The sequence below is a fragment of the Salvia splendens genome, chromosome 5 (assembly GCF_004379255.2).
Source record: "Salvia splendens isolate huo1 chromosome 5, SspV2, whole genome shotgun sequence".
Lineage (NCBI taxonomy): Eukaryota > Viridiplantae > Streptophyta > Magnoliopsida > Lamiales > Lamiaceae > Salvia > Salvia splendens.
In genome coordinates this window covers 33,845,293-33,916,600 of record NC_056036.1, presented here as the reverse complement: position 1 = coordinate 33,916,600, position 71,308 = coordinate 33,845,293, and the positions used below count along the sequence as shown (strand labels likewise).

Here is a 71,308-nt window from a genome sequence, read left to right as displayed (position 1 = left end):
GAAATATTCCCCTTCCGCAAAGTCACAATTCATGGTGGTGTGGATTTTACGGGTTTTTGGGTCATAGCAGCGGTAACCTTTTTTATTTTTTCCATAGCCAAGGAAGACACATTTTAGGGCGCAAGGGTCAAACTTGGTGCGTTCGTGTTTCGGGATGTGGACAAAGACCGAGCATCCGAAAACTCTGGGTTCAAGGGATAGGGATGAAGGGATGTCGAAATGTTGGGAAAAGGTGTCCAAGGGAGTTTTGAAGTTATGTATGCCTGTGGGGAGACGGTTTATCAGGTAGACTGCGGTAGCTATAGCTTCTGGCCAAAAAGATTTAGGTACTTTGGATTCAATTAGGAGGGCTCGGGTAATTTTGAGGATGTAACGGTTTTTTCGCTCGGCGACCCCATTTTGTTTCGGATTGTACGCACAAGAGGTTTGATGGATTAGCCCCTTTATCCTAAAAAACTCTTTCATTTTATGGTTGACGAATTCCCCCCATTGTCTGATCTATGAGTTTGGATTGTCTGTTTATACTGAGTTTGAATAAGATTATAGAAATCTACGAACTTATCAAACACGTCATTTTTATTATTCAAAAATTAGATCCAGGTCATGCGGGAGTAATCATCTATAAAGAGTACAAAATAGCGAAAACCTTTCCCCCCAGTAATAGGAGCAGGGCCCCAAACATCTGAATGTACTAAAGCAAAAGGAGACTTCACTCGTGTATTGTTTAACTTGAAAGAATGTCTATGGTTTTTGGCCAACACACAAGTATCACAATGAAAAGAGTTTAAAGAACTAGCTAATTTAGGAATAAGCATGCAAAAATATCCTAAAGATGGGTGCCCTAACCGACAATGCCAAAGCCAAGCATGTCTGTCTGACGGTCCTGGAGTCAACATCATTGCAGCACTCTGTTGGGCTATCTCGCCGACGTAATACAGTCCGCTTCGCTCAGTGCCACGCCCAACTATCATCCCCATCTTGATATCCTGTATCATGCAAAATTGAGGTTGCATTAGTAATTTACAATTCAGTTCTCTAGTGACATGACTGATTGATAACAACTTGTGAGATAACATGGGAGCAAAAAGACAATTAGATAGACAAAGAGTGGGCGAAATGTTTATCGTGCCCGCCCACATAACTCGTGCTAGGTCCCCACTGGCAGTTTGGACATAGGATTTTTTTGAAGGGACAATGGAAACAAAGTCTGATGCTTCAAAAGAAATTGTATCTGTCGCACCACAGTCGAAGATCCAGTGAGGGTCTTTTGGTCCAGTAGTAGTTGTAGAGGAACAGGCTAAGGCATCAAAGGAGTTTCGACACGGTATGTTGGGCTGAATTTGGACGAGTATGGAAGGCTGGGGTGCAATATGCAATGTTTTGGCTAGTGAGGGGTCTAATTGTAATTTGGCGGAAGTTTGGGGTGGATTCGGTAAGGAATGTATTCGGTGGGGGCGAGTATGGAATTTCCGGGAGTTCCGTGGTGGATTTGGAAGGATAGTTTTCAGATGGGGTTTAATTTGGGAATTTTGAAAGATCAGGGGGGGTCGTTGAGAGATAGATGGGCGGCGGGGGTCAATATGGGATATGGCCGAGGTTTGGGGTGGCTTTGTGATATTGGAAACTTGGTCATTTAAATAGGTTTTTCGGGAAACCCTAGCCGTCTCCCCCTTTCTGGAAACCCTAGCCGATTTCGGATCCTTGCCCGTGGGAACCCTAGCGCCACCGGCTGCCTCATCTTCGCCGTCCCTACCAGCGAAATCGCTTGTTTGTGACTCGTTACCTTCCGACCATGTCCTGTCCATGGCGACGAATGCAATCGGAGGATTTGCGTCGGGTCTGGTCTCGCCTACACTTGCGTTGACTCCACTGCCTCCGTTGTTGCCCGCCGGATTCTCGGTGTAGGCGGTGCGGTCGAGAGCAACGGCTGCTGAGGCTCTCCCGCCTCCTCTGCCTCCGTCGTTTCGGCCTTGATTCAGGGCTTGTCTCGCCCGTTTCATCTCTTCCCACCACTCAGGGAATCCATGAATATGGAAGCATGTATCCTTGGTATGTCTTTTTCCTCCACAATGGTTGCACACTAGTTTGCTCTTGTCCTCGTCTTTCTGATTGCTTGGATTCCTCTGTGATTGATTATGCTGTGGTGTTGGTGTGGTTCAATTTCTGTCAAATACTGCAAGGCCGACACCGATTCCCGGTTCTGGGCTGAGCAATTTTTCATTGCGGACTCCCGTCTGACTATGCCGTAGGCTTTCCTTGCTGACGGAATTGGGTCCATGTTTAGTATCTCCCTCTTGATCCTGTTGTATTGGTGATCGTCCAACGCCCAGACTAATTGGTACAACCTGTGCCTCTGGGTGTATTGGTTGTATTTCTCGTATTTTGCACTGATACGAGATTGGGTCCATGTTTTAAATGTTTGTAAAACTGATACGCTCGTATTTTGCACTGTTTTAAGGCATTTATTTGGTCCGTTTTTATTGTCAAAATCACAATTCATGTCCATATTTTGCATGTTTTCTCTATTTTGGTATTTTGACGTGTTTTGTGAGATTTGTGCATATTTGAGCCTAAAAATACAGCAAAAAGTCGAAGTTGGAAATCTAAAGCTTTCAAGATGCCCAGCGGTCCGCTGCAACATGCACAGCGACCGCTGCGGCCCAACTACCGCTGAGCCAGTAGCGGTCCGCTCCGAAGAAAGTTATGCTGAAATAAGAACACGCCCAACGACCACAGGGGAGTGCGCAGCGACCGCTCGAAGAGTTTTCGAAGCTGCGGAATTATTCACAGCGACCGCTGCAACATAGTGTAGTGACCGCTATCCAAGAGGCGGAGGCTAGGGATCAATGTGCAGCGACCGCTGGCCAAGGTGCAGCGGCCCGCTGCAAAAATGCGACGCACGAATTTGACCTACTTTCTCCCCAAGATTTACCAAACTTTGCCACTTTTTACCTTATTTCATGCTGTTCGATTTTTCCTCTATAAATATCCCCTCAAACCTCTTCATTAGGATCTTCTTTTTGCATTATAATTCTAGAGCATAAATTTGAGAGTTCTTCATTGTGCAAAGGGTTGAAGAAGGAAACAAGAGATCATCAAAGAGCTACAAGGATTCAACCTTTGGGTTTTATTAGCTTTGGTTCTTATGTTCATTTTGTCTTCCCTACAATCTATGTTTTTATCTTATTCAATTATGTGTAACTAAATTCATAGGATTCTAGGGATGTATTAGTAACGACTTTGGTTATACAATTTCGTTTCCTATTTAATATCCGTTTTGTTTTTACTTCGTTTCTTCCCTAAGTTGTTCCATAATACTTCACGTTTGAGTGATACATTCGGTGATGATTTAATATAACTTGCTACATAATCGTGAGAGGAGGTTAGCGAGTTAGATCCACTTAGTAGACACTACAATTAGCTTCCCTTAAAACGGCACTGTTAATTGAGAGTGATGACTTTTCAAGGGTCTTAGGAGCTTTTAGGAGTTACATATCTAGGATTGACAACCCTAGTGTTAGTAATCTACGCTTGTACCGCATGGGCAAAACTTATGTGACTCGTTCTATCGAAGTATAAACTGTGCTAGAGTATTGTAGTTGGAATTTGTATAACCATAACTGTGAACGCACATCCATGAAATTCTCTTATCTCTCATATTTTTACCTCTTTAATTATTTGCAATTAGTTGTTTATTGCTTTCAAACTGTTTTTAGTTTTCAAAATCTCCAAAACTTTCGGTTTTCCGAATAGTGAACAAAGCTTAGTAGAAGGTAGCCAATTTGTGATTGTTTTCTCTGTGTTCGATATCTGGTACTGACCTTTAGCTATACTATATATACTCTGTATACTTGCAGGTTTATTTAGTGCTAATAAAAAGTGCATCAAAAACATCTTATAAATGCACAAGCAAACACAATGTAATAATATATTGATTCTATTCGTGAAAACTGCTCGAATAATACTGAATCGGGTTAAAAGTGGACTGTAGAGTTTTTTCGTATACAAGCAAGATTCTATTCGTGCTCGAAACATGCTTTTCAGTATACCAAACCTAACATAGTTACCTCACGATTAAACTCCAACCTCTTGTTATAATAGAACATGTTCGGATTCAGAAAGTGTCCAACTACATACAAGCCTATGGAGTTGACAATTCCATATTTAGTCGATTATCTTGAAAACATTTTCATACTTATTTCATTCTCATTGTAAGACTTCATGATCGCCTCTTTTGCCTTCTCTATTGCCTCATATATGTAGCCCATTGTTGGTTTCTTCCCACCATCAACTAGTCTAAGAATGATTTTGATAGTATCTATTCAATTCGTCCCAAGGTAGTTGAGTCACTTTTTTTTGCACATGTTTTGGAAAAATGGTACTCGCTCTGTCCCATAAAAATAAGGACACTTTCCTTTTTCGTCCGTCCCATAAAATTATCTCATTTTCACTATGGTCCACCAATAAACACTAATAATAATATGAGTCACACTATCCACTAACACTATTTTAACTACCCTCTTCCACATCTCTCTTACTTACCAATTATGCATTAATTATCGTGACGTCCCAAATGTCCTTATTTTTTGGGGACGAATGGAGTATTAAATAGTTAAAACTGAGAGAAAGTAAAATAAGGGAGAGAATAAAGTAGAGAAGAGAAAGTAAGAGAGAGAATAAAGTAGTGAAGAGTTCATTTTTCTAAAACATGAGGAAAAAAGAAGTGGCTCAACTACCTTAGGATGGAGAGAATACAACACTATTCCAAAATGAAGTCATCAAAACAATCTTTGTTGCTTCAACCCTCTCAGTCTTTTTTGATAACTTGTTTTGCACCCACTCGTCAAAGGTAGACATTATCTTTAGGTTGTCTCTTTTTATTGAATCTTTTATAATAATAGATAGGTTGTAGCAAATTTGTGATGGTCTGCCTCACTACAGAGCCAACAAGTGTAAGATAAAACCATGGCTATAAATAGAGCCAACAAGACTAACACTCTTTTCCATGATATTCTAAATCACGGAAATCTTACCAACGCCTACAACCATTATGCCTATGCAATGAGAAGTACACGAAGTCCAATAGAAATGCTTCCTCCTTGCTATCAACATCTTCTCGGCTGCTACAAAATTACTCTCATTTTCAGTTACTACTTGGACAATATTTTCTTCATCAATTTCATCCACCAGAGAATCAAGCATCTCAAATATTTATTCTCTTATTTTCACAATGCTAGATGTATCAATAGATCTAAGAAACAACGATACACGAGGTGAATTAACTAAAAAAGTTAATAGTACTCATTTGTCTCCGATCAGTCCATCCATCCGACATAATTGTGCAACCAACATCGCTCCATTCTTCCATCTTAGGCTTCAACAAGGATTCAGTATATACCAACTCTTTGTTCAAAAGAGGGACTATGATGTCGTGATAGCTCGGAACTGGCAAATGCTTGTCGTAGTCTCCGATTGATTTAGCCATACGTTCAAAGCTTGGCAACCAAATCGGGTGGAATGATAAGCCTGCTTGGTACCAAACTTTATCCGAGCACTGAGGTTGATCCGATCTTCAACATCGGCGAGTACGATCTCTCGGACATGGAGTCATTGAACTCCTCTCAGGAGGTGGCTCACACCCCCGCTCTCCAAGCACACAAAACGGGGAAGGGAAGGGCAAAGCGGTTGAAACGTCTCAGTTCGCGCCCGAGGGGAAGACCTAGAGGAAGAACCCACCCTGGATGAGTCGAAGATTTTGATGAAGTGTTGGGTCGACATCTCTGAGGACCCGATCTTCTCCAACAACCAGAAGGTGAATAGGTTATGGGGCTGATCGAGGAGAAGTACAACGCCTTGATGTCGGAGTGGGCAAAGAGACACAACGACGACCAGCTCTGCAAGCACTAGGAACGAATGAAGGAATATATTGACAATTTTTCGTTCTTCTACCACAACACCAAGAGGATGTGGAGCAACGACCAGAGTCAGGAAGACATCTGCGACATGGCCATGAAGTCTTACTCGCAAAACGGTATACTTCCCGAGTTCAAATACCAAATTCCAAGCGGGATTGGTCGGAAGAGGATGAAGCTCAACCTCAGCGACATCTACACTAGCAGCAGCGGAGCGATATGGTCGACTTGAACTCTCATATGGATGAGAGTTTTGGCACTTGTGTGCCAACAGAGAGTCGTCCCATTGGCGTTAAGAGCGGTCAAGAGGAAGAGGAAGACAAAGGAGACCGAGCCACAAGCCGCATCACTATCGCCTCAAGACCCGACCCTCATGACCTTATCTAGGGCTTCGATGCAGAAGACGATGTTGGACACCATCAGATCCATCTCCATGTGCTAGGACAAGGAAACGAAAACCGATCTCCACAACTCTTGAAGACATTAGGAGACAATTGGGAATGAGTCCAAGGTCTTGAATGAGACAACTTCTCCAACAACTACTTTTTTTCTATGTTCTTTTCTGCATTGTAGTTTTTTTCTTTTTTAAATTAAGTATGTTTTGGTTTTGCCTTTAATTTATTTTATTTTATTTGATATCACAAAAAAAATAGTGCTGACGTGGAAAATGTTGACGAGGTGGGAGAAAATGCTGACGAGGTGGGAGAAAAATGGGGATAGACGAATTTATAGTCAGTCCACTATGATGAATGTTCTTAGGCATATTCTTGTAGAAACCCGATTTTTTTTACCATGGGAGAAGAAAATGATACTCTCTCCATCCCGCAAGAGCATGCACTTTTGGTTAAATGCAATTTTAATGCACAATTGGTAAAGTAAAAAAGAAGTAGAAAGTAAAAGTAATTAAAATACTATTAGTGTAGAATGAGTTTTACAAAAAAAAATTCTCAAATTAAAAAATGTAAACTTTTATGGGAAGAACTAAAAAAAATGATAAGCTTGTGCAACATAAGGAGTAATTTGTAGTGCTTGAATAAAATTTGTAATTAGAATTAGTAAATAACGCCAGAATAGTAAAAAAGAAGAAGTAAGAATTAGACTGGGGTCAGAAAATAGGGGCAAAATTGTAACTTGTGTGAAGAATTCAGTTGGCAGAGCGAAATTAGTCCTTCATTTTCACTCTAAAAAAGAATCGGGGATCACATAATGCTGCTCCCCACCCCCAAAACCTTAAAACCCTAGACCCAGATCCCATCCTCCATTTCCCTCTCGCATTCTCCATTGTTATTGTTATCAAATAATAATGTATGGCGGTGATCCTCAGCACCACCAGCAGCAGCACCAACGCCCCCCGCCGGGGCCTCCATTGCCACCACCGATGCAGCAGCAGCAACAGCACCCAAATCCCCACCAATTCATGCACCAACAGCAGCCGCATGACTTTCAGAGGGGCCCACACCCCCCGCCGCAGATTATGCGCCAGCCCTCTGCTTCATCCACCACCCTCAACCCTCCCCCGCCTGAATTTCATCAACAGCAGCACCACCACCACCACCCAAACGCTCAGCCTCCTTTCTCCGGGATGCAGCAGCCTTACGATGGTTAGAGCCTCAACCTTTTCTTCTTTCTTTTTTCTGCAGTGCTCATACGTTTAATTTTCCAATCAATGTATATTCGTCAACAAATATCCCTTAAATCTATGTTCGTAGAACGCCTCTATCTGTATATAAGCTTGCAGAGCTAGCTAAATTTTTCCCAGGCTTTGCCAAGTTAGCAAGTTTTTTAACTCATTTTTTTGTTTAGGAGTTATTGTTGGGAAAACCTGTTTCTTATGAATGATGGTGAATTCCTCATATCTGGTTTATCTAAGGACCTTGCTGTACATCTAATTTTTTGTGGTGAACTCGCCATTGAGGAATGTATCATAAGCTATTGTTATTTTCTTGGCTTACATATTTGCATTAGTGTTTCTTTTTCTGACTTTGTATAATTGACACAACAGATGTGCTAATGATTATGTGTTAGCAGTTACCTATGACTGAATGGAAAATCAAAAAATCTGTCGCATCACATCACCTGCCCTCTCCTTGCATGACCAGGATTATGAATCGCCTCAACTTTGTCTTGACATATCCCCTTAACACTTTGCTGTGTAAATTGTTTCAATTGCAGTGTAAACAACCTGCTCTTATGATTTGGTATGTGAGCCTTCTACTCGAATTGGATGGAACAAAACAGAAAATTTCTGAAAATTCTTATTAGTTGCAATAATTCCACATCACTTTTTGTGATTTTCACTCAGGAACTTAATTTTGATTTAAATTGAACGAATAAAAAATCTTTCGAGCTGGTTTACCTACTTGATTGCATGAGAAGATCTATTATATGGATAAAATTTGTGGTTTCAAGTTTGCTTATTGAGATTGTAGAACTTAACTTGTTTTAACATGTTGTAGCTCATGCTGACTTTTTAGCTGCAAAAAGAATGCGCAAAATTGGACAGCGACGGGCAGTTGACTATACGAGCACTGTCATACGTTATATGCAGGTAATATAAGTTCTTAGTATTATTCTTTCATATTTCGCCATGGGTAACTTAGTTCATATAGCTTAGGTTGTTAAACAATGAAGTGAGTTAATCAAGTCGTCTTTTTTCGTGTTCCTTCTTTTTTAGCGGTTGACTCTTCTATTGATGGCTAATAATTTTTTAAGTTAGCCATTCAAGTTCTTTATATAAATAAATCGAGAATGCTTTCTCACCATCATAGGCTTATAGCGTTACCTATTCCTCTGTTGAATTGGTATGAAACATAAGCACCGAGGACTACTCATAAGGCTGCTGGTGCCTTTGGCTAATACCTGTATGGCACCATGGCTTGACTTTTGCCCCTTAGTTTGCCATCTTTCAATTCTTGTTCAGTTGAATCTCACATGTCAGTTGCCCATTTCAAATAAACTTTGATGTCACTCTATATGCTCATTTGTCCAATTCTTTGGCAGATTCGCATGTTCCAGCGGGATTCAAAGGATAGGACAGTATTGCAACCCACCCCTGCAGCGGCTATTGATGTTTGTCTTCCACTCAGCCCTCAGGACTAACTTCACATAATTTTATATCTTCAAATAGAAATTTTCTTTCATTTATAGGGATATAGTCATCTATTCTTGTACACAGTACACACCACTAATTGCTGATGCTACTCTTTTTTCTTTCTTGTGGTGCCAAACTTTACATCTTGCAGATGTTGCCTACTGTTGCCTACTTAGATAATCCATCCACTAGTTTTGCAGCAAAGTTTGTACATACATCATTGAACAAAAACAGATGTTCAATCAATAGAGTTTTGGTGAGTTGAGGAAATCGATCTTCTTTTGTTACTCTTCTGTATGCTTTCCATGTAATGTATGTTTACCATCCTCTGTCTGTGTTTATGTATTTGGGATTTTAGGTTTTTTTACAAAACCAAGTTACTAACTATTTTTTCATTTCCTCTTTACTGCTTTTTGGAAGTTAACTTCTTGGAGGACAACTGATTCCTCCATGCTGAATGTCTTTAATTTCTCTACTGGAAGAGAAGATTACTCTGATTATGTGATTGATTTTACTCCATACAATCAAATCATACGTAAGTACTAGTAGACATGTGATTTTAAACCTAGGATAATTTAGAATGAAAATATTGAGCGGCCTAGACATCTTGCACATGCTATTCCATTAAACCTGGCAATTTGATATGACATGGAAAGTATAACGTGGCGCAGTCAGTAATTCTAATAATGAGATAGTTATTGGGGAATGAAAAATTTGATATATGAGCCAGATGCAAAAGAAGTGAAGTATATGAGCCTATGGCAGTAAGCGTTTAGGATTTTTTCGGGGCATAGTGTTAAAATTGGGTGTTCAAATGTGGTAATATTATGTTAGTGAGCTGCGACAAGTACAACAGGATTGTGTGAGAAAAGTAGTTGCTAGTAGTTTCAGTTCTTGCAAACTTCCACTTCCAGATATTCTCTTTTACAATGAAAAAAATGCTTTTACTGGGTTGTATCTATGGTAATGATTAGTGCTTGTACTCATACAGAACTACTCCATAATCTCTTTTTTTTGTCTGTTTTCTTACTTCCTTTTTTCTGTTTCTTTCTACTGGGAGCCTTCATTATAATATCCCACAATTCTAGTTGTTGATATAAGTTTTTCACTTCTGGTGTGGTGAGTTTGAATCCAAATTTTTTTGCAGTGGACTCCCAGTGGGAGACGTCTTATTACTGGATCTCAAAGCGGGGAGTTCACTCTGTGGAATGGCCAATCCTTCAATTTTGAAATGATACTGCAGGTATTATAAATTATATAACTGTTCCATGACAAAAACTTGGTGAAAAGAGACGCATAACAAATTTCGTGAGTTTCAGGCTCATGAACAAGCAGTCAGATCTATGATATGGAGTTATAATGAGAACTGGATGGTCACCGGTGATGATGGTGGTGCTATAAAGTAATCTGGTTTGGCTAATGAAATCAAGATTCTGTCTTTAAAATAGTATACAAATTTACCAATTTATCTTACCTGGTGGCAGGTACTGGCAAAATAACATGAATAATGTGAAAGCTAATAAATCTGCCCATAAAGAATCAGTCCGTGGCTTAAGGTAAAATATTTTGCTCAAAGCTTGTTATATAAATTTGCCTCTTGCCATCTTGTACATGGTTGGTGTTCTTCTCAAACAATGATGTATTTAATTCTTTTCAATATCGTACAATCTATATTTTGAGGCAAATATCCTGCAATTTTGGTTGTTCACATATCTTCCTTCGTCATAATGATTCTGGACTAGTATTGAGAAGATCTAAGGGTGACACTTAGTATTTGGAATCCCTCAACAACCTTCTTCTTGTTTCTGCACTAGTGTATCTTACTATCACAGCATTATTCTTTTTATTTTTATGTGATATCATTCTGACTCTGTTCTGTGACAATCTGATCAGTTTTTGTAGGACAGATTTGAAGTTCTGTTCCTGTTCAGACGACACTACAGTTAAAGTTTGGGACTTCGCTAGGTGCCAAGAGGAACGCTCGTTGACCGGTAATGTTATCAAATTATTTGATTTATACAGTCTACACTCTACAGTTAATTAATGCTCTTCATTAGTTCAAACATTTGCTGTATTGGCAATATTGATATGCTTACATTTAAATGAGAAGAGAGGAAACTGAAGTTTGTTCATCTCTTTGTTCGACAAAAAATCTTAATCATTCACTGACTTTCTATACTTTGAGTGCCTGCAACAACCTGCTTGTGCCGATTCTGTAAGATGGCTATGCTATAATAAGCATTTTATTAGTTTAAACAACTAGCATTTTACTGAGACTTGTATCTCATCTTTTCACCAAACAGGGTCATCATTCTATCAGTGCTCTAACGATCATGTTACCAGTTATGCTGCTTGTTCACTATCTGTTATCCAGTACTGAATTACATACTTTGTTTCAGAGTCAGGATAGAAATCATGCTTAAATTTACCAGGCTATTGTATTTTGCTGTATTTGTCTTATGTTATCTTTTATTGAGGTACCTCAACTTTTTTGGTCATGTCAAATGAAAAGACCATTCCATAGTTTTCATTTGTTTTTATATTATGCAAGAACATTCTTGGGTGGGGCCGTGGGGAGCTATAAGACTAATTGATGTCAATTGGCCTGCAAGAATGACTGAACAATACAAGAATTCAAAGAAACCTAGTTTCCTGAAAACCAAAATATATATAAAAAACTTAGTGCAGAAACAGTTTCCCCACTATTTATTTGAGGCCCAAACCCTAAAAAGAAAAGGAAATAATAAAACAGAAATAGGAAATAAAAATTCAAAAATAACAAAAATCTGGAAAACAGTAAAATGACGTTTTTCCCCTAAAATGGTCTCTGATGGCCAAAACCCATCACATATCAGCACTTCTCCAATGTAGTTCTGAGTTTGATTTCTCATCCTGTTTCACAAGTCCTGTCCAAATTTCATGTCATTCCGAGATTGACTTTTTTCTACTTTGTCGGCTAGAACTGCATCACTTACGTTTAGTAGATCACTTACAGCAAGACTCTATTTAGTTGTACCTTTTAAGTTTATTATCTATTCAAAGTGTAAAGTTGAGGTTTATGGAGTATATTTTTTCTTATTCTGAATAAAATCTATCAAACGAGATATGTCTGCATGAGGATATCATTTGGCTAAGATCTCAAGTTGATATTCCATTCCATCAGTTCAGCTAGAAAGTAATGCAAGTCCTAACATTAAATATGTCCAAGGAACCTGGTTACTTATGTGTTGTTATTTGTTGAGTTTTGTTTGTCTTATTGGAAATATTTCTAACACTAGAACGTTATCATTTTGTGGAGAATCCTCTTGGCCTTTGTCCAAGGAAACTAACAATTACTTTCATCTAAAATGTCATTGCAAATTTCTTTTCTAGAAATAACTTCAATGCACACACATTGCTTTCATCTATGTCATTACATCTCAGCTGGAGTGAAGTCCAAAATTTTGTGGTATTAAAAGTTAAAACATGCTTTAATCTAGAACCCCCCCCCCCCCATATGGTTCTCACTCTATTTGAGATTAGATTGACTTTCTGGTTGCCGTGGTTGTGTTATAATCAGGATTAAGTAGATTGTACATGTCCAAATGCATACTTTGGTTCCTTTTTGGAAACCTTTATGGTAATTTGCATTCTGTTCGTCTTATGTGCTAGTCAAATAAACCAATCACTGTTAATGCTGATAGTACATGGTATAACCTAAGATTTCTTGTTCTTTTGAACTCAGGCAGGCCATGGCTGGGATGTAAAGTGTGTTGACTGGCATCCTACTAAGTCGTTATTGGTTTCTGGTGCGTGCTTTATATTTTCTACAATAGTGGAAAGTTCTTTACACGTGGGATCAAGTGTATTTATTTTCTATTATGGGCTTCTTACAGGTGGGAAAGACAACCTTGTCAAACTCTGGGATGCTAAGTCCGGAAAAGAGCTCTCTTCATTGTAATGCTACCGTACTTTACACGTGAAATGATAACTCTTGCTGAATCTTATATCTGATTCTAATTGCAATAAGTATTATTGTATTGCAGTCATGGGCACAAAAATACTGTACTTTGTTGTAAATGGAATCAAAATGGTAACTGGGTTTTAACGGCTTCAAAGGATCAAATTATAAAGGTAGGCTCATTATCTTAATATCTTTTCAATTCTGGTTGCCTTGAACTAAGGTTTTGCTTGTTATTTTCCTCTGCCAAATGTTGATGAAGGGTCAGAGGTGGTAATAGATTATTGTATGGTTAGTTACATGCATTGGTTTCGTCTCCTTGACTCTAGATATTTGCTTTTTTGTTCGCAGCTTTATGATATACGGGCTATGAAGGAGCTTGAAGCATTTCGTGGGCATCGTAAGGATGTCACTGGTATGGAAATTCTTTTTATACCAAAGGTCTCTTAAGTTACGTGGAACGTGCAGTCATGCATACAAACTCTGTCCTATTTTTATCTGAACCAAAGCCGTTATGCATTTCGACATGGAACCTTGAGATCTTGAATGACTTTTGATGTACAGTTAATTATCTTGAAGTAGAGGACATTATAGAAATATATTGTAGATAATCATGTAAAAGTTGGAAAGTAAGAGTGACTTATATGAGTTACTCTCTCCGTCCACCAAAAATAGTCCTATGGGTGGATGACATAGGTTTTAATGAGAAAATTGATAAAGTAAGAAAGGGAAGGAGAAAAAATGGGTAAAGTAGGACTGGAGGAGAAAAGGAAGGTGGATAAAGTATGAGAGAGAGAGATAGAAAGTGGGTAAAGTATTTGAGAGAAACTTTCCCATTTTTGTATGAGACTATTTTTTGTGGACGAACCGAAATGGAATGATGGGATTATTTTTCGTGGATGGAGAGAGTATATCTTGGAACATGGAATGGTTATTTTCTTGCGATGTGAAACATTTTGAGATTGTTTCTCAGCTCACTGTGCTTTTGGAAGTTGCCTGCCTATGGATAGAAAAATTAGCTGGAGCTTGTTAACAGAATTCTAATAAGATACTAATGCTATATTCATGGGTGCTCATTGCTTCTCATGTAGTTTTTTTTTGTCAACATGCAGAAATTTCAAATAATTTCACCATTTTATGTTACTTAGAGCAACTTTGGCTCTTGATTATATTTTATATCAAATGGAGTATCAGTTTTAAAATACAATTCTTTTGCCATATTATGTTAACCTTATATTTATGATACTTCACTATTGCAGCATTAGCTTGGCATCCATTTCATGAGGAATATTTTGTTAGTGGTAGTTTTGACGGATCAATATTCCATTGGCTTGTCGGGTAATGTCTTTACCTTCTTCTTTGTAATATATTTGAGTTAGATTCTTGCTAAAACATTCTAACTTATATTCATGGTCTATGAATAATTCATCATGCACTTATATTAATTGGTTCATTTGAAGAATGATGATATTAGCTCACGTGATTATAAACTGTATTGCTTTTTGCCAACCTCGTTCTCCATTATTATAAGCAGTATCAGTAAATCTGATGTTTGTTGAGGAGTAATCAAGGTCTTCTTTTGTCCAATTTTACCACAACTTGGACTGACTACATTGAGAAGAGAAACATGAAACCCATGATTAGTAGTATTAAAAAATGTTTTCGGATTTTTCATTCTTCCCTGTCCATTTTTCTAATTCTTGAATTTATTGCCTTTCTATTCTTAAAAATGGCAACGAAAATGAATCAGATGGTGATGTTTTCTATATTTTGTTTCTTTGCCCCTGTTTATTTGAATCATAGGAAAAGAGGGAGAACAAATTCATTCTATTCTATGATAGTGTTCCTGTTACAGGGTGTAGTACTTTAGCCAATACTAGAGACACATGTTTTCATTCTTTTACAGTGTTCATATTGGCTGAATATCTAGTAATGTTCATGCACAACTTATTTATGTGCTGCAGGCATGATACTCCCCAGGTTGAGATTCAGAATGGTCATGATAACAGTGTTTGGGACCTTGCTTGGCATCCTATAGGCTACCTTCTTTGCAGGTATTGGTGCTTCTATAAAGAGCTATATTGACGTTCACTTAATATTGTTGCCTGTGCAAGATTATCTTGATGGTTTCTACTGAGATCGTGACCATATAGTCTGTGTATAAGGTTGATTTGATGTACACTAATTGAATGCAAATATGTAGGCCCTGAAATTCTTAAACAGAATGATTATTTATTATCTTTTTTAATATATCTGTGTTTTGATTTTTTTGCATTTGATGTTGTACATGAGAGGAGTAGCAGTTGCTATTACTTTTATTTATTTCAGTACACTCTTTTCTATTTGTTCATCTTCTTTATATGGATTTTACAACTAATGAAAACGTCTAGACTGTCTTGTGTTCTTAGCAATTTGACAAACCCTACTTCATAGTGGAACAATATGTCATGGGAAAAGATAATATGAAAAACACTTTATCATCTACGTAACATCACCTCTAAACCTTGCAATTGTTTTAATTTTTTAACATTGATCTGCAGAAATGTGTGCCAGCTTCTTTTGTAAATCCCAGATTGCTACTGCATTTTTTTCTGTAATAGGTATTCCTTTAAAATCAATTACTTTGGTATATGCCATATTATAATTTGCACCAAGTACGTGTGTGCTAAAACTACTCTTGTTTCGTCAATTTGGTTACGTTGGAGGAAATAATGAAATACCTTATGTTTCTCTATGTCATCTCTGATAAAAGGCAATGTGGTAAGCAAGGATAAGAAAAAGGCTAGCAATTGCAAAAATCCAAGTTACTTGTATTCTCCCTCTGCCCCACTCAAGATGTCCACATTCTTGAGTGGCGCAGGATTTTAGGTGGAGTAAGTAGTGAGAAAAAAGTAATTGAATATTTTAATAAGGAGAGAGGAGAGAAGGGTTTATTTTTAAATATAGAAAGTGGACATCTTGAGTAGGACAAACTAAAAGGGAAAGGTGGACATCTTGAGGGGGACGGAGGGAGTAATTTTTTTAGAGTGGTTGTGTTATTAGGATCTGTATATCTTTGTTTGGATGCGCATCCAGACCTTCAACTTCATATGTCTTGCTTTATTTTATTGAGTCTTGGAGCTCAGTTATTTCTGCTGTCTATATTTTAAACAGCTACAGGGGAGAACCTATTTCCTTGGTAGTTAGTAGTTCTGTTAATACGGAAGATCACTATGATTATGATTGTAGCTGCTTCAAATGCACTGACTGAGCTAATTGGCAATGGATCCAAGGCAATGTGTCAATTGATGAGATTGGTTTTGGTGCAGTGGTGGCAATGATCATGCAACAAAATTTTGGTGCAGAAATAGACCCGGTGATACAGCTCGTGACAAGTTTAACACAGGACAAAGTCAAGGTTTTTGACTCAATCTATTTGTATCTGATGATTGCAAAGTTTTAAAAAAATTAGTTCTAGGACTATTTTCATCTAATTTATCATACCAGAAATGCGTTTAAGATGAACCTTTGATTCATTAGCATATGCAGTGTTAGCATGAATCTCTTATTTTAGTGAAATATATTTCCACTTGAATTTGCTTCGACTGTGATTATGTATCTCGATTCGGATATAGTGATCTTTCATTTTCTCCACTCTTTGTAAGTGCTAACCTCTATGAAATGTTGTCTTATTTTCATACACGCGTTTTGATGAATTTCTCTTCCATCTTGTCGGCAGGCTTTGCTGAGCAGAACAATATTATGGGCGGCCGTGTGCCTGTCCCTTTTCAGGTGGCTGAACCCCCTACTACTCCTGGACCATTTGGGTCTGGGTTGGCTCGGAATGAAGGAACGATCCCAGGGATTGGAGCTGCTATGCCTCTACTCGATTCATCTGCTCAAGGAGATCAGCAGCCACCTATGTCAGCACCACCTCTTCCACCCGGTCCACATCCATCTCTTCTGGCAGGGAAACAACAACAGCCTTACCAACAAAATGCTCCATCAGTCCTACAGCACCAACCCCAGCACATGTCCCCCATGTCAATGCCACCACAAAATATGTCTCAGATGCAACCTCCTTCGCATCTGCCTTTGTTGCCACATCCTCATTTATCTCGTCCTCCACCCCAGCTACAACCGCTTAATACATCTACCGGTGCACCTTCTTCAATGCCAGGATCTATGCCTATCCCTTCAATGCCTGGTCCAATGGTATGTAAACAAAGCTTCATTTCTACTACTATTATATACTCCTATATAGTTGATAAACTGACACTACTTGTATTTCAGGGGATGCATGGTGGTATGAATCAAATGGTTCCTCAAATTCCCCAAGGACACTTTATGCAAATGAATCCCATGCCTTCTGGATCTGGTCCACCTGGAAATATGCCTCCAGGTGGTAACCAAATGTTCCAACCAGGGGGGCCCTTTAACAGGCCCCAAGCTGGGCAGATGCCGATGATGCCGGGAATTAACCCTTACCAGGTACGGATATTAGTTCAGCTATTGTAGGCATCATCAACAAGTCAATATACTGTATCTTCTGCAGTGGTGGTGTGCTCCCTGGTTTTGCTTTTTTAGCCTTAGGGTTTCTTTTGCGGTAATAAATTGACTTGCATGACCTGAGCTACATTATGTTTTCATATGTTGTATACTTCCTTTGTGCTTTTGCATACATCCAATTCGATATAAAATTCTAATATGCAAACAAACCCGGATTAATCAAGTTACCATTGAAATTTGAAAGACGGAAGTTGACAAATGCATTTAATTTTGAGCTTTTTTGTGTTCCATTTTTGTTTGATGTTTTTACTCGACTTCTGTAATCATCATCTTCTTCCCTTATGTTGATTAGCCGTAACTGGGTTTGTGCAGTCTGGAAATCCAAATGGCCCTGGAATGACATCAAATTACAATCTTCCGTCTGGGATGCCTCCACCACTACCTCCCGGCCCGCCTCCACACGGCCAAGCGCATCAATAGATGGATTGATTTTGTATATCCATCTTCCTTCCTTCCCCTTTTTTTTAGACTTGTGTTGTATTGTAAATTATTGCACCGTCTTCCATCTTTCATGAATTATGTAGTGCCCATTTTAATTCTGCGAGTTGGATTTTGGTTTTGATAACAAGGTTGAGTTGGCACACTAATGGTTGATATTCTCTACATATTTTCCATCTCATCTCCAAATGTAACTAATCTCTCCAAAATTAACATGTGACCTATTCATCTGTCTATCTCAAACATTACCCAATAATCTCGTACTGATGAAATTGTTTCTTATATGTTCGAACTTTGTTTCAGAATAAAGCATGATGAATTAATAATTCTACAGGGAAACCCTATAATTCTAATTTCTAAATTCTAACTCGTAGCCCACCTCTTTGTACTATTCACAGTTTTGAGGCAGTTTATAAACTACAGTATATTTCAATCATCAAATGCCATAGATAGTCAACAACGGTGGGGCTTAAAATTATACTGTTAATAGTGTATTAGTTGTTAGAGATACTGTTACATGGTCAACAGATTAAACCATATGATATTTGAATTTGACCTAAATGACTTAAATATCTTTGCATCCTCAAATCTAAACTATGGATAAGGTGATTTAGTTTGATTTCATGTCAGCAACTAATAGACAATGACAAATTAAAATAGATAACGAGGAACACACAATAGGACTTGAATAAATAATAATACAAAGCCATTCTCATGTTCATTCATATAAACTTGAAAATAGTAGTATTTTCTTTTTTGCTCGACATAGAAATAATCATACTTAATATTTAGGCAATGGAAGATTCCTTTAATAATAGACAGGCAATGACAACCCTTATGCCATTAATTAAAAATGGCTAATTAATAAAATAAAATTTGTGACATGTTTGTGCAGTGCAGTCACCGACCCACAAGTTGAGGGGAAGGAAGACATGTTGATCTTGATTCTTCAAATCTATTCATAAATAATCACCAAATCAATAATTGAGAATTTGTTAAAGATTTGTTTCACTTTATTTATAACATAAATTTCTATTCTCTATTAGTTGAAGTAAAACCAACTACGTCTGTAAAATAACAAGGAATAATATGTAGGTTAAATATTTGTATATAATAAAAAACATTTATAGGTTGCCTTAAAACATCTGTAAAATAACAAGGAATAATATGTAGGTTAATTATTTGTATATAATAACAAGGAATAATATGTAGGTTAATTTCTATTCGAGTTTTTTTTTTGTCATTTCACTCTATCTTAAAAAAAGGCTAATAGTCGTGTTGCCTTAAAATTTTCAAATCGGATGTCGCCTTAAATTTTTTTATTCCAAAGGATAAAATTCATCGAATCAGATTAAACAAGATTTTCGAATTGGATATTGCCTTCCAAAAATTATTTCAAATTTTTTTCTCAAACTTAAAAACCATTGAATCTTCCCCACAAAATTCTAATCTTAATTAAATTATGCCTACCAAATGAAGTCAAGAAAACGCAGAGCATAAGAAATAACACAAAACAGCCAGTAATTTAAATCCCTTTTCGAGAAACATATTTACACGTAAATTAAACAAATATGTGTTTATAGTAGTTTCTACTAGGGATGTCAATGTAGCCCGCAACCCGTGGGCTGACCCGAATAACCCGCCAAATTTATAGGGTTAGGGTTGAAAATTTCTAGCCCGATAAAATTACAACCCGATTAGCCCGCACCCGATTAACCCGCAACCCGTTAGGGTCAGACCCGAAAACCCGATGGGCTGGCCCGAAAACCCGATAAAATTTCTATTGTTCTATTTGTTTGACTCCGAATTGGACAATTTCATTGATTATTTTTATAATATATATAACTAAAAAATAACATTCAATTTTATATTAAACATATAAATTATATATTAAATTTTTATTAATATAATAATAATAAATAAATAAATTAGAAACTTATAATTCATTAATAAATATTTAAATTTATAAACATGTTTTAAAACATGCTTTAAAATATTTAAATTTATGTTTTATTTTACACAAATCTCAAATATTAGTATTTGATCATGTTTGTGTTTGAGTTTAAGTATAAATCTCAAATTCATCATAACTAAATATTTATATTTTATAAATATAACTAATTTTCGTCATTATTTATTGGATTAATCGCATGTTAATTTTATCGGTAGCAACCCGATTAACCCGCTGGGCCAGCCCGAAACCCGAGCGTTTAGGGTTAGGGTTGAACTTTTATAACCCGAAAAAATCTCAACCCGATTAGCCCGCATCCGATTGACCCGCAACCCGAGTAGGGTTGGCCCGAAACCCGGTGGGCCGACCCGATTGACATCCCTAGTTTCTACCTTTGTGAATAAATCAAATAACCCAAAATTTTGATACTACTAAAGATTCTAAAAAAAAAAAGAAAAAAAAATCATTCCAAATCATGATTCAATTTTGCCCTTATCCGATCAGGCGAGAGGCATTCTTCAACAGGCTTTCTCTTGTTTAGATTTGGGATATTTTTTTGGGCTCTCATCAGATGTGGCCTCAGCTTGTTCACATCAGATTGCCTGACTGGTTTCAGGAAGAATTCCTCAGCTCCATGTTCCAAGCAGCTGTTGATTCTTGACGGAACATTTTCCGATGACATAATCACCACAGGAATGTCTCTCAACGACGTCGATTTCTTGATTTTTCTAAGGAGATCGTAGCCGGTTATTGCTGGCATGCTGTAGTCTGTGATGATCAGATTCACTTCAACTCTTTGGCACTTTGAATTTGAATCTGAATCTGAATCTGAATCTGAATTTGAATTTGAAAATTCTTCTTCATCTTCTTCATCCCCAACCAATCCCAGGAATTCAAGAGCCTTAACTCCAGATTCCACAGCAGTAACTGCATATGATAAATACAAATATCAGCATATAATTCTTCTAAAAAAACAAAAAAATTAATTTAACTGACCTTGATAAGAGGAAGTTTTGAGAAGCCTCTCAATCAACTTTCTATCAATGATGCTATCATCAACAGCAAGCACATGAAACTGCGTTTCAGCTCCTAATCTATTCATTGTTAATGAGAATTGGAGAAGAAGGTTGCAATGGTGATGCACAATATATATATGAATTAGGAAGAGAGATATTGGAAGATATGAAGAAGATGAGGAAATGATTCAGAATCTTGATGATTTTGTATGTTGATTTTTGAAGGAAAGAACTTTGTTTAGTATTTTCCTCCCTCGCTTTTGCTTGGATTTGATTTTTTAAAATAATGGAAAGGATCTTGAATTGGTATAAATTAATGGAACTATTTGGCCCTTTGACAATTCTAGGGCTACATACGAGTATTTGTCTCTTCACCATTATACTCCTATATTATTATTATGGTAACATGCCAATATAGACTTCCAACGTGATCTTCATAATTATTTTTTTAATTTTCATTTACATAATCGTATATATTATTATTTACACGTATGATCTTCGTTTCAATATCTATTTTGATTGTGTGTATCATTATTTTTTCCTAAAATAATTATGAATGCTAGTACGATTGTTTGGGGTGATTTTTTTATTTTCTTTTTCAAGTTGTTTAATGGGTTGCCTTAAAATATAATTTGCCGAGATTTTCTTAGAGACAGAATATTGTAAGATTGTGCAGAAGGAAGAATAAAAATAAATGAAAAGTATTTGTATGTATAGCAAGTGGGTAAAGTTAAATATTTTGTATAGGAAATCCAGAATGTGACGTGCTTTTTGAGGTGAATCACAAAATCAGGATTTATTTCTATTTTGGGATCATTGTATTGGAGATAGAGATATGTACTCCTATAGATTATTCGTGGAACATGATTTTAAACGATTATTACATGGTAGGAGTATTATTTATCTTGATCTTAAAAATAAGTACCTAATATACTACTAATGAAATAAAGATAAGAATTATAGGAGTAATTAACTTACAATAATAACTACTTGACCACCCATTAAGATTCTGCCTGCCCCTCTTCTAGTTAGTGCCTCTACCATCTCTACCAAGTGTTGCCTCTAATGTCACCACCCCAATAAGGTATCAGCCACCACTTTTGCCCATACCATTTTGTGTTTTTTCCATTGGTATGTACACATAATTTTTCTTTTGGGGGTTTCGCTTTGCCATTTTTGCTACCATCTGTCTGTTATGGATCTTTGGGTTCTAAACCTGGCCTTCGATGATTTCAACGCCAACATGGAGAGGACAAATTGATTCACATATATTAGTGCAACAATTACTTATCATAATAATGTTATTACAAGAAGAGGTTACGACATGATAGAGGTTACTAATAATTGTTCTATTATCATCATTATTGTTATAATTATTTCCTTTGTCTTTTCATTTATTTTTTGAAAGTCAGTAAGGATTGAGATGTATATTGAGGCATTGTTTAGTTTAACGACGGTAATTGGCCTAGGAGTGGTCTTGAAAGAGAATTATCATTTATTTTGTTTCAATTTATTTATCAACTGTATTTTTTGTTCTTACTGTTTGTTTCAGGCCTTTCTTGCCTCTTTTCTCTAAGATATCTTGTAATTGAAACTGGTATATTATATTATTAAAATTGAATAAATTAAACAAATTAAAGCGTCTAGGATTATAATCTAAAATTAAGTAGCGTGATATATGTGATTTGTTTGCGAATGCAATTATTAGAGTAGACATAATAATATCTTATGAAGATCTTGACGCAAAGCAATTCTTCTACGTTCTCTCTTCTATACAAACAAAGATGGATGAGTAGAGTGTGTTTGTGTACAATTAGACATTAATTTATTTATTTTTTATTTTTGCATTGGACATTAATATTAATACGTCAAATCCAACTCAAAGATAAACTTCTTGAAGGGGCAAATTACCACGAGACTCTACAATCTTCACCAAAAATGCATAATTCCATATGGTAATATATACCCAGAATCAAGTAATATGCCAAAAAATTGAATCAATCATTCAATTCAAATATGAGATTCAATTGGACTACAATACCTGCAGAAGTTCTAAAAAATGCTAATTGTAGAGGGAGCACATTGACATAATACTACTAATTACATTCTAACAACAAACTAATCCAGAAATTATAAATTAATCCCATGCCTTTGTCCTGGAATTTGTACGGACAAAACTGAGGTGAGCCAGATAATTGCTTTCAGCAAAATCGTGCAATGTTTTAAGTGTTCGTTCCCCATCAAGATAGCGGTCACTTGTACCAAACTCTTCCTTCAACAACTTTTCACCTTCATTGCCATCCTAATCAAGTGCACACTATTAGTTGGCACTATGTGTTACACAAATGGTGGTTCTCAAATGATTAAGATAACCCAAGCATCACTCTTATTAATTTTGCATGTTAGTAGACACTATATCTGGAAGACCTAATCCAGTACACCAAATGCATGGATGATCTGTGTCAACAATCAGTACCACTGCAGATTGATTTGAGTATTCACGTGAAATACTTCAATTGCCTAGTTATGGGTCGAATGCACAACCATACTTTGGGGGGGGGGGTTGTTAAAGGGAATATTCTAGACAGGTTGGATTAGAAGATAAAAGGCGCTTGTTTTATTTCCACTGTTGTAGACTTCCCTCGACTAATTAATTGATATAGGTAATTTACGTTACTTCAAATGCATGCCCGTCTCCTAACACTAAAATAGTACCCCATAGCACCCAATCATTCAGGAGACGAAACGGGGCGGAATACATTTACCTGCAAAAATCTCAGCATTTGCTCTTCAATTGTGCCCCTCATTGCCAGTGTTTCAACATGAATGGGACGTGTTGCACCCATTCGATGAGCCCGACTAATAACCTGCTCCTCCATACTTATCAATTTCCACAGCAAAAAAATCCAGTCAACATAAACACAATGTAGAGATGCACTAGGTCTTATTATCTTATAAACCATCATCGCCCATGTTAGTGGAGACATCATGAAATAACAAGAGGTTTAAGCATTTGACAGGAAGCAAACACAATAAATCTGGAAGAGCTGTTTCAAAGAACAACGAAAATATCAACAAGTACTTGCCAAGAATCAAAACATGACTTTCATTTCTTACCTTCTATCCCAAATAGGTTCCATTAGATAGACATGAGTCACAAAGCTTAAATCAAGACCTAATGCTGCACTTCCATCCATCAAGAGAGCCATACAATTTTGATCATGCTGGAAAGTTGCCAAAGATTTCATCTGAAATGAATACAGTGATTAAGAAAGTGCCCAAAACCAGAACTATGAAGTCCTAGATTAATAGAAACCTAAAGCAATCAAATATACCTTGTTGCCGGAGTGCATAGGACTGTACATTCCAACAAATTGGACTCCCGCAATGCTCAGCTGTGATTTGTAAATTTATCTCATTAACTGAAGAAACTAAAAGAAAGAAACATGTCCATGTCTGATCAAATTTACCTGTTGCTCAATTATATGGATATGCTCGAGGAACTGTGAGAAAACAATAACTTTCTCCAAGCCATTTAGGCACCATCCACTTCTAGAGTTTTGGGAAGCCTCCTGATCTGGGGATGTGTTGCAATAGCTCGGCGTAGAGGTTAAATTAAAGTCATTAGGCATAACCTCTCCCTCTTCGGTAGGGCACACAATCATCATATTATGTTCTTGTAATTGCTTTAACTGATGAACTAAGTATGTAACTTTACTGCTAGATGTTGACTGCCAATCAGGATTCCAGTCATCCTGCATTAAACAGTGGCTACTGTCAGTGTATAGCAACCAGTGTTTTACAAGCATAATACATATACAGACACTTAAGTGATTAACTTTTGCCACACATGGGCTCTTTGACAAGGGAATTCTCTCATATTTGCTTACGGGGCAAATAAACTTTTGAAAGGTTTCTCAATCCTACTCTATTCCATATAGGAATTTCGATTTAAAATTTCAATTAATGTAGCCTCCCCCTCCCCCAAAAAAAATTGAAAAAATAAATGATACTAATAATAATCAATTGACTTGCACTGTTTCCAGATAAAAGAGAAAAGAAGTGCTTCATCTTGTGGCCAAACAAATAAGGCACACAAAACAAGATTACTTGACGCTACAGAGGGGACAAAAAGAAGCCTAGAAGATTTGCTTGGTGTTGTCTGGCGTAAAAACAACATAATGATTTGTAGCCTATTTCCCTTTAGTCTTAGCTGTTGAAAAATATACATATTATAGTGGTGTTTCTGCCAATGAATTCAAATATTGGCCTAGTAGATATAAAAAAAACACGCATAAACTGACCTGCTTATATGAGGGTTGCAACTCAATAAGATCTTTTGGCACAGGCCATTTAGGATCAGGATTCTCTGGACGAGCCAATTCCTCTGGAGTTTGCATCTCATATGAGTAACCACAGCCAGGAAATGTACACCTTTCACTGTCCAAAGCAACACAATCAAGGCATAAAAGGTGCCTACAGGGTGTAATGACGGGTAAACGACACCATTCTTTGCACCTGAAATAATAAATATGTTTAATAGTATCAATATGATCTCTAAATCATGTGAACTGTAGCGAGAATCGAAATCAAAGGCATACCCTACCTCACACAATTGCCACCATATAAGAGATAGTACTTTATTAAACCATACTCTTGTGACATAGGGTCCAAGCCATTCTCCACTAAGACATCCATAGTTTCTTGAATATCTTGGCCAGCATCTGATACTCTGACATGCCCAGCCACAGAGCAGGACAACCTTACATTTTTAATCGTAGCAGCCCGAAATTTCCATTGTTTTGGGTTCAATAAACTCTCAACATGAGATGAATCATTCCAATCCGCCATCAAAATATTACGCCGAACTGTTTCTACCAACTCATTGTAACTTTTTGCATGTTCGTCAGAAAAGTCCACAAAAGTCACTTTTCTAATACAAGGTGGTATAGCCTTCAAATCTTTTTTTCTTGCACTGATCATGCATCTCTTAAGTAACTGCAGCAAACGTGACCTTCCATCTTCCATCTCTGCCTCAAACGGCATTGTTATACCCGCTTCCCATGATCTTTGATTCTGCCCGTATGGCTCTTCTTTGAGGAATCTTAGCAATGGTTGAAGATAAGAAAGCTGACTGCTAGGAGTATTGGGAGTTGGAGTGCCTGTCAACAGCCAGCGGTTTGTGGCAGTCAGTGAAATTGCCATTTGCAACTTGTTTGTCAAGTTGAGACTTGAGCCAAGAGTATGCCCCTCATCCAACATGACTCTGAGCCAGTGAACTAGCATTAACACACTTCTTTTACGGGGAGACCACTCAGCACTCAAACGGTTGAAGGTAGTTATCACAACATCATAGTCCCAAGCCAAGTTGTGAACGGAAGGCTTTTTCTTTTGATCACCCCATACATACACTCTTAATTGACCAGGCCGCACATGTCTTTCAATTTGAGTTTTCCAGTGTTCAACAAGGTTTGATGGGACAACAATCAAAGTTGCACTTGACAAATAAAACCTGAGTGAGTCTAATGGCTCACAAAGAGCAACCCTAAGGGCATCCAAATCAAAGGTCAAGTTTCGAAGATGTCCAGGATAGTACCACTTCAGTGCTTTTTTTTCCACTCTTTGTACTAGGCCAAATGCTTTAAATATTTTGTGATAATTACGAGCAACTCTAGTATCAAATAGCGAGGTTCCTACTATAGGACTGACCAATCCAGCTGTTTCCATCTCGACTAACTTATGTGGTGGAAGTTTAACTAGCCAAGTCAGGGCTTTTTTTGTCTCAGAATTGATTAATGTGTAGTGCTCCTTTAGCACGCTGGTGAAAAACATAATATTTTCCTGCTCTCCCCCCAAGCATCCTTTGGCATGGAATCCTGGTAAGTATGTGATGGATTGCTTGTAATCCCAGGACTCCTCAGGTACATTACAATTTTGGTACGAGGGGTCACTATTCATACTACAAAACCAAGCTGCGGAAGTATTTGCTTCATGCTGATTTGCTGCCTTACGCCACTTGCTACAGGCATCACACTGGACCCAAGTTTCATTGCATTCAATGTCACCTGTCAGTGTCTCCTCCACCCTCCTGGTGCCCATTCTACAAGAGAAACCATTTTTATTTGCTGAAATCTTTTTCTTGTTCCCCTTGTTGGAAAGCTTCCCGACTTTTGAGTATTTCTTGGATTTAGAGGATGGTTCCTCATACGCCTCCAAAAGATTTCTCTTAACAGTACTCCAGCTCCTGCTATGCCCTATAGTGCTACTTGCAGGTGCTGAGAAAGTCGGTGTAGAAAACGTCATTCGTTTATTAGAACTCATATCAGTGGGTTCCAGCATTGGCTCGCCAGATCTAAGACGCCTAGGAGAATGTGATGCATTGCTGATATAATTGTTCATTGGGTTAAGTTCATCAAGAGATAATTTCCCCCTACGAACTTTTTTGCCCACAATTTTATTGATATCTGATGCATATCCCTTGGTCGCATTGTCTGCACTAACTTCATAATAGCCACACCTCTGACTGCCATTATGTAAACACCTAGTCAACTGTGCTGCCTCTGGGGCTTCTGCCAAGGTTCCTTGTGTCTTTAGGAGAAGGGAAAGAGCGGTTATAGTCTTACCCAGTCCAGGTTCATCGCAGAACATTCCCCCACAAAAATCCTTGATAGTAGGAACTGAACCGGTGACAATTTCACCAGAGACCGTATTGATATTAAATTCAAAACCATCTTCGGTTGTGAAACTCATATATAAAGGGTGTTGTAAGACTTTAGGATCCCTCTCACGCTCTAACATCCACTCAACTGCTGCTTGCTGATGTGGATAAAGTTTAAGTTTCATACATGGCATGATAGATGCTGCCAGATAATTTAAATGGCGGCATGTCAAAGAAATCTTAACAAGGTCAATTGGGCTTAACGTTGTTAAAATTTTAATCATAATATCATCCCATAGCACCCAGATTCCGCATTCATTGGACGAATCTGCTGGCAGTATTCTTGAACAAGGAGAGTCTACCTTCATTGTCACGCTGGGTAGACTCTTAAATATTTCCTGGAGTTCAAACCCCTTTTTCTTCTTAGGATTGTTAGGTGTGCTACAATGCTGTTCACAGCCAAGAACATGACAGTCGTTTACATTCCAAATGCTACAAGAAGCATGGCTATTCAATCTAACTGAGTTGAGTATCGAGCTTCTAGCTTCCCAGTCACAGCTGCCAGCAATATCCATAAACTAGATTAGAAAGCAAGACAAAGCCCTCTACTCCAAGAATATATTCTGGAGTTTCAAGAGTACATACTTTAGCATTGATTTCGAAAAAAGTACATCAGCACTGTCTTAAAACCTAACACACCATTCAAGCTATGAAAAGGCATCAATGGAACTGCAATCGTATATTCATGAAATAGAGCCCAAGCAACTGATTAGTGATATGACATTGTTTTATTCATCCAAAAAAAATAACTTACTGACATGACATTGACCTAGATTATAATGATAATTAGTGACACAAGAAACATAACAACCAGTTCCAAGTTAGCCAAGCTGAAAAAAAGAAGGATAAGGAAAGCAAGAATATGGATGCATGCTAACATATATACTTATATCCTTATTCAGGCATGTAACCGGCAGGCCTAAATACTGAAAAGGAAAAAATTGCATTCTCAAGACCAGCCAAATGTTGGTAGCGCCAAAATATGTGTAACTTCCAGTTTTTATGTATTACGTCCATAATGAATACTGTTATGGATTCTTACTAATAATACCAAAAACTACCTTTGTCTTTATGGCAAAACATTGATAAGGAAGAAGAATAATAGACTTTAAGAATTTCAAGTCGCAGAAGCAATAACGGAAACCTACTTTTGTTTAAAAGACATCCTGCACACACAATTAGCATCTTGGATCGTAATCGCTTCATCCATACATGCGGAGCAGGTGCAACAAGAAGTCAAGAGCAAAGACAGAAACTCTGCCTAAATCTGACCCAAGTAAAGTGATCACTGATCAGCAATCTAGTTTAATACTCATCAGTCTCATATAAGTGATTGATATTCCTTTTTTGGCTGTCCCATGACCAATTTCCGTTTTCAGCAAAAAAACAACACGCTCTTACTTTATTCTCTTTCCTCAGTCTCTCTTCCCTTAACTCATTAGATATCATTTTTAAAATTTCGTGCTGGGAAAAATTTGATCACTTGAGGGAGTAGCATTATTTCCTTTCAGAATCCAACCAATTACCAACCTCTCATAACAAAAGCAACTAGAGCAAAAAAAAAGAAAGAAAGTAGTAAACCTTAATCTACCAATAACAATAGGTACAGCCTAGATTATATGACGCGAAAAGGAAACAAAAAAAAGCACCTCAGGTGTTTGAAAAGCGCAGCGGCAACGGAGGTCGACCGCGGGAACTGCCATCCAGACCACAATTCCGCCGGCAGGTACACATCCACCAACACCACAGCCCTAATTTCCGTACTGCCGCTCTCGACGTGCACGATTCGAGCCAAAATCCACAAGCACTTGTGCGCAACGAGGGCGTGCAATTGGTGCACCACGCTGATTGATCCGCGCACCATCCCTATCCTGCCCCACCGCTTCCTCGTGGACGGCGTACCTTTGGATTCAGGAGCTTCCGAATTGCCAATGAGGGTCAATCGGGCGCCGTTCTGAGCGGCGAAGTAAACTTGGGCGCTCTCGCCGGCGAGGCTGCAAATCGAGTTGAGGGGAACGGTGGCATCGCCGGGAAGTGCGAGAACCGCACAGAGGTAACCGCAGAGCTTGAAATCAGGTGGCGGCTCGACCTCGTTTTCCATGTGGAAATAGGAATTTCGTTGCAAGGGGATGAATGAAAATGGTGATTGATTGTTGTGGATCACTGGAGAGGGGAGATCGATACTATCTTCCACGGTGGCGGTGTGATAACGATGGGATACGAACTAAACAACTAAGCCCTATACGAAGATGATCCATCCAGAACGGTCAAGATCGGTTTCGCGGGAACACCTCTACTCCGGGAAAAGACCATCCAGCTCCTCAAAGAGTACAAAGATGTCTTTGCGTGGTCTCCGTTGGACATGACTGGAGTGTCTCCCGAGGTAATTACACATCGGTTAAATATTGATCCTTCAGTCCGGCCTATAAAACAGAAGCAAAGGCTCTTTGCGGCAGAAAGAAATCAAGTCATCCATGACGAAGTCCGCCAATTACTGAAAGCGGATGTATTATTTGAAGTAAAATATCCTTCTTGGGTGGCCAATCCTGTGATGATCAAGAAAAAAGAAGGAGGATGGCGGATGTGCATAGATTTTACGGATCTAAATAAGCACTGTCCTAAAGATTGCTACCCCCTTCCCAACATAGATAAAAAAGTAGAAGCTCTGATAGGCTTCGAAATTTTCTGTTTTCTTGATTTGTATAAAGGATACCACCAAGTTTTAATGGATGAGAATGATGCTTCAAAAACGGCTTTCATTACTGACTTCGGTATTTTTGCTTATAAAAAGATGCCATTTGGTTTAAAGAATGCCGGAGCCACATATCAAAGGATGGTAGATAAGCTATTTCGGCACCTGATCGGAAAAGAGGTTGAAGTATATGTTGACGACATAGTTGTTAAAAGCAGAAGCACTTCGGAGTACGAAAACAATCTCAAATCCACTCTCGACGTGCTCAAAAAAGCCAACCTCAAACTCAATCCCCAAAAATGTACCTTTTTGGTAGATTCGGGAAAATTTCTGGGTTATTGGGTTTCAAAGGAAGGACTCAAGGCAAATCCCCTAAAGGTTCAAGTTGTTCAGAACATGGCAATGCCGAAGTCCATACATGATGTGCAAAGGCTAACTGGATGTCTAGCCGCACTGAATAGATTCCTTTCCCAAGCAGCCGAAAAGCAAATGCCGTTCTTCAATGTTTTGAAAAAGGCACCAAAGTTTGAGTGGGGAGCCAAACAGAAAAAGGCTTTTGACGAACTCAAAAGTTATTTAACCGAACTTCCTACTCTCTCTGCTCCAACAGATGCCGAAGTGATATTCTTATATTTAGCAGCATCAGATCAAACCATTAGCGCGGTGCTTGTACGAGAAGAAGGCCTAAAACAGCGTCATATCTACTTTACAAGCCGAGCATTAAGAGGTCCCGAGACAAGGTATCAACCTCTGGAAAAAATTGCTCTGGCATTAGTAAATGCAGCAAGGAGACTGCGGCCATATTTCTATGCTCACAAAGTATGCGTCTTAACCGATCTTCCACTTCGGCAAGTTTTGACTAAGCCAGAAGCATCAGGCAGAATTGCCAAGTGGGCCATAGAGTTGGGAGAACATTCAATAGAATATCTACCTCGGAAAGCCATCAAGGGACAAGCCTTGGCAGATTTTCTTGTAGAGGCAAAGTTCGATCAGGCAATCCCTATTATTGCCGAACAGAAAAATCCTACCAATGACGAACTAACACAGCCCCAGAAACCCGAAGTAGAGCCGCCGGACTGTTGGATTGGATTCGTAGACGGAGCTTCGAATAAGACAGGAAGTGGAGCTGGTATTCTACTTATCGCTCCCGACGGACACGAAGTAACTTATTCACTTCGGTTCTTATTCCCAACCACTAATAACGAAGCCGAATACGAAGCCCTTCTTGCCGGACTTCAGTTAGCGCAACATCTACTTGTCAAATCTCTCAAAATTCATTGTGATTCACAAGTCATAGTGAATCACATGCTGGGTACAAGTGAAGCCCGTGGTGAAAGGATGAAAAAATACTTGGACAAAGCGCAAAGTATTAGCCGAAATTTCTCTTATTTTCGGATAATCCACATTCCCAGAGCGGGAAATAGCCGAGCAGATACTTTAAGTAAGTTGGCCTCATATCCGAGCTCAAAGGTGGAGGAATTACCTCACAGAAGCATTGATGAAGCTGAAGTACACTCAGTAACCAGTTCACCAAACTGGATGACGCCAATATTAAAGTATCTAGATCAAGGACAACTGCCCGAGGATAAGAGAGAAGCAAGAAAAATCACATGCCGAGCACGTCGGTATGAACTTCATGAAGGAGTCCTATATAGAAAGTCCTACCTTCAACCGTTATTGCGATGTGTAGGACCAGAAGAGACGGATTACATCCTTAGAGAAGTTCATGAAGGATCTTGCGGTAGCCACATCGGAGCTAGAGCATTAGCTAAAAAAGTTCTGAGATGGGGATATTATTGGCCAACTTTGGTACAAGAAGCAGTACAGCTAGTTAAGAAATGTACGAAATGCCAAATCCATGCAAATATCCCAAGGATGCCGCAGACGGATCTATGTACTATGCAAAGCCCTTGGCCTTTTATGCAATGGGGCATAGACATAGTAGGACCACTACCACAAGCTCCCCGGCAAATGAAATTCTTGATCGTTGCCGTAGATTACTTCACAAAGTGGGTGGAGGCTGAACCATTAGCTACGATAACAAGCTCAAAGGCATTAGATTTTGTCTGGAAGAACATAGTTTGCCGGTTTGGCATACCCCATATCCTCATTTCAGATAATGGGACTCAGTTTACTGACAAAACATTCAAGAATTGGTGCCAAGAGTTGAATATTCAACAGCGGTTCACTTCGGTCTCTCACCCACAAGCAAACGGACAAACGGAAGTAACAAACCGTACTTTGGTGAAAGGATTAAAAACTCGGTTAGAACAAGCCAAAGGACAATGGGTAGAAAATCTTCCCCAAGTCCTATGGTCTTACCGAACTACACCAAAAACCTCCAACGGTGAAACTCCGTACAGTCTAGTGTACGGCACTGAAGCCGTAATTCCGGTTGAGATCGGCATACCCAGCCCCCGAACCCTTAATTTCTCAACAGAGCTGAATGGCGACGGACTGAGAGCCGAACTAGATCTTGCCGAAGAAAGAAGAGAATTGGCCTTCATAAAAGAAGCCAAGTACAAGGAGCAAGTAGCCCGGTATTATAACCAAAGGGTGAAAAAGCTGCAGTTTCAAGTGGGAGATCTCGTATTGAGAAACAATGAAGTAAGCCGAGCAGAAAAGCTGGGCAAACTTGAACCCACATGGGAAGGTCCGTATCGGGTGTCAGAAGTCCTGGGAAAAGGGTCTTATAAATTGACTCACATGTCAGGAGAACAAGTACCCCGAACATGGCATATTTCCAACCTCAAGAAGTTCTATTTGTAAGAGACAAGGTCCGGTCAGTCTTGTGTCTAGTTCGGTCCTAGGGTTATGTGCTTTCATATTTTTATTGTGTCTAGTTCGGTCCTAGGGTTATTGTTCTTTATACTTGTCGTTTTTTAAAAGGTTAAAATCTTTTTCGTCCTTTTTATTTGTCTCTCTATGTGCGTTTTGTCTCTCTATGTGCGTTTTGTCTCTTATAAATGTTACTGAGGTATATTGTTCCTTAAATGCTGATCCCCTTTTTTTGGATCATGTATTAAAGACCATTGTGAGTCCAAGCTTCTAAGGAAGATACAAGACTCCACAATTCAGCTTAAGAAACAAGCAATTCGTCTGAAACGAACTGCAATAAGCCGAAAACCACTTCGGTTAACTAGGGAAAGTCCAATCCAAGCGATAAAACTCGCCAAATAAGGACACTAACTAAGTCCGGTCAAAGAAGAGTTTACTTCATAAGACCGAGGACGAGTACAGGGAAAGTCCAATCCAAGCGATAAAACTCGCCAAATAAGGACACTAACTAAGTCCGGTCAAAGAAGAGTTTACTTCATAAGACCGAGGACGAGTACAATAAATGAAATAAAAAATCGCTGAACTGTAAATACGCAGTGATAGAAGCGAAATGAAAAAATTTCATTTATTGTACTTGTTGGGCATACAATTCCGCTGCCCTACGAGAATGCGTTACACCATTACAAAGGACTACTCTACTGTCTACGGTTGCTAAAGTTGAGCCACCTATCCGAAAAATCCTCATGATGCTGAGTTCGGGCGTTCCGAGCAGTTGAAGAATAAGTAGGTGGACGAGATGCTCTGATCGACCTACCGCCTCTTCCCTGAGTCCGGGAAGTTCTAGCACCTCGGCGGCGAAGAGTCTCTTCACGAAGCATTTGCTGATCTTGCTCACTCATATTCACAACTCCTCTACGAACTTCAGGGCGTTCTTGTCTTGACGTTTCCGGTTGCTCCTGAGTCCGTTGCTGATTTGGAGTAGAGTTTTGAGTAAGTGGATTAGAGGTTTGAGTTGGAGTGTGAGCATCTGTTAGCGGGAAACGGCTAAGGAATCTCTCGATTGAGGGACGCCGGGAAAGAATGATGTCGTACAGAGAAGCCAAGCGCCGCAATGATTTCACAACTTGTTGGCAAGCCGAGCTCTCCAGCACATTGTTCTTCCGGAGTACATGAAGCTTCTCCCACTGTTCATCAACTTGATTCTGAACTTCAGATATAGTCATTCCCCCGCGCCCGCAGATGAAATCTTCATATGCCGTCCTCTCAGCGATGACAGTATTCAGCTCGGCCTCCAGATCTTTCTTTATGGACTCTAAGTCCTTATTGTTGGACTCCAGCTCCACTAAACGAGCCAAGAGTTCATCATACTTCATCTTCATTTAAAGCCAAAGAGTATAGCCGCTTCCAGTGAAGTACCTCCAGCTCCTTAGAGTTAAGAATACGAAGCAGCTATGTCAGTTCGGCATTTCAGTTTACCGAGCAGGCAGTAAACCACAATAGGAGTAAAAGAGATTAAGAAGAGCTATAAGGAAGACACGAGTGTAGAAAGAAGAATTTTTTCCATTCACAAGAAAAAATTTACACAAGGAGGGCTTCAAGGCCATTTTACAAATAGAAAGAAAGAAACTAAACTAAGAGAAGGGAGACGAAATCATACTCCGCAAGTTTCGTCTCCGGCTTCCCTGTGGGTTTCAGCTTCTTTCTCCTTGTCGACCTCGGTCTCAGCCTCGGCCTCCCTCCTCCCTCCCTCCTGCTCGGCGCCCCCATCGCCGATCTGCTGCATCTCTTGCTCGGCATGCCCGTCGCCGGTCTGCTGATCCTTCTGCTCGGTCTCCTTGCCGGCCTCATTTTCCTGCTCACCCTCTTTGAAAATTGAAGCGGGTGAAACAGGCCCCAAGGAGGCAAAGATGGCCTCCATGTTCTCGTCACGGTCAGCACGGCAATTACGGACTCGTTCAGCAGAAAGCAGGACCGATGAAGACGCAAGCTCCTCAAGGAGCGGCAGACTCTGGAGGCGCGCTGCAATCTCTCGGCCATACAGCGGCAAAACGACTTCGGGTTCCTGCTCAGCGTTATCGGTCATCAATTTCAGCAGATCGCCGATAAGGGCCGAAAATTGATTGCTCAAAAAGAGTTTCTCCGTGTAAACACGGAGAGCCTCCCCCTGAGCAACCACGGCAGCCGCCTCCCTCTGTTTCGACTGCTCTCTCTGGATGATGAGCTGGTTTTTGGCACGCTGGGCTTCATCCTGAGCCGAGATCCTAGCGGCCCTTGCCTCCTCAAAGTCTGCCCGAGCCTGTTCGGCCTGGTGACGAGCAGCATTCAAATTCCTCTGCATCTCATCATAATCGCTGGACGCTTTAGAGAGTTCAACTGTGACGAGCTTGCAGAGCATATTGTTCCTCTGAAAATGGAAAAAGGAAAAAAGTCAACAGAGGGGCCACAAAAAATATAGGAAAGAAGCAAAACCAGAAAATCAAGAAGGAAATTCACCTCCACAAAGTCCTTTGGCCATAAAAAGGGCTCAGAGATATGTTCCGAAGTGGCCGCAACCGCTCCGGATCCACAACCCCCCAGGACAATGTCTCTCTGTGGCGCTTTTGGGGGTTTCTGAGTCTTCGCCTTCCCCTTTGCCGAAGTCGATTCCGGCTTTTTTGGATCCGAAGACTGACTCGAAGAGGTCTTCTGCCTCTTCGGATTCTTCTCGGCATCAGACGCCGAGCTGGTGGCTCTCTGTTTCTCCGGCTCCTTGGATTCGGAGGATTTGCGACCTAGCCTGCTTAGCATGTTCACTGCCAAAAAGCGAGAAAACAAAGTTAGTTTTCGCCGCTAAAGCAGTAAAGCATAAAAAAGAAATCCTCACCCTCAGTCTCTTCGTCCGAAGACGAGGAATCGAACACGAAGTCACCCTTGACGAGCTCAGATTCCGAATACTGTTTCCTAATCATGGGAATCTTATTGAGCTCGCCCTCGAGCTCGTCCAACGGTTCTACCCGAGGATGAGGAATTACGGACTTCGGCCCTCTCCAGGAAAAGTCCGGAGCCGCTGTCCTATTGTAAAAAAAGAAACGATTTTGCCACTTCGGCCATTTGGTTTTACAGAATGCTCTGAAGGGCTGTAAAGGGATCAAGTAAAACCAGGATCCCTTTCTCTTAAACTGAAAGAAATTAAGGATTGCCCTCAGAGACAGATCCTTTTCTAGTCTACGCAGCTCGGCAGCAAAGGCCGATAAGTGCCTCCAAGAATTTGGAGTCACCTGACCTAAAGGAAGTTGAAAAAAATCAAGAAGCTCTACAAAGGCAGGGGGAAGAGGGAAACGAAGCCCGCATTCTAAGCAGGCTTCGTAAACGGTGGCATAACCCTCCGGCGGCGAGTTAGCCCTATGAATGTCGTCGGGAATCACCACTAACCCCCCAGGAAGAAAATATTTTCCGTGTAAGGATATCACAGTATCCTTACTCAAAATGCTGTGAAAATATTCTACCGTCTTCTCCCCGGACCTTTTCCGGCCATAAGACCCCTCACCCCCCTTCCTACCACTACCTGATTCAGAAACAGATTCAGAAGAAGAAGACATGATTCTTACTCTTTGATGGTCGAAAGTCTGAAGAAATTCTTGAAGAAGCGGAAGAAAATTTTACGAAAAAGAGAGAGAATACAGAAGAAATAATCGCAAAAGTATTCCAATGATGAAGAGAGGAAATATTTATCAGATTCGCAAAGGCATTTCAAATTCGTCGCACCGTTTCAAATCCCACTTTTTCTGGATTCTCTGGCCGGATTTGCTGTCACATTTAATGCAGACACGTGCAGAGCACGCCTCCTGACCCCCTTACAAAATGCCGAAGTGATTTACTTCGCTTTTCGGGGGGGTGGTGATGGGATACGAACTAAACAACTAAGCCCTAATTGCGAGCCCAATAGCAGTGACGGCCCATCAGCCCAAAACCCAAGAAAGAGTATCAGTTCGGCACAACCAAAGAGTTCGGTCACAGCCTATAGCTCGGTAGTATCAGTTCGGCACAACCAAAGAGTTCGGTCACAGCCTATAGCTCGGTAAAAGCCGACCAATCGAGCTCAACTCTCAGATCGGCAAAAGCTGATCGGCAAAGTTCAGCAGTTCGGTCTCAGTATTCGACCGAACAAGGAGATAGTGGACCCATGCAGGATCTCCACGACCTCCATTACACCCACGATCTATTTAGTGGTATTAAGCAGTTATCAACCCCCCTACCAGGGCTGCAAACCACGATCTTAGTTCGAATGTATAAATAGAACTTAGATCAGATAGACGAGGGTTAAGCTCTCTAGATCCTGAATCTCATATAGCAAATCAGTATTGTAATCTGTAAGCGAGATCAAGCAATACAAATTTGCCCTCTATTCTTCCCGTGGACGTAGATTTACCTCAGTAAATCGAACCACGTAATTCTCAGTGTTGTGATCTTCATTTATTACTTGCATTTATTTCCATCAAAAATTCGCTAAATCATCACCAATATCATAAGATTATCCATCTAGGATTAACTCATGTGATTATTTTAGTTGGAGGGAGAGGCTATGACCAATTATCGAGACTATCCATCTAGGATTAAGTTGAAGAGTTCAATCTTATGAACCAAACATGATACATATTTAATCATGAGATTTAATCTTGTCAACCGAACACCCCCGAGTATACTAATTACCTTATTCTTTAGAGCATCATCAATGGCGCCTATCCCGGCGGAATTTCGACCGGCGTGCAGGAATTCCACTGCGGACGTCCGTCATTGTGCATGGTATGCACGGATACGGAATTCCGCCGAGGACACCGCAGTTCCGCGGCGTTACGCGGAATTCCGTCGCGACGGGCGTGCGTACGTCCGCCATTGCGTTGACTCCCACGGACGTCCGTGCTGAATTCCCGTTTATTGCATTAATATTTTTATTTAATTTTTATATATATGGCTCGTTGAACAGCATTTCATTAGCACCACTTGTTTTAACAAGTTTCTCTCACCACTCGTTGAACTACATTTCTCTCTCTACATCATGTGGGCATTATGAACACATGATGTGTCTGATTCATACACGTGTGCGGGAATCAGCGGAGAGGGAGGAACAAGCGGCCTTGCCGCCGGCGGTACCTCGACCCATCCATCATCGAACTATAATACCCCGGGACCACCTCGCTACCCACGCTCGGTTATATGAGGATTACTTTGCGCCGGAGCCACGGTTTGGGGAGAACTTGTTCCGGCGACGGTTTAGGATGCATCGTCCGCTCTTTCTGCGTATCGTGGGCGCTTTGGAGCGTCGATACTGGTATTTCATGGTGCGGGAGGATGCGGCTGGTAAACCCGGCCACACGTCGATTCAGAAGTGCACTGTCGCAATCAGGCAGCTGGCATACGGAGGCGCGACCGCCATGTTCGACGAGTACCTCCACATAGGCGAGACGACTACCCGCGATTGCCTGAAGTATTTTTGTCAGGGCGTTATGGAGATATTCGGGGATAGGTATCTTCGGAGGCCTACCCCCGAAGATTGTCAGGCTCTGCTGCATATGCACGGGAATCAGCACGGGTTTCCGGGGATGTTAGGCAGCATAGATTGTATGCACAGGGAATGGAAGAACTGCCCCGCTGCCTGGAAAGGGATGTACACTACTGGTTTCAAGGCCAAGAATCCCACGATGATCCTTGAAGCGGTAGCTGACTACCGGCTGTGGATTTGACATTCCTATTTTGGAGTAGCCGGATCTAACAACGACATCAACGTCCTCCAGTTGTCGCCCCTTTTCAACGAGCAGTGCATGGGCGTTGGTCCGGCCGTCAACTTCGTCTCCAACGGCAACCAGCACAATATGGGCTATTATTTGGCGGATGGGATATACCCTGTGTGGCTCGTCTTTGTGAATACGGTCAGATGCCCAACAGATGAAAAGAAGATTTATTTTGCAGGTCGCCAAGAGGCCGCGCGCAAAGATGTGGAGTGGGCATTTGGTGTGCTCCAGGCTCGATGGGTGGCAGTGAAGGGTCCAACACGGCTGTGGTATGTTGACAGCATCGCCGACATCATGTACGCATGCATTATCATGCACAACATGATTGTCGAAGATGAAGGTCCAGTACTGACTGATTGGACCAATGATGATGTTGGTGCTGCGGGTCCAAGCCACGGCGTGACCACTAGCAATGTACGCATGGGGATACCCCATGACGATGTCGATCGAGTCCGTGCATTTGCCGACATGCGCCAAAGACAAGCCCATGTTCGGCTCCAGAACGATATTATTGAAAAAGTATGGCAGCGGATGGGTCGTCGTTGATGTAGTTTTTAATTATTGAAATGTTTTTTTTATTTGGTGAAATGTACTTTTCTTTTTTTTTATTTAATGGAATTTTTTCCCTATTTGTGTCAAAATTTTAATTCCGTAAATTGTTTAATTCCGGAAATTGTTTAATTTGTGAATTTGTGGTTTTTTTAATTGTGGGAAGTCCTTCGGGAAGTCCTTGGGGATGTCTGCCACTGTGCAGTAGGAAGTCCTTATTACGTGGCAGTGCAGTGGGAAGTCCGTATAACATGGCAGGAGGTGTTTTTGAAAATTCCGCGCCACTATTGATGCTCTTAAAAAAAGAATAACTAATTACCTTAAATAATTATAAATCCAAGAGAAGATACTAATAAGCATTGTTTTTATGTTTTTTTTAGGTATAAATAGATTTGCTATGTACGGAAATAATTTCAAATTAAATTAATGGTGAATAAGTATGCCGAATTTAAAAGTATTCTATATTTTTTAAATATACAGTAAGATTTTTAACGGAAAAGTACTAAATATTACAACTACGTCTTAATATTATATCTTTTTTAAAAGTGGGTATAAGACTTAGGAAATTTTAAAAATATAAGTAAAATAGTTTGATTAGTTATTAATATACACATATGTTGGGTCTTAGAACACAACTTCAACTATAGCACAAACATTAATCAGGAGAGTATTGATGTTCACTATTAACCCATTAGTAATAGTAACTGATTATCTTCTCCTTCTTTGAATCGAACGAATCGATTAACATTCAACTTTATATTTATAATTAAATTTTAATTTTATTGATTTACATATAATTTTCGAAGCGTATTTAATTTAATAATAGTATTTTTAAGAAAATGTGACTTTTCAATTTCCAAGAATTATTCGAGTGAAAAAGAAAAATGAGTGTATACAATTTATGATGGATTTCACGTCGTTAGAGTAATAACTAATTAATTAATATGGTTCCTACATCTACCTACTCTTATACGTTGATTATATGCTGATAGCATCAAAGAGCCAAGTTGAAATTGACAGATTGAAGGCTCAGTTGAGTAAAGAGTTCGAGATGAAGGATTTGGGGGAAGCCAAGAAGATTCTCGGTATGGAGATTACGAGGGATAGAGAGGGAGGCAAGCTTTGGCTGACACAGAAGCAGTATTTGATCAAAGTACTACAGCGTTTTGGTGTAAATGATGATTCCAAATCTGTAAGTACCCCACTTGCTCCTCATTTGAAACTTAGTTCTCAGTTATCTCCAAAAACGGAAGATGAGCGAGAATATATGGCGAAAGTTCCCTATGCTAACGCAGTTGGAAGCTTGATGTATGCAATGGTGTGTACAAGACCAGACATTTCACAGGCCGTTGGTATTGTGAGCAGATACATGCATGATCCAGTAAAGGGTCATTGGCAAGCTGTGAAATGGATTCTGCGGTATATCAAAGATATTGTAGATATTGGTTTGTTGTTTGAGCAGGATAAATCACTTGGTCATTTTGCAGTTGGATATTGTGATTCCGACTATGCTGGTGATGTGGATAAGCGAAGATCTACTACGGGCTATTTGTTCACTTTAGCGAGTGCGCCAGTTAGTTGGAAGTCTACCTTGCAGTCAACGGTAGCTTTGTCTACGACAGAGGCAGAATACATGGCCATTACTGAAGCCGCGAAGGAGGCAATTTGGCTTCATGGGTTGCTGAAAGAATTAGGGGTTGGTCAGAAACAACTTGAAGTATATTCTGACAGCCAGAGTACTATTCATTTAGCAAAGACGAAGCACATTGATGTTCGCTATCATTTTGTGCGGGAAATTCTTGAAGAAGAGGAAATTGTCATCCGAAAGGTTCCGACTTTGGAGAATCCTGCATATATGTTGACTAAGGTGGTGACGAGAGCCAAGTTTGAACTTTGTTTGGACTTGGTTAATATTCTGCGATTTGGAGTTGGCGCTTGACTGCGCCAATATGAAAGCACCGTGAGTCGTCTGTTTGGGTGGAGAAGAATCGTGTTCGGTGGAATTTGAAATTTTGCCAAGGTGGAGATTTGTTGAAGTTTGTTGCCTACAAACTTTGACGTTTGTCAAACTTTCTCATCCCACATCGATGGGGAGTTAGAAGTTGGGGGGAGTAGCTGCCCATAAAAGGAGCATTCTTCCCTCATTTGTAATACACCTCAAATATTGTATTCCTTCTCCACTTAAATATAAGCGGGCTCTGCAGAGGGTGCTAGGAGACGTAGGCAATTTGACCGAACTCCGTTATCAAAGTGTGTGTTCTTTCTTTATTATTTATTTTGTTCCGTATTTATTTCTGGGTTTATTTTCTGTTGTGATATTGTATTCAATATTATTTGCGGGTTTTGTAGTAGTGTTTTGTACGGTTCTTTTGGGTGTTTTTATATTGTGATAAATACACCGACTGATAAATTCTGTTAGGAATTTGATATTTAAGAGGGACAGAGTCCCCGCCAGTCTTTCTAAAGAATTTATTTGGAGAAATAATTTTATCGAGTAGACCCTTTTGGGTTAACTCTGAAATTACTGAATCGGTTCATTTCACTATTTGAGAGAAAATTATCCGGTTTTCTCAACAGTTTCCAATTGATAAGTTCAAACCGACCGCGGAGCAGCTGAACGCAAAGACGTTTCCGAATGGAATTGAGTTCAAGCCGAGCGGGGAACACCTGATCGAAGACTTCCTGTTGCCGTGGGCGAAGGGAGAGAAGCTCGAATGGGAAGGCATTGTCGAGAAGCAGATGTACGACGAGAACTTCCCGTGCGAGCCGTGGAAGGTTTTCAACGACATCGAGTCATCTTATCATTCGAAGATGGAGGAGAAGGGCGCGATCAAGTACACAATCCACGCCTTCGCTACGCTGCTTAGAGCTTCGAATTCGAAGAGGGTTTCAAGAAGGGCCGGGAAGGGCACGTGGGCGGCCAAACGGGGCCCAAGAAGATCGAAAACTCCTAAACCGGATGCATCATCGGCCAATCGAAGATGCTCGCGTTCAAGCAATCAGGCGAGGCTGATGTTGGGCACTGGACGATGCATGAGTATTGCCTCAACGCTGAATCTGTTAAGAAGAGCGGAAGATCAAATGCGGCCGATTTCGTCGTGTGTAAGGTCACCAAAACGGTGAAGAAGAAGCCATCTGATGGGATACGTGCGGCCGAAGCAAATGAGGTACTATTTGTTTTTCTTTAGAATTCTTTTATTTTTAAGGGTTTTCAAATATATCCGTAAATTGATATCTAGTTTTTTTTTTTTCTGCTGCCGCCTTTGCAGTTTTTGTCATAAGAAACTGAACTCCCATTTGCAAATCCCGGTGTTGATCCGTTTGCGCAACCCAATGTCGTTTCGATTGTGCAGCAATCCGATGAGAGACATGCGCCGTTGGAGGGCGCAGATAAGGTGCTTGTTATTTTTAATTATTTTTTTGTGTTTGTCAAATTTATCCAAATTTTATGTAAATTAATATCTAATTTTGTTTTCCTTCGTCCGCCCCTGTAGTTTTTGTTCCCAGCAAATGAAGTTTCATTTGCAAATCCCGGTTTTGATCCGTTTGGGCAACCCAATATTGTTCCGATTGTGCAACAATCCAATGAGAGACATACGCCGTTGGAGGACGCAAATAAGGTGCTTGTTATTTTTAATTATTTTTTTGAGTTTGTCAAATTTATCCAAATTTTACGTAAATTGATATCTAATTTTTTTTTCTTTGTCCGCCCTGTAGTTTTTGTTCGCGGCAAATGAAGTTCCATTTGCAAATCCCGGTTTTGATCCGTTTGAGCAACCCAATATTGTTCCGATTGTGCAACAATCCGATGAGAGACATGCGCCGCTGCAACCGTTGGAGGATGCAAATAAGGTGCTTGTTATTTTTAATTATTTTTTTTCGAGAGTTATACAAATTTATACGTAAATTGTTATCTAATTTAGTTTTTCCCCTGCAGTTTTTGTTACCGGGATACGAAGTTCCATTTGTACAACCCGGTGTTGTTTCGACTGTGCAGCAATCCGATGAGTTTTTTTCAGCGTCTGCCGTGCAGTTCATGTCACCGGCAAATGAAGTTCCATTTTCGATTTTGGAGCCATACTACGGTAGTTATGAAGTTCCAGTTGTTGAACCGGAGATGATGAGTTATCCGAGGATTAGCGATGGTTCTATTGTTCAGCCGTACTGCGGCGGTTATTGTTAGAAAGGAAAATATGTAAGTAAGGAAAATAGGTAAACAAGGAAAAAAAATTAATTAGGGAATGAGTATTATGGCAAATCTTGCCAATTTTATGTAACCATTGGCCTATTTAAAGGAGGCATACCTATTGTAATTCTCTGAACAAGTTGAATGAATAATACTCATATCTTTCAACATGGTACCAGAGCAAAGGCTCATAACAAAATCATCATAGCCTAATACCTTTCCCGACCAAGAAGGCGGTTATTTTCAACCTGCAACATGTCAGACGATGAAGAGAAACCAAATATGGAGGAGACACGATTAAAGATGAGTAAGAATGTTACTCTAGCCGTAAAACTCAACGGGGTTAATTATCCCCTATGGAAACGGCTGATGAGAGTAGCCATCGTGGGAAGACGAGCAAACAGGTATATCACCGGTACACGGCAGCCGCCGGAACCTGGAATGAAGGGGTACACAGAATGGGAGGAAGCCGATATGACAATGTTCTCATGGATAATTGACAACGTCGAAACAGAAATTGTTGTCGACTTTGCACATCACCAAACCGCGCAAGCTCTGTGGGAGAGCCTACAAACTACATTCGAAAGTACTGCAGATCCATATCTGTTGTACGATCTAGAGGAAAAGGCAGGCCGAATCGTGCAAGGGGAACATGGGCTAGAAACATATTGGCGACATCTCCACGGAATCTGGGTCGAAATTGACCGATGCCAACATCAACCTGTGGATTGCTGCGACAAGGGGATTAGCCAACTTCGAACGTATGTAGCAACAAGACGGCTGTTCAAATTCCTAACAGGCTTGAATGCAAGATATGACGGGATCCGAAGGGATATTCTCAAGGAAACCTCGTTGCCCTCAGCCGAGACCGCATACGGTCTGGTAAAACGAGAAGCTACGCGGTTGAAAATCATGCCGGCAGCAGACATCGATCTCCAGACCGGCGCAATCAACGATGGATCATCATCGGGCCAAGTCGGACACGGGTTCGCCGTCAGAAACCAGCCACCACCGCGACCAAAACAGCCACCACCACGAACCGCCGCGCAACAGCCCAATCGCCAAGGCGGTTTCAAACCCGACAAATCAAAATTTTGGTGCTCTCATTGCGGAAAACAAAGACATACTCGAGATACATGTTTCCTCCTCGTTGGATTTCCGGAATGGTGGGATGAAAATCAAAAGGCTAAAGCTCGATTAGCCATCGGAGTCGAAGATGGAGGCGGATTATTTCTGCAAGAAGCAGGGAATAGGGAGATGACTAACACCCGTGGGAGAGCAGGAGATACCGGTCCTCAACCGGGTGGAGGCGGCAGGCCCGGCGAGGCAGCCTTCGCGGAGAAGAAAGGAGGCGGGTCATACGGAGGTAACGGATTGGGTTGAGAAACCCCGATCCCCAATTTGTTTTTCAGAATAAACCCCAAAGCATGAGTAATTTAATTTCTGGTCCTTATAGTTCAGAATATATGCAATATGACCCGCGAAAATTACAGTTAGGACCCCAGAAAAACTATATTCCACGTTTGACCCCAAAACTGTCTGAAAGTTCCGTCTTAAGCCCAAATCGTTTTGCACCCTTGGAAAATATACCTATTGCATGCATTGCCCAAAGTAAAATTGACCCTAAGGAGAGTGAGTGGATTTTTTATTGTGGGGCAACTGATACTATGACCTACGATATGAAAGATTTTTGTGAATTTAATGGGGCAACTAAAAGCCAAATTCAAACTGCCGATGGAGAGTTGACCGCTGTGGGTGGGAGTGGAACCATTGAAATATCCCCAACCCTGAAGCTTACAAATTGCCTCTATGTGCCCAAATTATCTCATAAACTTATGTCTATCAGCCACGTGACGAAAGAATTAAACTGTACGTTACTAATGCATCCAAATTTCTGTGTATTACAGGATATCAGGACGAGGAGGATAATTGGGCGTGGCACTGAGCGTCAAGGTCTTTATTATGTGGATGAGATTACTCAACAAGGTGGCACTGCGATGCTTGCTCACGGATCTACAAATCGGGAAGCTTAGTTGTGGCACCGCAGATTGGGGCATCCATCCTCGGGGTATTTAAAATTGCTTTTTCCAAAGTTTTTTCATTTTAAGGATATTACTTGCGAATCTTGTGTTTTGGCAAAAAACCACAGACAATCCTTTAGATCAAGTGATACTCGTGTTAAGACTATTTTTTCTCTAGTGCATGCCGATGTTTGGGGTCCAGCTCCTATTGTTGGTGATCATGGTTTTAAATATTTTCTCATTTTTGTGGATGACTGCACTAGATTGACTTGGGTATATTTTTTGAAGCATAAATCTGACGTTTTTGAAAAATTTACCCGTTTCTTTACAATGATCCAGACACAATTCCAAACCACGATCAAAATTCTTAGATCCGATAATGGTAGGGAATTTGTTAACAAAGACATGACTGATTTTTTTAAAGAAAAGGGGTTAGTTCATCAAACTACTTGTCCTTACACTCCTGAACAAAATGGTGTAGCTGAACGAAAGAATAGGATAATCCTAGAGGTCACGAGAGCCCTGTTTTTTTACTCAAATGTTCCTAAATTTTTATGGCCCGAAGCTGTTGCCACTGCTGTCTACCTGATTAATCGTTTGCCTACAAAAATTTTGGGTATGAAAACTCCTTTGCAGACTCTCGCATCCCTAACTGATATTCCCCCACCTCTCATACTTCCGCTCAAAATCTTTGGTTGTTCCGTTTATGTGCATGTACCGAAACACAAAAGAGGAAAATTTTCTGCATGTGCAATAAAATGTGTTTTTTTGGGGTATGGGGTAAATCAGAAGGGCTATCGATGCTATCACCCGGGGTCTAGGAAGGTTATAACAACCATGAATTGTAATTTTCTAGAAAGTGAATACTTCTATCACACCCAACCTCGGGGTCAGGGGGGAGTGTGATAAAATTGGACCCCTCAGTTTTCCGATGCCACATCCAAGTATCTCGAACGTCGAACCAACAGAACAAGCTAGTGTCACTGCCGAGTCAGTCACATCTGCTGTAGAGCCTCCTCAACCGCCTACGCCTGAATCGAGTCCTCCTCTAGTGATATCCGAGGTAATTCCTGAAACTAGCTCAGATAATACAGTTATTACTCCTGACACTTTTGGTGTAGACGAGAATGAGAATGCAGCAATTGATGGTGATACCGGCCGCTATATACTCCCCAACAGAACTACTCGTGGGGTCCCGGCTAAGAGATACAGTCCTGAGAGGATTAGTAGAAGCCGATATTCTATGGCGAATCTGGCTAAAGCAAATCTAACAGAGATGGCTAGGGCGTTTGAAGCAGCACTTTACGAAGAAGAAGAAATCCCATATACGGCCGATGAGGCTATGAAAATTGCTCACTGACGAGAAGCAATGCTAGTAGAAATGCGGGCTCTGATGAAGAACAATACATGGGAAGTATGTCTTAAACCTGATGGAGTTCGAACTGTGGGATGCAGATGGGTCTTCACTATCAAACGGAGGCCAGATGGGTCGATTGAAAGGTATAAGGCGAGACTTGTGGCCAAAGGATACACTCAGACTTATGGAGTTGATTATGCTGAAACATTCTCACCGGTAGCAAAAATGAGTACTATTCGAGTGCTCTTCTCAATAGCGGCAGTCAGGGAATGGCCACTACATCAGTTCGACGTGACAAACGCATTCTTACATGGGGAACTGAAAAAGCCCATTTACATGGAGCCACCACCTGGATTTGTTGGAGATTTCGAAGGAGGAAAGATTTGCAAACTAAAACGAACACTATATGGGCTAAAGCAGTCACCTAGAGCTTAGTTTGGGAGATTCTCCGAGGCAATGAAGAAGTATGGGTATGAACAAAGCAACTCTGATCATACATTATTCTTGAAGAAAAGAGAAGGAAAGATTACATGCCTCATCATCTATGTAGATGACATGATTCTCACGGGAGATGATGAAGAGGAAGTAAGCAAGCTAAGGAAGAATTTGTTTGCAGAGTTTGAAATGAAGGACTTGGGATTACTAAAGTACTTTCTGGGTATAGAAGTGCTAAGGTCAAAGAAGGGGATCTTCATCAGTCAGAGGAAATATGTACTTGACTTGTTAACCGAGACAGGACTACTGGACTGTAAGCCAGCAGATACTCCTATGGTTCAGAATCATGGTCTGCGGATAGTTGAAGGAGCTGAAGCCACTCACCGCACGAGATATCAACGTTTAGTTGGGAAATTGATATACCTATCCCACACTAGACCCGACATAGCTTATGCAGTTGGAGTAGTTAGTCAGTTTATGCATGCACCTCAAGTAGCTCACTGGGAAGCAACACTGAGGATTGTTCGATATCTGAAAGGGACAACGAACCATGGGATTCTATTCGAGAATCATGGACATTTAGAGATTCATGGATTCACGGATGCTGATTGGGCAGGGAACCCAAATGACAGAAAATCAACTGCTGGATATTTTACCTTTGTGGGAGGAAATCTTGTCACGTGGAGAAGCAAAAAACAGAAAGTGGTAGCCTTGTCAAGTGCAGAAGCTGAATTTCGAGGGATTAAGAGTGGGTTGACTGAGATTCTGTGGCTGAGGAAATTGATGACTGAGTTGAACTTAAACTCACAGAAGTCATGTAAGTTGTTCTGTGATAATAAGGCGGCAATCAGTATATCTGAAAATCCAGTTCAGCATGATCGGACAAAACATGTCGAGGTGGATCGACATTTCATCAAGGACAATATAGAGGCCAAGACGGTAGAACTTCCTTTTGTGAGATCTGAAGATCAGTTGGCGGATATACTTACGAAAGCTGTCGATGCAAGAAGCTTCCATGAGGTATTGGGCAAGTTAAGTATTGGTAATCTCATTACTTAACTTGAGGGGGAGTGTTAGAAAGGAAAATATGTAAGTAAGGAAAATAGGTAAGCAAGGAAAAAAAATTAATTAGGGAATGAGTATTATGGCAAATCTTGCCAATTTTATGTAACATTTGACCTATTTAAAGGAGGCATACCTATTGTAATTCTCTGAACAAGTTGAATGAATAATACTCATATCTTTCAACAGTTATGAAGCTCCGGTTCCGGTTCCAGTTCCGACTGTATCAATGAAGAGGGCGGCGGAGGTCGATTTTCTTCGAAATGGAGAAGATTCAGATATGAAAAGACAGAAATGCGAACTCAAAGAATATTCAGCTGCTAGTCTTGATTGGATGAAGGAGTCTGGAGATTTGTTCGATTCTGATTTTCACCAACTAATGGAGACGAGGGTACGTAATCTGTTTATTTTGAAATATATGAATTACCTAAAAATATATTTTCAAAATATATTTAGGTAACATAGTCCGTATTGATATTTTGTTTTTGTTTTTTTTTCATTCATATTCATTGATATTTTGTTTTTGTTTTTTTTTCATTCATATTCACTAATGAATATTGGCTTCCGTACAGCCGCAGCCGAATCCTGAAGGTTCAGGTGATGGATGGGTTCCGCAACCGATGATCACACATGGGGCGAATGGATTTGACGTCACGGTTCCGACCGAAGAACAACAAAGAAGTTTTTCTTTGGCGAGATCGAAGGACCCGAGAGGCGACATGGAGATAGTTTTTTCGTAGGAGATCAACAAGTTCCATCAAGGTGAACCGACGCCTTTGAGTTTTAATTTAAGTATTCATACTGAAAAAGAATTATGTAATATGTTTAACTATAGACCAGAATATTTTGTGACGATGAAGAGCATCAGCTTTGAGTCACTAAGGGGTAAATGAGAAACCATTGTCGATTCTCTTTAAATATAAATATATTTTTACTTCTTGTATTGTTATAAAAAAAATTAGTCTGTATAATTATATTGGTTGGAATGTTGTGTACTAATTACAATATTGGGCGGATAAAAATTAGTAACTACTGAACATAAAAAGGAAAATTGAATTGGTGCGCAAATTCAACAAGAACGTTCAATCATTTTAACAAATAGTTGGTGCGCAACCGATAACAGCATATGTTCTAATTCTTCGAAAAGGATTTATATAATTCAATTGAACTCAGAAATACGAAAACCATCATGAGAAAACTGAAGCAATACAAAAGAAAGCGAATAACCTGAGTCCTGTGAATCTGTGATATGATTTAGCCGATCATCGCAGCCATGAATATAAAACCGAAAAATAATATAGACGAGTCCACAAACATGTTGTGTGCATAATTTTCATCCCTAAATGAATTCCTTACCGTGGCATTTCTGACTTTTCAAATCATCACCTTCTCCACTTCGAAGATCGACCTCCGCCGCCCTCTTGATTGAAGCAACCAAACCATCGTCGATCAGCTGCTCAGTCGAAACAACGCCGGGTTGCGCGTATGGAACTTTCTTGACCGTTTTGGTGATCTTACACACGACGAGATCGGCCGCGTTTGATCTTCCACTCACTTTTAACATATTCATCGCTGAGGCAATACTCGTGCATCGTCCAGTGCCCGACGTCCGCCTCACCAGAGTGCTGATACGCGAGCATCCTCGATTGGCCGATGACGCAGCCGGTTTCGGAGTTTTCGATCTCCTTGGGCCCGCCTGACCGCGCCACGTGCCGTTCCCGGCTCTTCTTGAAACCCTCTTTGAATTGGAAAAAGGCCTAAGCAGCGTAGTGAAGGCGTAGATGGTGTATTTGATCGCGGCCTTCTCCTCGATCTTCGAATGATAAGACGATTCGATGTCGCTGAAAACATTCCACGGCTCGCACGGGAAATTCTCGCCGTACATCTGCTTCTCGACGACGCCTTCCCACAGGATCTTCTGTCCCTTTGCCCACGGCAACAGGAAACCTTAGATCAGCTGCTCCCCGCTCGGTTTGAACCCAATTCCGCTCGGAAACATGTTTGCGCTCTTTCTTCTCTTTCTCTCTCAATGTTTTGTTATGGAGTCGGCTTCATCATCTGTTATACATTTATTTATATATACTAACTTAGTTTTAATACTTTTTAAAATTATAGAATCTGTGTACTTCCTTCCTCTTGTCCCTCAAAATTTGTAATTATTTCCATTTTTGACAATGAACCCCACATTCCAATAACTCATTCGCACTCACATTTTATTACTCCCTCCGACCCCACTAATTGACGTCGATTGACTTGGCACATGATTGAAGAAATGTAGTGAAAAGTGGTTGGAAAAAGTTAGTGGAACGTAGGTCTTACTTTTATATATCTATTTTATAATAAAATGTTTGTGGAATGAGTTGGTGAAATGCGGGATCCGTTACCAAAAGTAGTGAAAATGAAGGGTGCCAATTAATTGGGGACGAACCGAAAAAAAAAGAAATTGGTGCCATTTAAGGCCATCCGCAATGGGCGGACGATGGCACGCCCGATGGCGCGCATCGTCCGCGCCATTCATCGTCCGCCCCCACTGTGGGTGTGTGGCATAGGCCGCGGACGATAGTCGCGGAATATGCTTCGGGCGCGACTTAAACCGCGGACGATGGCCATCGTCCGCTCCATTGCGGACGTCGCGGACAATGGTCATCGTCCGCGACATCGTCAGCCCCATTGTGAAGGCCGCGGACGAAGGCACGCGGTTTCGTTTTTTTATATAAATCTCGTTTCTCATTCAGTTGTGCATACGAACATATCGACTATCTCTCAACATATTCTCTCTCAACATCCAACGAAAATGAATCCCGGCGAAGACACCAATAGTTCTAGTTCGTCTGATTTCGGTCGTTCGATTGACGAAGCATTAGATGCAGCCGTTGAAGAGGCCATGGCGGCATGCTATTCGCAAATGCAGCGCGAGCATGCGCAGCTCATGAACGACATGATTGAAGAAGTGTGGGCTCGTAACCGCTGTCGCTGAGTTTGCGTTTTTTATTATTTCGCATTGTAATGTATTAATTTTTATTAAATGAATGAAGTTTTTAAAATTCGTTTTTTAAATGTATTTTAGTTTTTTTTTAATTCGTATGTATTTTGTAAATATTACAAAATTGATGATGTGGCGGGCCATAGGGCGCGCCTTAGGGCGCCCACTGCAGGTGGAGAAGGAGGAGGATAAAAATGCTGACGTGGCGCGCCATAGGGCGCCCCACTGCTGATGGTCTAATGGAGGACGGAGGGAGTACTATAAAACTGTTAGGATCGCTGACTAATATATAAAAGTAGGACCCACGACATGGCTGAGCTGGGATTTTAATTTTTGGGGCATAAATAATTGTTAAAATTGGTTGACTGTTTTCAGTGTCAATGACATGGAAACAAATCGAACATAAGCGAGAATTGCACGCAAAACATGTATAATAAGATCAATAATTAGAAGATGAGAATAGAATTTAGAGATAAAATAACATCGATATAGAAATAATTAAAGAATATATATTTTATAAAGTACATAGTATTGAAATTGATTTTGCTAATATTGTACTCCTTTCGTTCCCAAAGAGTATGAACATTTCGTACTTAAAGTATTGATAGTGTAGAATGAGTCTCACCTCATTAGAGAAAAAAAAAACTTTCTAAAATAAGAAAGTTCGTACTATTCAGGGACAGAGGGAATATATTATTTACATTATTATTTATGGGATTGAAGAAATTAATTTCTAATCTTAAATTATGAAAATCATTCTTTATGATTACAAAATAAAATTATTTATACAAAAATTACTAGAGAAAATAAACAAAATTAGAATTCAATAATACGTTCGAACTAGGAATCAATTTGTCACCAAACCGCTGTACAAACCATATAAGAGAATTATATTAAACGTTGCATACATATAATATACATAGGGATATATATACATTTCAAATGAATTACGTGTCACTAACTTTTTTAACAAACTTTCTATTACATTACTTAAAATTCATGCGAGTCAAATGGTGATAAATTATTAGGGACGGATAGAGTATATTTTATCTTATGTATTTTTGGTATATTTGTTCTTTTCCGGTGTTTCAAGCAAAATCCCCTGATTTTTTGGATATCAATTTTCCTTATTTTTGTTAGATTTTATTAGTTTTTGTTTTGTTATTTTGATAAGATTCTGGATATTAATACTTCAGTAGTTAATTTTTATCCGCGTTTCATTATTTAGTTAATTAGGATATACTGTATATTACTCTCCCGTCCACGAAAAATAGGGTACTTTGTGAATGACACGTGTTTTAATGTAGATTTGGTAAAGTAAGAGAGATGGGAAAAAAGTAAGAGAGAAGTAGTGTTAGGAGAATGCGGGGTCCATATTATTAGTAAGAGAGAAGGAAAAAAAAGTAAGAAAAAAGTTATTTAAAACTTTCCTTTTTGAATGTGCCCTATTTTTCGTGGACAATAAAAAATGGCAAATGTGCTCTATTTTTCGTGGACGGATGGAGTATATTATAATTAAATTGTTAGTCAACTTTGTTTTTGTTTCAAAATATCCTTTAAAAGAAATCGACGAAAGGAAGGAAATCCAATAACAATAGAGCACGAACACCTGAAATCATTCAGACATACGTCTGAATTCTAGTTTCATGCGTGATATATAAAGCTTTCAGTCAGTCAATTCATCAAACACTTCTATTTTAGGGTTTCGATTTTTGCCTGGTAGTGGTAGTGTTTTGTTTGATTTTGGCTGCTTTCATGAATGTCTGGCGGTGCTTGGCGTGCATCGGGGGCTGATGAAGTGTCTCGAGGTGGCACTGGAGATGGTGGTGATGGGGTTTTTGTTGTGTAGATGCCGAGTAGGTGGAGGCGCCACCGACGGAGACGGCGGCGAAGAAAAAAGGAGTCTGAGACACGTCTGGTATTGAGCCCTCGTCGGTGGAGAAGAAGATAACTAATTTTTTTTATATTTCGATTATATTTATTAATTAATTTAGGATTTTGGTGTTGAAAGGAAATAATGTTTGCAAAGATTTTGTATTTATTTTTCCTAATTTATTTTTCCATTTTTTGAACTTATGCATGTCAGTAAATTATTTGTAGGAAATTATTTCTGATTTATTTTTTTCTGTTTTTCCTGTATGTATATAATGTAAATTCATTTATAAAAATACATGTCAGGTTAGTATGTAAAAATATTAGGTAGTGGAATAATAATTAATTGTGGGTTTTTTTCATTTACTTTTATTTTAGCATTTTGTGTTAAGGATATAAAAGTCTTTTTACATGTTAATCTTGATCATGTATATTCATTTCGGAATCCACCAAACATGAATGTAAGAGCATCTCCAATGGCGGACGTCCGGTCGGACATCCGCGACGGGCGACCGGGACGTCCGCCATTGTGGCGTGGCAAGTCGGATACGGACGTCCCTTAAGGACGTCGGATGTCCTCGGACGTGCGGGCGACGGGCGGGCGGACGTCCGCCATTGTGGCGTGGGTCGGACGTCCGGTATTAAATTTTTTTTTTAAAACTCTATATATACGACTCGTTGAACTTCATTTCATTCGCACCACTTGTGTTAACAAGTTTCTCTCTTCTTTTACTACAAATTTCATTTCTACTTAATGGAGAACGACAGGAACTCCCCCGCCACGAGCGAGTCGCAGACTCCAACGTTTCCCGCCGAACTGGAGGGAAACTCTAGCGAAAATGCGACAACGGTTCCGGCAATGTCGGGGATGGGTGGAATGGGTAGGATGGGTGGTATGGGTGGGATGAGTGGGATGAGTGGTATGATGTCCCCTTACTGCAATATGTACAATTGGATGGGTGGGATGGGTGGGATGGGTGGTATGATGCCCAGGGCAGCAGGGATGGGGGACATGACCCCAAATATGATGGGGATGGGGATGGGGGGCATGACCCCAAATATGATGGGGATGGGTGGGATGATGCCGGGGATGATGCAGACCATGCCTGGGGGAGGGGGTGGCAGGGGGCCTGAACCACTAGCGGACGATGTCTATCGACCGGTTATCGATATGTTGTCTGCTGATACCCCCTCCAGTTTTGTTCCGCATACTCAGTTCACCGGCGTGGAAACTTTCTCTTTTGAGGAGTTGGGGCTATCTCCAGTCAGGGAGACTCCCGATGATGTGGGGACAGCGGCAAGGGGCAGGGGCAAGGGTCGTGGCAGGGGCAAGGGCAAGGGGAAAGCCACTGGCTCTTCCTCGCGAAGGTTGGCTGAGGAGGAGGATGATGAGGAGACGAGAAAGAGGACGGTCTGGAGCGTGTGGGAAAACGTCGCGCTTTCGAAGGCTTGGGTTTCAATAGTCGAGGATCCATATGTCGGTGCTAACCAGCATATTGACAGACTGTGGCATCGCGTCGCTGATGCCTACCTCACACACAAATCGGCTGGGGCAAAGTGTCGCGTTCCCGAACAATGCCGGAAACAGTGGGAGCGGTTGAGGCCTAAGCTTAGTCGATTTGCCGGCCTCTACCAAAACAATCTCCGCCAGGCAACCAGCGGTATGTCCGAGGAGGATGTGAAGAACCGTGCCCTGGCGCAGTACCCCGACAGATCTTTGAAGTTCAAAGATTTCGACCAGTGGGAGTCCTATCTCGTGGTGAAGGATTTCCAAAAGTTTTGTGGGGGTGTCGAATCGGGCTAGCAGAAGCGGACGAAGATCAACGCTTCCGGTTAATACAGCAGCAGTGCTGGTTCGCACGAGCGCCCAGAAGCCGAGGAAGTGTCCCCGCTACCTCAATCAGACTCCCGCCGGCGTCGTCGCCCGATTGGGCAAAAGGCTGCCCAGCGGAAGGCTAGGGGAAGCAGCAGCGGGTCGTTCGAGGTCCAATCGGAGGCCCCTTGATGCGAAGCATATTTCCTATTCTTTACCCCGGTTTTTATGTTAATTGTAGCTCACCAAGTCGTGCTTTGAGTGTAGTTTCGGGTGTTAGAAGCTGGAAGTTCGTCGAAAATGCATAGCTGAGATTCCAGAGAGTTCGCCCGGTCGGGCGTTTTGAAGTTGCTAAACGCCCGGTCGGGCGTTTCCATTTGTGCATGCGGAGTCCAGAAAGTTCGCCCGGTCGGGCGTGCTGATTTCAACTAAACGCCCGGTCGGGCGTTTCCCGCGAAGCCACGCAGCAGCCTTTCGCCCGGTCGGGCGATTCCCTCTTCTAATATCGCCCGGTCGGGCGTTCGGAATGTCAAGCAGTTTTCAGCAGTTTCAATCGACGGTTGAGTATAAAAAAACAAGCGAAAAAGACACACGGGGGAGGGGGAGAAAGACAGAGAGAAAGGAGGAGAGGAAGAAGAGAAGGAAGGCATTCCGACCATTATTCCGACCATCAATTCCCGAATCCCGACTCCACTCGAAGAGAGCCACACACCTATGGTTTTGTTTCTACATTCTACTATGTGTATAGGCTAGACTCTCTTTGTTGCTCCAAGTTGTAATCTAGGCTTGTATATTTGTTTTAACACCTTGAATCGTACGTTTGATACCAACAATGTGTTTGATAATTAAAATGCTACGTTTTTGGCTAATGATGTAGTGTTGTTAAATCTTAGCTATCGTCACTTTAACATAGCTTAGGATTGATCGTTTGTTGGTATGCTATCGATTTAGAACTGTTCAGGGGATAAATTGATAGTGGATTAGGTAAGTAATGATAGTAGACGACATTTGTTCCCGCGCATCTGCAGGAATTAAATGTCGTTGAAAGTTGGTTCATGGAACAAGTGTTCAGCTGACTGTGAACTATACGTCGTAGACATGTTCAGTGCACGCGATTATGTTGATAATTTTAATCCCGTCGTATGGTTCGTTGTAATGGTGTGTAACAACGCAAGCTTAGAGAGCAACTTGGAGTGACTTGTCTTCACGTGTTAAAAACCTCACTTTTGTAGCTTAAGTTAGTTAACCTTCTCAAAATCAAAACAAAATCTTTACATGCTTTGTGTAGTCCTATTAAGTGTAAGCAATCTCGCCTCCCTGTGGATCGACACTTGAAATACTACTACGATATTGTATTCTTGCAGTAGTGTAGTATTATTAGAGTTTAAATAATTGAACTTGATAATCTTTATACATTGTTTGAGAACTCTAAAATATCGCATCAAGTTTTGGCGCCGTTGCCGGGGAGGCAATAGCTTGTTTATGCTTAATTGTTTTAGTTTTTATTTTGTTTTGTTTGATTTTTCTTTTGAGTTTTATAGGTACATTGAAGACGAAGGAGTGTATTATTTTAGGTAATATTTAGCTAACTCTTAGTTTAGTTTTAGGTAGTTTTGTTTGCGCACTAGCACACGCGATTTATAGGACTTACCCCGAAGTTGTCGAGAGGTCTCGCTTTCGGTTATAGGAATTATATTGTGCTTGTGCTTGGTGTATTTTCTGTTGTGTAGGTAAAATACAAAAAAAAAAAAGAAAGTCGTGAATGCACACGAGATCTCAGGGTACACCGCCTTTCGGATTACTCTGTTTTCAAAGAAGGAAAGGGTCAGGAAGTTCAGCCGGGTTTGAAATTCAACAAGATTCGCCGAGTCCAATCAGAGATAACCCATTGTTTGAGAGTAGTGACAGTGATCTAGAAGCTGAGTCGATGGCCGACAATAATAACAACAACGCTGTCCCACCACCTGGAGGAAGGTTCGGTGACACTCTTAGGTCGGGAGTCGACTTTCTAGGAGAATTCGCCTACGCGAATGACAACGTGAACATTCCTCCTCATTACATTAGCTTGGTGAACGGGGGAAATCTCTTCCATGGGCGAGACGATGAGGATCCAATGAGCCACCTCAACGCGTTCTACGAATTGACGAACTCTCATCGACCCCCGAATGTGGACCATCATCAGATTAAGAGGGCCTTATTCCCTTTCTCACTGAGGGATAAAGCACGGGCGTGGTATGATTCTATTCCGGGATACAACATAGCCACATTCCAAGAGTTGAAGATGTTGTTCCTCTTGGAATATAACTCTCCGATGAAGATTGAGAAGTTGAGAGAGGAGATCACTACCTTCCGACAGAAATATGATGAGTCTTTTGCGGAAGCGTGGAAGAGGTTCACTGAATTGCTAAGGAAATGCCCAAGTCATGGACTAGCTCCGGGGCATGACCTTTTAAAATTCTACAAAGGTCTCAACAATGAGGGCACGGGACTAGTCACTGCAGGCTCAAACGGGAACTTGGATGATTTGACGCATGATGAGGTGAGAGCCTTGTTCCAAAGGTTGGCCAACAATCAAAGGAATTGGCATAATCCAAGAAGAGCGGCTGAGAAGGTAGGAGATACGTTTGGTGCTACCAAAGATGCGGAAAGAGTGACAGCCATTGAGGCTCAATTGGCGGACATTAGAACCCAGATGTCTTCAATGACGAAAGCAGTGAAATCTCTTCAACTAACTCCTCAACCTCAAGCAGTGACTGTTATGAAGTGTGGGTTGTGTCAAGGTGGACATCACACTGATCAATGTCCAAGTCTTCAAGGGCCACCAGTGGAGGACGTGAACTACATTGGTAACCATCATCAAGGTTTCAACCAAAGCAACCAATACAACAATCAGCAGAATTGGAGGCCTCAACAAGCAACCTGGAATCAAGCTGGTCCTAGCAACACTTCGGGGACTCAATGGAGGTACAACACTCAACCTCCGGGTTATGAGAAGAAGCCATCAGTCGAGGATCAATTGGGACAGATTCTCTCGTTTATGACTAAGAGTCAAAAGGAGAATGACTACTTCAAAGAAAAGACCGTGGAAAAATTTGGGCAGTTAGAAGCTACAATGAGGAATCTTGAGACTCAAATTGGGCAGATTGCTACAGCATCTCACACAAGAATTCCTAATGCTATCCCGAGTGATACGGTGCCCAATCCTAAAGGTTTTGAACAGTGCAAGGCAATTAAGTTAAGAAGTGGAAAGGATCTTGAGTCTCCAATCATGCTAGATGCACAAAATGGCTCGAACATCTTGCACGCAGGGGCGGACAAGTTGTTTGGCTCACAAACCTCGCACGCAGGGACGGACGAGGGGATTGAGTGGGCTACTACCGAAGCTAGGGAAGGTCAACAAGAAAAAGAAGAGTCAACCATGAGTGATATCCACAAGAAGAATCCACTAAGTCCGGCAATGGACCCGAAGTGTCCATTTAATTTTCCAGATTTTATCCCGCCACCACCTTTCCCAGTCGAGAATAAGAAGAAGGGTAGGAAAATAATTAAAGAGAAAGGACTCGATTGGATGATGAACATTATCAGGAAAGTTAATGTAGATGTGTCCCTGGTGGATTTGTTCCTACACTTTCCTAAATTCTCCAAGTTTTTTAAGGATCTTATTGCTAAAAAGGAGAAGATACAAGACGATGGTGTGGTGATATTGAGCGCATTTTGCTCACAATTTGTGAAGGGAAAGATGCCGGCAAAGAGAAGAGACCCTGGAAGCTGTGTGATCCCATGTGAGATGGGAGATAAGAAGTTCCCAAAGTGCCTACTTGATCAAGGCTCGGGAATATCATTGATGGCTCTGAAAACCGCACGGTCAATCGGTCTAGAAGCGAGGATTGAACCAATCGACATTGACCTACAATTGGCGGATCATTCAATTGTGAAACCAAAAGGTATCATCGAGGATGTCTTGGTGAAGGTTGATAGATTTGTACTCCCGGTTGACTTCATTGTCCTAGAGATGGAAGAGGACAAGGATATGCCTATCCTATTTGGTAGGCCATTTTTAGCAACCGGTGATGTTGTGATAGAGACCAAGACAAATACGGTCATGTTTCGAGTAGATGGAGAGAATGTGGTGATCAAGCAAGAGAAGGCGGGGAAGCGCCTATTGGAGCCTGGATAGAGGTAGACAAGGATGAAGAAGGTCGAGCCAACGACTATAAACAAAGGCGCTGATTGGGAGGCAACCCAAGTTTTTTTTTTGTTTTTATTTTTGATTTCATATGTTGGAGGTTTTGTTTGCTCAATTCTTTCCTCTAACATTTTTTTTTGAATTGAGTGTTTCTTTTTGTAGTTTTTGTTCTTTTTGTAGGAGCAACTGGGAGTTAGGATTGGAGCTTAGGAGGAAGCACACTTGCAAAGGATTTTTACACCAACCCTCCCACCCGAATGCACTATGGACGTCATGCCAAGTTTGGGGGAGTTTCCTTTCCCTTTACTTTATTTGTCTTCTTTGCATGCATTGAGGACAATGATGCATTCAAGTTTGGGGGGGTTATGAATGATTTGTGATGTATGTTTTTGGGTGTTTTGCGTGATAAAGATGTTTTGAATCTATGTAGTTGACGGGTGCATGCTTTATCTTCGGCTTTCTGGTTAGGAAATCTTACTTAATTTTACTTGAACTTTGAAGCTTAGGATGAATGGTATGGGTGCATGAATTTAATTGAAAGAGCATGTTGTGATTACAACCGATTTCTTGAGTTGAGGAGAGTATGAAAATCACATGACTTGTGGAAATTATCTTGGATTGATTTGCTTTATCGAGTGAAGTGCTTGCGTTCGTTTGTGTTAACGATATGAGAGGATAAGGAACTAGGATGAACTACATGGCCAAATGATCACATGCCTAGTCCATCAAATGATCCCCTAGAAGCCACCTTGAGCTTAATTTCTTATTCTTTGTGTAAACACTTAGCCAAACACTTAGCCACTGAAATAAGCCTAATTTTAGCCTCATCGATAGACCTTGCTACTATTTGGGTGCTAAATACAAGTTGAGCTTTGTGGTTTGAGTTTGAGTGTGGGTGGTGAATTGTAAAGAGTAGACATATCTAGTACTTGATGTAATGTGAAAAGAATGAAGTTCTTAGAAAGGAAAGAAAAAAGAAAAAAGACGACCTCCAAATTTGCAAAAGTCGAGGTCTTTATAAAAAAAAAGAAAGAAAGAAAGAAAAAGAAAAAGTTTGATGGAATAAAGATAGTGCTTCTATATTTGTTTGATGTAATCTTGTCTAGAATAGATCTCAAGTTTGGGGGGGGTTCGAGTTTGGTTGTAATTTTTTTGTTGTTTGTTCTTTGGAAGGAAGTTGTAGGAGGGAAGAATTTGGCACTCAATTGTGTAGCCTTCGAGCTCACTATCCATATGTATCCTACCTCGTCCCTAGCCCCATTACAACCTTGAAATAAGACCTTGGACCTTATCGTTGATGCTTGTGGATGTTGTGTAAAGAACTTGGTAAAGTTAAAGAAGTTCGATTTGAAATCTGTGAGTCTATGTGGTTAGTATTGCTTGATGAGTCAATGATGACGGTTTGAGTTGTTTGATCGTATGTTTGGACTTACTTTGAAGTGCATCTTGACTTGAAGTTTTAAGGGGATGAGTGATTGTTCTTGAGAGTGGGAAATCTTGATTGGAAAGTTTGGGGGTTCAGATTTTGGCACTCACGTCCCTACATGATTCTTTGTGATGAAAATTTCTTTGCGGGGTAGACTTGTGTTGAGTTTTTGTGCTGAAAATAAACCTCGCTCGGGGCGAGCAAGTGTTCAAGTTTGGGGGTATTTGATGCGAAGCATATTTCCTATTCTTTACCCCGGTTTTTTATGTTAATTGTAGCTCACCAAGTCGTGCTTTAAGTGTAGTTTCGGGTGTTAGAAGCTGGAAGTTCGTCAAAAATGCATAGCTGAGATTCCAGAGAGTTCGCCCGGTCGGGCGTTTTGAAGTTGCTAAACGCCCGGTCGGGCGTTTCCATTTATGCATGCGGAGTCCAGAAAGTTCGCCCGGTCGGGCGTGCTGATTTCAACTAAACGCCCAGTTGGGCGTTTCCCGCGAAGCCACGCAGCAGCCTTTCGCCCGGTCGGGCGATTCCCTCTTCTAATATCGCCCGGTCGGGCGTTCGGAATGTCAAGCAGTTTTCAGCAGTTTCAATCGACGGTTGAGTATAAAAAAACAAGCGAAAAAGACACACGGGGGAGGGGGAGAAAGACAGAGAGAAAGGAGGAGAGGAAGAAGAGAAGGAAGGCATTCCGACCATTATTCCGACCATCAATTCCCGAATCCCGACTCCACTCGAAGAGAGCCACACACCTATGGTTTTGTTTCTACATTCTACTATGTGTATAGGCTAGACTCTCTTTGTTGCTCCAAGTTGTAATCTAGGCTTGTATATTTGTTTTAACACCTTGAATCGTACGTTTGATACCAACAATGTGTTTGATAATTAAAATGCTACGTTTTTGGCTAATGATGTAGTGTTGTTAAATCTTAGCTATCGTCACTTTAACATAGCTTAGGATTGATCATTTGTTGGTATGCTATCGATTTAGAACTGTTCAGGGGATAAATTGATAGTGGATTAGGTAAGTAATGATAGTAGACGACATTTGTTCCCGCGCATCTGCAGGAATTAAATGTCGTTGAAAGCTGGTTCATGGAACAAGTGTTCAGCTGACTGTGAACTATACGTCGTAGACATGTTCAGTGCACGCGATTAGGTTGATAATTTTAATCCCGTCGTATGGTTCGTTGTAATGGTGTGTAACAACGCAAGCTTAGAGAGCAACTTGGAGTGACTTGTCTTCACGTGTTAAAAACCTCACTTTAGTAGCTTAAGTTAGTTAACCTTCTCAAAATCAAAACAAAATCTTTACATGCTTTGTGTAGTCCTATTAAGTGTAAGCAATCTCGCCTCCCTGTGGATCGACACTTGAAATACTACTACGATACTGTATTCTTGCCTACTAGTATTATTAGAGTTTAAATAATTGAACTTGATAATCTTTATACATTGTTTGAGAACTCTAAAATATCGCATCACCCCCTGCTCCCCCAGAAGAGTACGACCGTCTCGCCGCGCACAGATAACGACTAGCTTGGTCCGGACCATGCATAGGTGGCATAGCACGACAGATCCTGTGTACAAAAGGATGTTGAAGGATGTCATTGATGGATGTCGGCGCGATTTGGGGATGCCACCCATTGGAGATGATGGCGCCGAGATTAGCGGCGGGGACGATGGGGGCGGCACGGGCGACGGCGAAGGCGGCACGGGCGACGGCGAGGGCGGCACGGACGACGAGGAGTGAGCCGAGCCAAAAAATTTATTATGTAATTTTTTCTTTTTTATTATGTAATTTTTTTTCTTATTTTTATGTAAATTTTTTTTAATGAAGCATTTGCAATTTTTCCGTATTTCGTGTCAAAATTATAATTCCGTTACATATATTTGTGAATTTGTGGTTTTTTTTATTGCGGGAAGTCCTAGTGGGAAGGGCGATGAGAAGGGCGGATTGTGAAGCGGATGTCCTAGTGACGTGGCAGTGGGATGGGAAGTCCTAGTGACGTGGCAGGAGATGTTTTTAGGAAGTCCTAGTGGATGTCCGAGTGGGACATCCGTCCACTGAAGATGCTCTAAGTTATCTTATCTATGCTGAATCAAGATAAATCATCTCACTTTGAGTTATCACATGTTAAGACATATCTACCAAACACCCCTTTATCGGATAACTTAAAACATACACCATATATATACAATATGTATAACTAAATTGACATGAGAGACGATCAATAATTTGTTAATTTAAATATTGAAAGTTAACAAATTTGTGAAATCACCCTTGAAAAGAGGTTGGGAGGTTGTAATAGTACCCAACATTCCAATCAATATATGTATACAGAATTTTTTTTGATAAAAATTGTCACGCCCGCATTTCCTAAGGATAGGAAGTACGGTGGACCGCGACTAGGGGAGGAGTAAAGAAGCGGGGAAGAAAGGGGAAAAACAAGAATATTTGACCCAAAGACATTTAATAAAAGGAAATTCATTTTAAAACAAGGTACTGTAGCGACATTTCAAAAGTTTAAGTAACCAGAGTTTAAATGAAAACATTGTTTCGGATTACAAGCAGCGGAAGAAGATCAAGAGACAGATAATGCCGGGTATGACGACACGACATTATCCAAAACAAAGTGAAACGCATTTTGACTTTAACTGCTCAACATCCGTCCTCCCCATCGCCGCTCAACCTGCACATTAAGAAAACAACATGCAGGGCTGAGTACTTATTGCACTCAGTGGACACACGCCAAAATCATAGTTTGTCATGCCATAACAGTGTAACGTTGGGGTTTTGAGTGTAATGAAAATAACCCAAGTACACCAAAATATATTTCATAAATTCGACTGCGCAGTCATTTTCCGATATTGCCACCCTTATTCCCTCAATCATACACTATCTGATCCAAACGGTGACAAGGGGCGTGGCCACACCCCAGGTCATCTAGACCGGCCAACTTGCTCTCAGATGGCACCCAGTCTCGTGTACACTAGCCTGAGGGTTCGCAGCCCAACAGACCCGAATTCGATTAAACATATGTGGTAAACCACTTCAGATAGGTTTCAAATCAAAACATTTGGCAAGACAAACAGTTCACCTCCATAAACAATTCCGGAACAGAGTCCGTATTAAAAACAACCCACGTAAAAGTAGGGTAGAAAAGCCCACCTCGATTGCTTAGCTTTTAAAATAATTCCCTTCTTCAACCACACTTTCCTCGTAAACGATCACCCTTTTGAAAGATAAATTGTATCATGATTAGAGTCAGAAGAGACGAGACTTTAAACGACAATGCATGATTCCTACGTAGACGACTTCAACATCTAGCACGTTACACGTACATACACTTAACAACATGTTACAAAACAAACACACAAAGTCACACGTTCGAAACACACCCCGCACGCAAACGACGTACCCAAAACGCGCACACAACACACGAACACAGCACTCCAAGTCCTGGCATACCCTTACTGTGCAAACGGCTCACTTGGCTCGGAAAAGGTTCGGAAAAACTCGGAAAAAGGATCGGCGTCTCGACATGGCTCGGTGTCTCGGCCGCTGTCTCGGCACCTCGGCCACCTGTTCGGCACCTCGGCCGCTGGCTCGGCACCTCGGCCGCTGGCTCGGCACCTCGGCCGCTGGCTCGGCACCTCGGCCGCCTGCTCGGCACCTCGGCCGCTGGCTCGGCACCTCGGCCGCCTGCTCGGCCCCTCGGCCGCTGGCTCGGCATCTCGGCCGCCTGCTCGGCACCTCGGCCGCTGGCTCGGCACCTCGGCCGCCTGGCTCGTCCCGTGCACACTCACTTTCCTCCAACTTCCGATTCTCAAATCCTATACAACATTCACACCACACATTCTCCGTCCCAAAACACACCCAGACACCTGGGATCATCCCTTCAAAACCCCCCCACAACACTGCCCTAGGCCGGCCCCTAAAACTCTCGGCCAACCCACGCAAAACCCTCGAACCAAACACTGATTTTCCCGAGCCATCTCTTGGTCAAACACACCCACATTCATCACAAAAACATAGCACTCAGAATCACGCCAATTGCACATGAAAACATCTCCCAAAAACATACAACTCGCGAAACTGCGCAGTTTACTTGCAAAAATCATAATAAATTCATACGACATCCAAAGAGGCTGAAAATTACACACCACACAGAAGCCACATTAACCTTTATACAGTTCAAAATTCGTACCCAACGGAGATCGTTTGCTTAGATAAAAAGGGGTCGGAACCCACTGCCAGTTACTACCAAAAACATGCTCAACCATATCACATAGCCACAAACCCTATTCATCATCTAAACCATCCAAAACGTCCTATATGCATGAGTTTTCGAATTAAACAAGGGTTAGGGTTTGGTTACCTTTCTTGGATAGTTCAAACGTAAATTCGAAGCTTTCCCTACACCGATTTACAACGTACGAGCGTAACACCTTGAAGAAGCCAAGATGATGATGAGAAGGGGATGAATGGGGAAAGGTAAACCGAGAGAGAGAGGGGCGAGAGCTTACCGTGAGAGCACACTTCGAGAGAGATGAGAGCTAGAGAGCGAGAGAGAGAGAGAGAGAGAGACCGAGAAGAGAGAACGAATGGAAAAGAGGGGGAGGGAAATCGGTTATGAGGGAGTGGGGGCGGTTGAGAGAATCATGGGGTGATGGGGGAGGTTTTTTTTTTTCGAAAAAGAAGAGAGAATTGGGGAGGGAGGGATTTAATTTGTTAATTAGGAGTTTTTATTCATAGCTTAATTACTTAATTCCATTTTAATTTGCCTAGGTAGAAAATACCACATCCACAACAATCAAATAAACCCAAATAATATTTTCCACACCATATTTTAAACACAAAAACATAAAAATTTCATCCTTAATTAAAAGAATAAAATTCCACAAATTTTCGGGTATTACATTCCTCCCACCTTAACAAAATTTCGTCTCGAAATTTGTTAGATTACTCAAACAGCTCTGGAAACTTCTCTCTCATCTTATCTTCTAATTCCCATGTTGCTTCTTCGATTCCATGATTCCTCCACCGTACTTTCACCGAAGCAATTGACTTATTCCTCAATTCTTGCACTCTTCGGTCCAAAATGGCCTCGGGCTTCTCCTCATAGCTTAGATCGGGATTTAGGACCATCATCTCTTCTTGGTGAACGATGTGTGTGGGGTCAAACACGTACTTCCTCAATTGTGACACATGGAAGACGTTGTGCACATTCCCAAAGCTTGGTGGTAAGGCCAACCTGTATGCTACCACGCCGACTCTATCCAAAATCTCGTATGGACCAATAAATCGGGGTCTCAGCTTTCCCTTCACTCCAAAACGAGTCATTCCCTTAGAAGGGGAAACTTTCAGAAAGACCTTTTCCCCGACCTCGAACTGTAACTCGGTCCTTCGCACATCCGCATAAGATTTCTGTCGATCTTGTGCCTCCTTGATCCTCCCACGGATTTGTCGGACAATCTCTATCATCTCTTCTACAGAGTCTGGTCCGAGAATTCTTCTCTCACCCACTTCATCCCAATAAAGTGGCGATCTACACTTCTTTCCATACAATGCCTCATATGGAGCCATCTTGATAGTCGCCTGGTAACTATTGTTGTACGCGAATTCAACCAATGGCAGTACTTCTTCCCAACCCCAGCCTCGATCAAGCACCACGGCTCGTAGCATGTCCTCCAAGGCTTGTATCGTTCTCTCCGACTGCCCGTCGGTTTGCGGGTGGAACGCTGTACTGAAACTCAACTTAGTCCCCAACTCGCGCTGCAGGCTTGTCCAAAATCTAGAAGTGAATTTAGCATCACGATCAGATGTGATTGTCGCTGGAACTCCATGCAAGCGTATAATTTCCCGTACATATACCTTAGCCAACTGATCGGATCCATAAGTGGCACGAACCGGCACAAAGTGGGCAGATTTGGTGAGACGATCTATAATCACCCAAATCACCGTGTTCCCTCGCTGGGATTTTGGCAGTCCTATCACAAAGTCCATTGCAATATGTTCCCACTTCCATTCCGGAATCTCGAGGGGTTGCAATTTCCCATAGGGCCGTTGGTGTAGCGCCTTTACTTGTTGACACGCTAGGCATCTCTCCACAAAAGCTGCAACATGCTTTTTCATACCGTTCCACCAAAACTGTCTTTTCAAGTCTTGATACATTTTGGTGCTCCCTGGATGAGCAGCGTATGGGGTTTCATGTGCTTCTCTCATGATTTCCATCCTCAAGCCTTCATCCTTGGGCACACACAACCTTCCCTTGTAGGTGAGACCGTTATCCGCTGCCTCACGGAAACTTCCGGGTTCACCCGTCCTCACTTCTGAGCGAATCCTTTCTAGTAGCGTATCTCGCCGTTGAGCTTCCACAATTCTGGCTCTTAAGTCGGGTTCCATCACCAACGTGGCTACTATCCCTTCCACAGTCTCGGGCATTCTCACCACTTCCAAGCGCATCTTACTGAACTCTTGGATTATACTCTCCTCGATAGTAAGAAAGGTGGCCAGCTGAGATTGAGACTTCCTACTAAGAGCATCGGCCACTACGTTTGCTTTTCCCGGATGGTAATTTATACCACAATCGTAGTCCTTCACCAACTCGAGCCACCTACGTTGGCGCATATTCAGCTCCTTTTGCTCAAAGAAGTACTTTAGACTCTTATGGTCCGTGTATATCTCACAATGGACTCCATAGAGATGGTGTCTCCAGATCTTCAAAGCATGCACCACAGCTGCCAGTTCCAAGTCATGCGTCGGATAATTCAGTTCATGGGGCTTCAATTGTCTCGATGCATATGCAATCACTTTCCCCTTCTGCATAAGCACACATCCCAGTCCCACCTTCGACGCATCCGTATATACCGCATAGTCAGTCTCTGGCTCCGGCACAGCTAGGATTGGTGCGGTGGTCAATTTCTCCTTCAACAACTGAAAGCTCGCCTCACATTCTGGCGTCCAAATCATCTTGACTCCCTTTTTCAGTTGTTGCGTCATTGGCCTTGCTATCTTCGAGAATCCCTCGATGAATCTTCGATAATAGCCCGCCAGTCCTAAAAAGCTTCGGATTTCATTTTGTGTAGAAGGTGGCTTCCATTCCTGCACTGCTTCCACCTTAGCCGGGTCTACACGAATTCCATCTGAGGTTACTACATGTCCAAGAAAGTTCACTTCCTTGAGCCAAAACTCGCATTTACTGAACTTGGCATATAGTTTCTCGTCCCTTAGAGTTGCTAAGACGGTTCTCAAGTGCTCTTTGTGCTCCTCTTCGTTCTTTGAGTAAACGAGCACGTCATCGATGAAAACCAGGACAAACCGATCCAGAAATGGATGGAACACGCGGTTCATAAGGTCCATGAACACTGCCGGGGCGTTCGTCAGTCCAAAAGGCATTACAACGAACTCATAATGACCATATCTTGTTCGGAACGCCGTCTTGGGTACATCTTCTCGCCGAACCCTCAACTGATGGTACCCAGACCTCAAATCCATCTTAGAGAAGACTCCTGCCCCTCGAAGTTGGTCAAACAAGTCGTCTATCCTTGGTAGTGGATACTTGTTCTTTAGCGTTAGTTTGTTTAGCTCCCGATAGTCGATGCACATCCTCATCGTTCCATCCTTCTTCTTTACAAACAACACTGGTGCTCCCCATGGTGACACGCTAGGTCTAATAAATCCCAATTCCAGCAACTCTTGCAGTTGCACCTTAAGCTCCTCCAACTCTTTTGGCACCATCCTATAAGGTGCTTTGGATATTGGTGCCGATACGGGCTCCAGATCGATCGTGAATTCTACCTGCCTGTCGGGTGGGGGTCCCGGCAATGCATCGGGGAAGACATCGGGATATTCACTCACTATCGCCACATCTTCTATCTTCCTGTCTTTCTTCTCCTCCCCATTCAAATAACAAGGTACGCTGGACATCCCTTCCTCATCATTGTAGTGGCTTGCAGCGCAGAGATAATGGACTTGCGTCGGCTCATTGGGACTCCGTGAAACTTCATCGGCTCTTTTCCGGGGGTTTCAAACGAGATTTCCCTTTCTCTACAATGAAGGGTAACGTGGTTCTCCGCTAACCAATCCATACCCAAGATTATGTCTACGCTACCCATCGTCATTACTTGCAAATTATAAGCCACTAAACTGAGTTCACCTATTCCAAAGTTCACACATGCACAAGATCGGGATATATCTATAGTCCCGCCTACCGGTGAGGTCACACTCATAGTGGGTTCGGTCTTAACAGTATGTAATCCCAAAGTATCCACACAAGACGTTGATATAAAGGAATGCGACGCACCCGTATCAAACAAGACAACTATAGGCATATTGAGAAGTGTGCCCATACCTGCCAAGTTTCCTTGCTCAAAGGTTTCTTTCCCGTTTGCCGGCTGTTTCCCCTTCAAGGCGTAGGCCCTTGCTTGCGATGGCAATCCTTGGCGGCGTTGCTGTGGTGGAGGTGCAGGTAAAGCCTGGGGTTGTGGACGGAAGCCTAGCTGGTTCTGTCTCGTTCCCGTTCCCATGTGCTTGTTTGGGCAATTTCGGATGTAGTGGCCACTCCCACCACAGTTGAAGCACCTAGGGTCTCGACACTCCCCGGTGTGATACTTGAAGCACCTTCCACATTGAGGGTTCCTCGGCGGAAAGTTTGCCCTCGGTTGGAAAGTATTCTGTCTCCCGCCATTGTAGGGTGGGTTCCTCATGTGTTGTGGCCTCTTACCACCATACTGAGCCTGGTCACCATCCCACCTCCTCTTCTCTTGGTGGCCTGACTGAGCTTGTAGGGGTGTCGCGTTTGTTGTTGCCACAACTCTTGGCTTAGGGAGTGCATCTTCCACGTCCAGTGCACAAGTCAAGATCTCCGAGTAGGAGAGTTCTCCTCGACAGGCCAACGCGGCCTTTATCTCATCTCTGAGCCCGGCCCGGAACTTCACCGCCCATTTCTCATCGGTGTCCATCAACTCGGGCGCATATCGTGCCATCTGCGCGAGGGCTCGGTCATACTCGGTCACAGTCATTCGGCCTTGGCTTAGCGTGTGGAACTCTACCACCTTGGCCCGTCTGTACGTCTTTGGGACATACTTGTTGTCAATCTCCACCTTAAACTCCTCCCATGTTAGCGCCTCCAGGCGGGCAGGATTCATAGTTCTTTGCCGAGTCTCCCACCAGTAATCGGCAGCACCTGACAGTTGAAAGGTAGCGCCAGCAATGCGCTCCCTATCTGTGCACTCCATGACCCTGAAGATACGCTCGAGGCCGCGTATCCACTCTTCCGCTTTGGATGGGTCTCCTTGTCCGTCAAATTTTGGGGGATTCTGCCTTGAGAACGTAACTATGAATCTTTCTTGTTGAGGCGGGGGTGGAGGTGGTGGTGGTGGAGGTGGTGGTGGTGGAGGTGGTGCCCCCACGTTGGTTCCTTGTCGTGGTTGACGTCCCCGTCTTGGCGGCATTCTGATTCAATACCCATAAGTGTTACTTTAATTCTCATCCAAGATTACCACTTTCTCAAAATTCTTATAAAACCTTCATGTAGTATAAGATGCAACACATAGGATATAAACCAAAATCAAATTCTCATTAAAAGAAAGAAGGCCAACATTGTTCCCAAGAGTAGATCGTACTGAAAGCAAAAACTGAAAAGACAACGAACTATTCTAATTCTAGACTACGACTCTATCATCCTCATCCATAGGCCCTTCCTCCGGGTCTTCGTCGTCGTCCTCCTCGGAGTTCCCTGGCAGAGCCTCCTCATAATCATCTTCATACCCTTGTTCACCCTCGTACATGCTCACATACTTGTCCTGATACACGACCCTCTCTTCCACCTCCTGTGGGGGCTGCTCCTCTCGAGAGTCCACCAGTGCACAATACACGGCTTTCCGAAAGCCAGCCATGTCACCCACCATGTCATCGGTAGCGGGCTCATGCCACGTGTACCTCCTCGTCGTTCTTTCGGCCCACTCCTTCCAGCTATCGGGAAGCAAATCTATTAGCTTCTCAATGCCGTCATGCTCTGTCACTCCGAACTCCTGAGCTGCCCTCCAGAGGGTGTCGAAGTGTGCCACGAACTCGATCAACGGTACGTGATCCTTCTTCCGGTACACTCTATAATCCCTGAGCACCCTCTGTGCCCTAAGTCTATCGCGATCACTCCGTCGCGCGGTTCGGAACATACGCGCCATCTATAGAAAAACAGAAACAACCGCCTCGCGTATAAAAACAGAGTACATAACCGAAGAAGAGAGAGAGAGAGAGAGAGAGAGAGAGTGTGTATGCACGTATCGCTGTTCTAACCCAAACCCGCTGGTGTTCAAAGGCCAAAAGCTCTTATCTATCATAGGTCCAAGAAGCACTAGTGAAATTCTATCACGTCTAAGTTCAAACATTCAAAAGGCCAACACATACTCACATAAGAGCTCACATCAACATTCACGTCATCATATCATCACACATCAGCCACATGCTTTCATATAAGTTCATCATACATCAACAGTTCATAACACCATAACAGTTCATAACTCAAATAATTTCCAACTTTTCCACATCACTTTGTACCCTTCCAC

The 71,308-nt window shown here is 41.3% G+C and overlaps 4 protein-coding genes, 1 long non-coding RNA gene and 1 other non-coding gene across 10 annotated transcripts; 2 read left to right on the top strand and 4 right to left on the bottom strand.

The window, feature by feature from the left end:
• Positions 1-7,089: 7,089 nt before the first annotated feature.
• On the top strand, positions 7,090-18,096 carry LOC121805529 (flowering time control protein FY-like). Of its 5 annotated transcripts, none has more exons than XM_042205420.1 (19): positions 7,384-7,513; positions 7,941-8,110; positions 8,387-8,460; positions 8,913-8,981; positions 9,155-9,259; positions 10,151-10,246; positions 10,323-10,405; positions 10,488-10,559; positions 10,897-10,994; positions 12,732-12,791; positions 12,879-12,939; positions 13,029-13,116; positions 13,295-13,358; positions 14,203-14,281; positions 14,908-14,997; positions 16,252-16,340; positions 16,662-17,137; positions 17,216-17,413; positions 17,804-18,096. In XM_042205420.1, the coding sequence occupies exons 3-19, from the start codon at positions 8,398-8,400 to the stop codon at positions 17,909-17,911; spliced, it is 1,899 nt and encodes a 632-aa protein (XP_042061354.1). In that variant the 5' UTR covers positions 7,384-7,513; positions 7,941-8,110; positions 8,387-8,397; the 3' UTR covers positions 17,912-18,096. The 5 variants fall into 5 exon arrangements, with proteins under 5 accessions (XP_042061351.1, XP_042061350.1, XP_042061354.1 ...); XM_042205418.1 differs by having other exon boundaries at positions 8,369-8,460; XM_042205419.1 differs by having other exon boundaries at positions 7,386-7,513; positions 7,915-8,110; positions 8,369-8,460.
• A 2,170-nt stretch (positions 18,097-20,266) lies between these two features.
• Positions 20,267-21,781, bottom strand: LOC121802691 (two-component response regulator ORR4-like). The gene is made up of 2 exons (XM_042202368.1): positions 20,877-21,781; positions 20,267-20,807 (listed from the first exon to the last, which is right to left on the bottom strand). Exons 1-2 carry the CDS (start codon positions 20,980-20,982, stop codon positions 20,344-20,346), a joined length of 570 nt encoding a protein of 189 aa, XP_042058302.1. The 5' UTR covers positions 20,983-21,781; the 3' UTR covers positions 20,267-20,343.
• A 1,092-nt stretch (positions 21,782-22,873) lies between these two features.
• LOC121805526 (F-box protein At3g54460-like) lies at positions 22,874-29,917 on the bottom strand. The gene is made up of 8 exons (XM_042205414.1): positions 29,264-29,917; positions 25,503-28,112; positions 25,201-25,414; positions 24,367-24,651; positions 24,232-24,291; positions 24,014-24,144; positions 23,662-23,776; positions 22,874-23,198 (listed from the first exon to the last, which is right to left on the bottom strand). The coding sequence occupies exons 1-8, from the start codon at positions 29,713-29,715 to the stop codon at positions 23,034-23,036; spliced, it is 4,032 nt and encodes a 1,343-aa protein (XP_042061348.1). The 5' UTR covers positions 29,716-29,917; the 3' UTR covers positions 22,874-23,033.
• Positions 29,918-56,892: 26,975 nt separating this feature from the next.
• LOC121804164 lies at positions 56,893-59,307 on the top strand. Its single transcript, XM_042203700.1, has one exon. It carries the CDS (start codon positions 56,893-56,895, stop codon positions 59,305-59,307), a length of 2,415 nt encoding a protein of 804 aa, XP_042059634.1.
• Positions 57,454-57,560, bottom strand: LOC121806100. The gene has a single exon (XR_006051633.1). It is a non-coding gene; the product is annotated as a small nucleolar RNA R71 (small nucleolar RNA).
• Positions 59,308-63,323: 4,016 nt separating the features above from the next.
• Positions 63,324-65,299, bottom strand: LOC121803553. Its single transcript, XR_006051066.1, has 3 exons — positions 65,119-65,299; positions 63,909-63,972; positions 63,324-63,429 (listed from the first exon to the last, which is right to left on the bottom strand). It is a non-coding gene; the product is annotated as an uncharacterized LOC121803553 (long non-coding RNA).
• Between the last annotated feature and the right edge of the window lie 6,009 nt (positions 65,300-71,308).

Excerpts from the sequence above, each read along its gene's own strand:
- LOC121805529 (XM_042205416.1), top strand. The coding sequence starts at position 7,216 with ATGTATGGCGGTGATCCTCAGCACCACCAGCAGCAGCACCAACGCCCC. Across the intron at positions 16,341-16,661 it reads TAACACAGGACAAAGTCAAG|GCTTTGCTGAGCAGAACAAT; the intron begins GTTTTTGACTCA and ends TCTTGTCGGCAG. Across the intron at positions 17,414-17,803 it reads CGGGAATTAACCCTTACCAG|TCTGGAAATCCAAATGGCCC; the intron begins GTACGGATATTA and ends GGGTTTGTGCAG.
- LOC121802691 (XM_042202368.1), bottom strand. The coding sequence starts at position 20,982 with ATGAATAGATTAGGAGCTGAAACGCAGTTTCATGTGCTTGCTGTTGAT. Across the intron at positions 20,808-20,876 it reads CAAAACTTCCTCTTATCAAG|TTACTGCTGTGGAATCTGGA; the intron begins GTCAGTTAAATT and ends TATCATATGCAG.
- LOC121805526 (XM_042205414.1), bottom strand. The coding sequence starts at position 29,715 with ATGGAAAACGAGGTCGAGCCGCCACCTGATTTCAAGCTCTGCGGTTAC. Across the intron at positions 28,113-29,263 it reads GCGCTTTTCAAACACCTGAG|CTGTGACTGGGAAGCTAGAA; the intron begins GTGCTTTTTTTT and ends TATTGCTGGCAG. Across the intron at positions 24,145-24,231 it reads CTATGCACTCCGGCAACAAG|ATGAAATCTTTGGCAACTTT; the intron begins GTATATTTGATT and ends TATTCATTTCAG.
- LOC121804164 (XM_042203700.1), top strand. The coding sequence starts at position 56,893 with ATGCACACGAGATCTCAGGGTACACCGCCTTTCGGATTACTCTGTTTT.